The 67,922-nt window shown below is 59.5% G+C and overlaps 2 long non-coding RNA genes across 2 annotated transcripts; both read right to left on the reverse strand.

The window, feature by feature from the left end:
- Positions 1 to 26,259: 26,259 nt before the first annotated feature.
- On the reverse strand, positions 26,260 to 42,216 carry LOC142476733 (uncharacterized). Its single transcript, XR_012791942.1, has 3 exons — positions 42,020 to 42,216; positions 32,380 to 32,444; positions 26,260 to 26,322 (listed from the first exon to the last, which is right to left on the reverse strand). It is a non-coding gene; the product is annotated as an uncharacterized LOC142476733 (long non-coding RNA).
- Positions 37,933 to 42,010, reverse strand: LOC142476732 (uncharacterized). Its single transcript, XR_012791941.1, has 3 exons — positions 41,564 to 42,010; positions 39,969 to 40,034; positions 37,933 to 37,992 (listed from the first exon to the last, which is right to left on the reverse strand). It is a non-coding gene; the product is annotated as an uncharacterized LOC142476732 (long non-coding RNA).
- Positions 42,217 to 67,922: the final 25,706 nt, after the last annotated feature.

Raw genomic sequence — 67,922 nt, forward strand, 5'->3', positions numbered from 1 at the left:
CCCCTCACTTTGCCTCTCTCCCCCCTCCCCTCACTGTGCCTCTCTCCCCCCCCCTCACTGTGCCTCCTCCCCCCTCCCCTCACTGTGCCTCTCTCCCCTCTCCCCTCACTGTGCCTCTCTCCCCCACTCCCCTTACTGTGCCTCTCTCCCCTCCCCTCACTGTGCCTCTCTCCCCCACTCCCCTCACTGTGCCTCTCTCCCCCCTCCCCTCACTGTGCCTCTCTCCCCCCTCCCCTCACTGTGCCTCTCTCCCCCATCCCCTCACTGTGCCTCTCTCCCCCTCCTTTCACTGTGTCTCTCTCCCCTCTCCCCTCAATGTGCCTCTCCCCCCCTCACTGTGCCTCTCTCCCCCCCCCTCCCCTCACTGTACCTCTCTCCCCTCCTCCCCTCACTGTGCCTCTGTACCCCCCTCCCCTCACTGTGCCTCGCTCCCCCTCCCCTCACTGTGCCTCTCCCCCACTCCCCTCACTGTGCCTCTCCCCCCTCCCCTCACTGTGCCTCTCTCCCCCCTCCCCTCACTGTGCCTCTCTCCCCCCTCCCCTCACTGTGCCTCTCTCCCCCCTCCCCTCACTGTGCCTCTCTCCCCCCTCCCCTCACTGTGCCTCTCTCCCCTCCTTCCCCTCACTGTGCCTCTCTCCCCCACTCCCCTCACTGTGCCTCTCTCCCCTCCCCTCACTGTGCCCCTCTCCCCTCACTTTGCCTCTCTCCCCCCTCCCCTCACTGTGCCTCTCTCCCCCCCCCTCACTGTGCCTCCTCCCCCCTCCCCTCACTGTGCCTCTCTCCCCTCTCCCCTCACTGTGCCTCTCTCCCCCACTCCCCTTACTGTGCCTCTCTCCCCTCCCCTCACTGTGCCTCTCTCCCCCACTCCCCTCACTGTGCCTCTCTCCCCCCTCCCCTCACTGTGCCTCTCTCCCCCCTCCCCTCACTGTGCCTCTCTCCCCCTCCTTTCACTGTGTCTCTCTCCCCTCTCCCCTCAATGTGCCTCTCCCCCCCTCACTGTGCCCCTCTCCCCTCACTGTGCCTCTCCCCCTCCCCTCACCTCACTGTGCCTCTCTCCCCTTCCCCTCACTGTGCCTCTCTCCCTTCCCCTCACTGTGCCTCTCCCCCCTCCCCTCATTGTGCCTCTCCCCCCTCCCCTCATTGTGCCTCTCCCCCCTCCCCTCATTGTGCCTCTCCCCCCTCCCCTCACTGTGCCTCTCTCCCCTCCCCTCACTGTGCTTCTCTCCCTTCTCCTCACTGTGCCTCTCTCCCCTCCCCTCACTGTGCCTCTCTGCGGCCCTCCCCTCACTGTGCCTCTCTCCCCCTCCCCTCACTGTGCCTCTCTCCCCCCCCCTCACTGTGCCTCTCTCCCCCCCCTCACTGTGCCTCTCTCCCCCCTTCCCTCACTGTGCCTCTATCCCCTCCTCCCCTCACTGTGCCTCTATCCCCTCCTCCCCTCACTGTGCCTCTCTCCCCCTTCCCTACATACAGTTGCTTGCTTGCTGGATAGCGCAGTTGTGGGGATAATAATGCCGCGGCCGTGGGTTTGATCCCCACACCGGCCATTCTGCAGCTTTCTTTGCATTTGTTCTGTGTTTTATAAAAGGTTATGAGGATGTAAAAGTTTAAATTGATAAACATACCATGAATCGCTCCCTAGGGTCGTCTCAATCAGCGCTGCTCCCTTCCCCCGTTACCACACGAGAACGCTGGGAAATTAAGGGATCTATCTCAGTATAGTGAAATATTAGGAACATTTTGTATGGAGCAGAATAATTAGCACAATTTTTCAAATATTTAATCTACATTCTTAGGCCGCGCATATAGTACTGGCGACGTCGGCCGAAAACAGAAGCATTGCCGCCGCGTGCGCTTATATTGCGCGCTACGGCGACAAAGCGACGTCGCCGTTGCGGAAACTGGTAGCCGGCAAAATTAGATTTTTTAAGGGTCGTCACGTCACTTGAACAAATGAAATTGCCGGAATCCCGCACTGCCGCCGCCCGGCGAAACATAACTTTTGCCGGTGGCGACGGCGTCGTCACCCATCGTGTCGCCATCGACGGCACTATAGGCACAGCCTTAATTTTTTTCTCTCCCTTACTGAGCCTCTCTCTCCCCCTCACTGTGCCTCTCTCCCCATCACTGTGCCTCTCTCTCCCCATCACTGTGCCTCTCTCTCCCCATCACTGTGCCTCTCTCTCCCCATCACTGTGCCTCTCCCGCTCCCCTCACTGTGCCTCTCCCCCCTCCCCTCACTGTGCCTCTCCCCCGTCCCCTCGCTGTGCCTCTCCCATGTCCCTCTCCTCCCTCACCTCACTGTGCCTCTTTTTCCCCCTCCCCTCACTGCGCACCTCTTCCCCCTCCCCCCACTGCGCCTCTCTCCCCCTCCCCTCACTGCCTCTATACCCCCTTCCCCCACTCCCCTCACTGTGCCTCTCCCCCCTCCCCTTGCTGCGCCTCTCTCCCCCCTCCCCTCACTGTGCCTCTATCCCCCCCCTTCACTGTGCCTCTCTCCTCCCTCCCCTCACTGTGCCTCTCTCCTCCCTCCCCTCACTGTGCCTCTCCCTGTCCCCTCACTGTGCCTCTCTCCTCCCTCCCCTCACTGTGCCTCTCCTCCTTCCCTCACTGTGCCTCTCTCCTCCTTCCCTCAATGTGCCTCTCTCCCCCCCTCCCCTCACTGTGCCTCTCTCCTCCCTTCCCTCACTGAGCCTCTCTCTCCTCCATCCCTCACTGTGCCTCTCTGCCCTCCCCTCACTGTGCCTCTCCCCCCTTTCCTCACTCTTCCCTCCTTTCACTGTGTCTCTCTCCCCCTCACTGTGCCTCTCTCCCCTCACTGTGCCTCGCTCCCTTCAATATGCCTCGCTCCCCTCTCCCTGTGCCTCTCCCCTCCCCGTGCCTCTCCCCCTCCCCTCACTGTGCCTCTTTCCCCTCCCCTCCCCTCACTGTGCCTCTCTCCCCCTCCTCATTGTGCATTCCTCCACCCTCCCCTCACTGTGCCTCTCTCTCCCCATTCCCTCACTGTGCCTCTCCCCCCTCCCCTCACTGTGTCTCTCTCCCCTCCCCTCACTGTGCCTCTCCCCCTCCCCTCACTGTGCTTCTCTCCCTTCTCCTCACTGTGCCTCTCTCCCCTCTCCCCTCACTGTGCCTCTCTCCGGCCCTCCCCTCACTGTGCCTCTCTCCCCCCTCCCCTCACTGTGCTTCTCTCCCTTCTCCTCACTGTGCCTCTCTCCGCCCCTCCTCTCACTGTGCCTCTCTCCCCCCCTCCCTTCACTGTGCCTCTCTCCCCTCCTCCCCTCACTGTGCCTCTGTCCCCATCCCCTCCTGTGCCTCTGTCCCCCCGTCCCCTCACTGTGCCTCGCTCCCCCCTCCCCTCACTGTGCCTCTCTCCCCCACTCCCCTCACTGTGCCTCTCTCCCCCCTCCCCTCACTGTGCCTCTCTCCCCCCTTCCCTCACTGTGCCTCTCCCACCTCCCCTCACTGTGCCTCTCTCCCCTCCTTCCCCACACTGTGCCTCTCCCAAACTCCCCTCACTGTGCCTCTCTCCCCCCCCTCACTCTGCCTCTCTCCCCCCCCTCACTGTGCCTCTCTCCCCCCTCCCCTCACTGTGCCTCTCCCCCCCTCACTGTGCCTCCTCCCCCCTCCCCTCACTGTGCCTCTACCCTCTCCCCTCACTGTGCCTCTCTCCCCTCCCCTCACTGTGCCCCGCTCCCCTCACTTTGCCTCTCTCCCCCCCTCACTGTGCCTCTCTCCCCCCTCCCCTCACTGTGCCTCACTCCCCCCTCACTGTGCCTCCTCCCCCCTCCCCTCACTGTGCCTCTCTCCCCTTCCCTCACTGTGCCTCTCTCCCCTCACAGTGCCTCTCCCCCCTCCCCTCACTGTGCTTCTCTCCCTTCTCCTCACTGTGCCTCTCCAACCTCCCTCACTGTGCCTCTCTCCGCCCCTCCCCTCACTGTGCCTCTCTCCCCCCCTCACTGTGCCTCTCTCCCCCCGTCCCCTCACTGTGCCTCTCTCCCCTCCTCCCCTCACTGTGCCTCTGTCCCCCCCTCCCCTCACTGTGCCTCGCTCCCCCCTCCCCTCACTGTGCCTCTCTCCCCCACTCCCCTCACTGTACCTCTCTCCCCCTCCCCTCACTGTGCCTCTTTCTCCCCCTCCCCTCACTGCGCACCTCTTCCCCTCCCCCCACTGCGCCTCTCTCCCCCTCCTCCCACTGCGCCTCCCTCCCCCTCCTCTCACTGCCTCTATACCCCCTTCCCCCAGTCCCCTCACTGTGCCTCTCCCCCATCCCCTCGCTGCGCCTCTCTCCCCCCTCCCCTCACTGTGCCTCTATCCCCCCCCTCACTGTGCCTCTCTCCCCCCTCCCCTCACTGTGCCTCTCACCCCCTCCCCTCACTGTGCCTCTCCCTGTCCCCTCACTGTGCCTCTCTCCCCTCCCCTCACTGTGCCCCGCTCCCCTCACTTTGCCTCTCTCCCCCCTCACTGTGCCTCTCTCCCCCCTCCCCTCACTGTGCCTCACTCCCCCCTCACTGTGCCTCCTCCCCCCTCCCCTCACTGTGCCTCTCTCCCCTTCCCTCACTGTGCCTCTCTCCCCTCACAGTGCCTCTCCCCCCTCCCCTCACTGTGCTTCTCTCCCTTCTCCTCACTGTGCCTCTCCAACCTCCCTCACTGTGCCTCTCTCCGCCCCTCCCCTCACTGTGCCTCTCTCCCCCCCTCACTGTGCCTCTCTCCCCCCGTCCCCTCACTGTGCCTCTCTCCCCTCCTCCCCTCACTGTGCCTCTGTCCCCCCCTCCCCTCACTGTGCCTCGCTCCCCCCTCCCCTCACTGTGCCTCTCTCCCCCACTCCCCTCACTGTACCTCTCTCCCCCTCCCCTCACTGTGCCTCTTTCTCCCCCTCCCCTCACTGCGCACCTCTTCCCCTCCCCCCACTGCGCCTCTCTCCCCCTCCTCCCACTGCGCCTCCTCCCCCTCCTCTCACTGCCTCTATACCCCCTTCCCCCAGTCCCCTCACTGTGCCTCTCCCCCCTCCCCTCGCTGCGCCTCTCTCCCCCCTCCCCTCACTGTGCCTCTATCCCCCCCCTCACTGTGCCTCTCTCCCCCCTCCCCTCACTGTGCCTCTCACCCCCTCCCCTCACTGTGCCTCTCCCTGTCCCCTCACTGTGCCTCTCCCTGTCCCCTCACTGTGCTTCTCCCCCCCTCACTGTGCCTCTCTCCTCCCTCCCCTCACTGTGCCTCTCCTCCTTCCCTCACTGTGCCTCTCTCTCCTCCTTCCCTCAATGTGCCTCTCTCCCCCCCTCCCCTCACTGTGCCTCTCTCCTCCCTTCCCTCACTCTTCCCTCCTTTCACTGAGCTTCTCCCCCCCCTCACTGTGCCTCTCTCCTCCCTCCCCTCACTGTGCCTCTCCTCCTTCCCTCACTGTGCCTCTCTCCTCCTTCCCTCAATGTGCCTCTCTCCCCCTTCCCTCACTGTGCCTCTATCCCCCCTCACTGTGCCTCTATCCCCCCCTCACTGTGCCTCTATCCCCCCCTCACTGTGCCTCTCTCCTCCCTTCCCTCACTGTGCCTCTCTCCTCCCTCCCCTCACTGTGCCTCTCACCCCCCTCCCCTCACTGTGCCTCTCCCTGTCCCCTCACTGTGCTCTCCCCCCTCACTGTGCCTCTCTCCTACCTCCCCTCACTGTGCCTCTCCTCCTTCCCTCACTGTGCCTCTCTCTCCTCCTTCCCTCAATGTGCCTCTCTCCTCCCTTCCCTCACTGAGCCTCTCTCTCCTCCATCCCCCACTGTGCCTCTCTCCCCCTCCCCTCACTGTGCCTCTCCACCCTTTCCTCACTCTTCCCTCCTTTCTCTGTGCCTCTCTCCCCCTCACTGTGCCTCTCTCCCCTCTACCCTCACTGTGCCTCGCTCCCCTCAATATGCCTCGCTTCCCTCTCCCTGTGCCTCTCCCCTCCCCTCCCCGTGCCTCTCCCCCTCCCCTCACTGTGCCTCTTTCCCCTCCCCTCCCCTCACTGTGCCTCTATCCCCCCCCTCACTGTGCCTCTCTCCCCCCTCCCCTCACTGTGCCTCTCACCCCCTCCCCTCACTGTGCCTCTCCCTGTCCCCTCACTGTGCCTCTCCCTGTCCCCTCACTGTGCTTCTCCCCCCCTCACTGTGCCTCTCTCCTCCCTCCCCTCACTGTGCCTCTCCTCCTTCCCTCACTGTGCCTCTCTCTCCTCCTTCCCTCAATGTGCCTCTCTCCCCCCCTCCGCTCACTGTGCCTCTCTCCTCCCTTCCCTCACTCTTCCCTCCTTTCACTGTGCTTCTCCCCCCCTCACTGTGCCTCTCTCCTCCCTCCCCTCACTGTGCCTCTCCTCCTTCCCTCACTGTGCCTCTCTCTCCTCCTTCCCTCAATGTGCCTCTCTCCCCCCTTCCCTCACTGTGCCTCTATCCCCCCTCACTGTGCCTCTATCCCCCCTCACTGTGCCTCTCTCCTCCCTTCCCTCACTGTGCCTCTCTCCTCCCTCCCCTCACTGTGCCTCTCACCCCCTCCCCTCACTGTGCCTCTCCCTGTCCCCTCACTGTGCTCTCCCCCCTCACTGTGCCTCTCTCCTACCTCCCCTCACTGTGCCTCTCCTCCTTCCCTCACTGTGCCTCTCTCTCCTCCTTCCCTCAATGTGCCTCTCTCCTCCCTTCCCTCACTGAGCCTCTCTCTCCTCCATCCCCCACTGTGCCTCTCTCCCCTCCCCTCACTGTGCCTCTCCACCCTTTCCTAACTCTTCCCTCCTTTCTCTGTGCCTCTCTCCCCCTCACTGTGTCTCTCTCCCCTCTCCCCTCACTGTGCCTCGCTCCCCTCAATATGCCTCGCTTCCCTCTCCCTGTGCCTCTCCCCTCCCCGTGCCTCTACCCCTCCCCTCCCCGTGCCTCTCCCCCTCCCCTCACTGTGCCTCTTTCCCCTCCCCTCCCCTCACTGTGCCTCTCTCCCCCTCCTCATTGTGCATTCCTCCCCCCTCCCCTCACTGTGCCTCTCTCTCCCCATTCCCTCACTGTGCCTCTCCCCCCTTTCCTCACTCTCCCCCTCCCCTCACTGTGCCTCTCTCCCTCCCCTCACTGTGCCTCTCCCCCCTCCCCTCACTTTGCCTCTCTCCCCTCCCCTCACTGTGCCTCTCTCCCCTCCCCTCACTGTGCCTCTCTCCCCTTCCCCTCACTGTGCCTCTCCCTCCTCCCCTCACTGTGCCTCTCCACCCTCCCCTCACTGTGCCTCTCTCCCATCACTGTGCCTCTCCCCCCTCCCCTCACTGTGCTTCTCTCCCTTCTCCTCACTGTGCCTCTCCCCCCCTCACTGTGCCTCTCTTTCCCCCCTCTGCTCACTGTGCCTCTCTCCCCTCCTCCCCTCACTGTGCCTATGTACCCCCCTCCCCTCACTGTGCCTCGCTCCCCCCTCCCGTCACTATGCCTCTCTCCCCTCCTCCCCTCACTGTGCCTCTGTACCCCCCTCCCCTCACTGTGCCTCGCTCCCCCCTCCCCTCACTGTGCCTCTCTCCCCCACTCCCCTCACTGTGCCTCTCTCCCCCCTCCCCTCACTGTGCCTCTCTCCCCCCTCCCCTCACTGTGCCTCTCTCCCCCCTCCCCTCACTGTGCCTCTCTCCCCTCCTTCCCCTCACTGTGCCTCTCTCCCCCACTCCCCTCACTGTGCCTCTCTCCCCCACTCCCCTCACTGTGCCTCTCTCCCCTCCCCTCACTGTGCCTCTCTCCCCTCCCCTCACTGTGCCCCTCTCCCCTCACTTTGCCTCTCTCCCCCCTCCCCTCACTGTGCCTCTCTCCCCCCCCTCACTGTGCCTCCTCCCTCCTCCCCTCACTGTGCCTCTCTCCCCTCTCCCCTCACTGTGCCTCTCTCCCCCACTCCCCTCACTGTGCCTCTCTCCCCCCTCCCCTCACTGTGCCTCTCTCCCCCCTCCCCTCACTGTGCCTCTCTCCCCCCTCCCCTCACTGTGCCTCTCTCCCCCCTCCCCTCACTGTGTCTCTCTCCCCTCTCCCTCACTGTGCCTCTCCCCCCCCCTCACTGTGCCTCTCCCCCCCCTCACTGTGCCTCTCCCCCTCCCCTCCCCTCACTGTGCCTCTCTCCCCCCCCTCCCCTCACTGTACCTCTCTCCCCTCCTCCCCTCACTGTGCCTCTGTACCCCCCTCCCCTCACTGTGCCTCGCTCCCCCTCCCCTCACTGTGCCTCTCCCCCACTCCCCTCACTGTGCCTCTCCCCCCTCCCCTCACTGTGCCTCTCTCCCCCCTCCCCTCACTGTGCCTCTCTCCCCCCTCCCCTCACTGTGCCTCTCTCCCCCCTCCCTCTCTCCCCCCCTCCCCTCACTGTGCCTCTCTCCCCCCTCCCCTCACTGTGCCTCTCTCCCCTCCTTCCCCTCACTGTGCCTCTCTCCCCCACTCCCCTCACTGTGCCTCTCTCCCCTCCCCTCACTGTGCCCCTCTCCCCTCACTTTGCCTCTCTCCCCCCCTCCCCTCACTGTGCCTCTCTCCCCCCCCCCTCACTGTGCCTCCTCCCCCCTCCCCTCACTGTGCCTCTCTCCCCTCTCCCCTCACTGTGCCTCTCTCCCCCACTCCCCTTACTGTGCCTCTCTCCCCTCCCCTCACTGTGCCTCTCTCCCCCACTCCCCTCACTGTGCCTCTCTCCCCCCCTCCCCTCACTGTGCCTCTCTCCCCCCTCCCCTCACTGTGCCTCTCTCCCCCCTCCCCTCACTGTGCCTCTCTCCCCCTCCTTTCACTGTGTCTCTCTCCCCTCTCCCCTCAATGTGCCTCTCCCCCCCTCACTGTGCCTCTCTCCCCCCCCTCCCCTCACTGTACCTCTCTCCCCTCCTCCCCTCACTGTGCCTCTGTACCCCCCTCCCCTCACTGTGCCTCGCTCCCCCTCCCCTCACTGTGCCTCTCCCCCACTCCCCTCACTGTGCCTCTCCCCCCTCCCCTCACTGTGCCTCTCTCCCCCCTCCCCTCACTGTGCCTCTCTCCCCCCCTCCCCTCACTGTGCCTCTCTCCCCCCTCCCCTCACTGTGCCTCTCTCCCCCCTCCCCTCACTGTGCCTCTCTCCCCTCCCCTCACTGTGCCCCTCTCCCCTCACTTTGCCTCTCTCCCCCCTCCCCTCACTGTGCCTCTCTCCCCCCCCCCTCACTGTGCCTCCTCCCCCCTCCCCTCACTGTGCCTCTCTCCCCTCTCCCCTCACTGTGCCTCTCTCCCCCACTCCCCTTACTGTGCCTCTCTCCCCTCCCCTCACTGTGCCTCTCTCCCCCACTCCCCTCACTGTGCCTCTCTCCCCCCTCCCCTCACTGTGCCTCTCTCCCCCCTCCCCTCACTGTGCCTCTCTCCCCCCTCCCCTCACTGTGCCTCTCTCCCCCTCCTTTCACTGTGTCTCTCTCCCCTCTCCCCTCAATGTGCCTCTCCCCCCCTCACTGTGCCCCTCTCCCCTCACTGTGCCTCTCCCCCTCCCCTCACCTCACTGTGCCTCTCTCCCCTTCCCCTCACTGTGCCTCTCTCCCTTCCCCTCACTGTGCCTCTCCCGCGCCTCCCCCCCTCATTGTGCCTCTCCCCCCTCCCCTCATTGTGCCTCTCCCCCCTCCCCTCACTGTGCCTCTCTCCCCTCCCCTCACTGTGCTTCTCTCCCTTCTCCTCACTGTGCCTCTCTCCCCTCCCCTCACTGTGCCTCTCTGCGGCCCTCCCCTCACTGTGCCTCTCTCCCCCTCCCCTCACTGTGCCTCTCTCCCCCCCCCTCACTGTGCCTCTCTCCCCCCCCTCACTGTGCCTCTCTCCCCCCTTCCCTCACTGTGCCTCTATCCCCTCCTCCCCTCACTGTGCCTCTATCCCCTCCTCCCCTCACTGTGCCTCTCTCCCCCTTCCCTACATACAGTTGCTTGCTTGCTGGATAGCGCAGTTGTGGGGATAATAATGCCGCAGCCGTGGGTTTGATCCCCACACCGGCCATTCTGCAGCTTTCTTTGCATTTGTTCTGTGTTTTATAAAAGGTTATGAGGATGTAAAAGTTTAAATTGATAAACATACCATGAATCGCTCCCTAGGGTCGTCTCAATCAGCGCTGCTCCCTTCCCCCGTTACCACACGAGAACGCTGGGAAATTAAGGGATCTATCTCAGTATAGTGAAATATTAGGAACATTTTGTATGGAGCAGAATAATTAGCACAATTTTTCAAATATTTAATCTACATTCTTAGGCCGCGCATATAGTACTGGCGACGTCGGCCGAAAACAGAAGCATTGCCGCCGCGTGCGCTTATATTGCGCGCTACGGCGACAAAGCGACGTCGCCGTTGCGGAAACTGGTAGCCGGCAAAATTAGATTTTTTAAGGGTCGTCACGTCACTTGAACAAATGAAATTGCCGGAATCCCGCACTGCCGCCGCCCGGCGAAACATAACTTTTGCCGGTGGCGACGGCGTCGTCACCCATCGTGTCGCCATCGACGGCACTATAGGCACAGCCTTAATTTTTTTCTCTCCCTTACTGTGCCTCTCTCTCCCCCTCACTGTGCCTCTCTCCCCATCACTGTGCCTCTCTCTCCCATCACTGTGCCTCTCTCTCCCCATCACTGTGCCTCTCTCTCCCCATCACTGTGTCTCTCTCTTCCCATCACTGTGCCTCTCCCGCTCCCCTCACTGTGCCTCTCCCCCCTCCCCTCACTGTGCCTCTCCCCCGTCCCCTCGCTGTGCCTCTCCCATGTCCCTCTCCTCCCTCACCTCACTGTGCCTCTTTTTCCCCCTCCCCTCACTGCGCACCTCTTCCCCCTCCCCCCACTGCGCCTCTCTCCCCCTCCCCTCACTGCCTCTATACCCCCTTCCCCCACTCCCCTCACTGTGCCTCTCCCCCCTCCCCTTGCTGCGCCTCTCTCCCCCCCTCCCCTCACTGTGCCTCTATCCCCCCCCTTCACTGTGCCTCTCTCCTCCCTCCCCTCACTGTGCCTCTCTCCTCCCTCCCCTCACTGTGCCTCTCACCCCCTCCCCTCACTGTGCCTCTCCCTGTCCCCTCACTGTGCCTCTCTCCTCCCTCCCCTCACTGTGCCTCTCCTCCTTCCCTCACTGTGCCTCTCTCCTCCTTCCCTCAATGTGCCTCTCTCCCCCCCTCCCCTCACTGTGCCTCTCTCCTCCCTTCCCTCACTGAGCCTCTCTCTCCTCCATCCCTCACTGTGCCTCTCCGCCCTCCCCTCACTGTGCCTCTCCCCCCTTTCCTCACTCTTCCCTCCTTTCACTGTGTCTCTCTCCCCCTCACTGTGCCTCTCTCCCCTCACTGTGCCTCGCTCCCTTCAATATGCCTCGCTCCCCTCTCCCTGTGCCTCTCCCCTCCCCGTGCCTCTCCCCCTCCCCTCACTGTGCCTCTTTCCCCTCCCCTCCCCTCACTGTGCCTCTCTCCCCCTCCTCATTGTGCATTCCTCCACCCTCCCCTCACTGTGCCTCTCTCTCCCCATTCCCTCACTGTGCCTCTCCCCCCTCCCCTCACTGTGTCTCTCTCCCCTCCCCTCACTGTGCCTCTCCCCCTCCCCTCACTGTGCTTCTCTCCCTTCTCCTCACTGTGCCTCTCTCCCCTCTCCCCTCACTGTGCCTCTCTCCGGCCCTCCCCTCACTGTGCCTCTCTCCCCCCTCCCCTCACTGTGCTTCTCTCCCTTCTCCTCACTGTGCCTCTCTCCGCCCCTCCTCTCACTGTGCCTCTCTCCCCCCTCCCTTCACTGTGCCCCTCTCCCCTCCTCCCCTCACTGTGCCTCTGTCCCCATCCCCTCCTGTGCCTCTGTCCCCCCGTCCCCTCACTGTGCCTCGCTCCCCCCTCCCCTCACTGTGCCTCTCTCCCCCACTCCCCTCACTGTGCCTCTCTCCCCCCCTCCCCTCACTGTGCCTCTCTCCCCCCTTCCCTCACTGTGCCTCTCCCACCTCCCCTCACTGTGCCTCTCTCCCCTCCTTCCCCACACTGTGCCTCTCCCAAACTCCCCTCACTGTGCCTCTCTCCCCCCCCCTCACTCTGCCTCTCTCCCCCCCCCTCACTGTGCCTCTCTCCCCCCTCCCCTCACTGTGCCTCTCCCCCCCTCACTGTGCCTCCTCCCCCCTCCCCCTCACTGTGCCTCTCCCCTCTCCCCTCACTGTGCCTCTCTCCCCCTCCCCTCACTGTGCCCCGCTCCCCTCACTTTGCCTCTCTCCCCCCCTCACTGTGCCTCTCTCCCCCCTCCCCTCACTGTGCCTCACTCCCCCCTCACTGTGCCTCCTCCCCCCTCCCCTCACTGTGCCTCTCTCCCCTTCCCTCACTGTGCCTCTCTCCCCTCACAGTGCCTCTCCCCCCTCCCCTCACTGTGCCTCTCTCCCCTCCTCCCCTCACTGTGCCTCTGTCCCCCCCTCCCCTCACTGTGCCTCGCTCCCCCCTCCCCTCACTGTGCCTCTCTCCCCCACTCCCCTCACTGTACCTCTCTCCCCCTCCCCTCACTGTGCCTCTTTTTCCCCCCTCCCCTCACTGCGCACCTCTTCCCCTCCCCCCACTGCGCCTCTCTCCCCCTCCTCCCACTGCGCCTCCCTCCCCCTCCTCTCACTGCCTCTATACCCCCTTCCCCCAGTCCCCTCACTGTGCCTCTCCCCCCTCCCCTCGCTGCGCCTCTCTCCCCCCTCCCCTCACTGTGCCTCTATCCCCCCCCTCACTGTGCCTCTCTCCCCCCTCCCCTCACTGTGCCTCTCACCCCCTCCCCTCACTGTGCCTCTCCCTGTCCCCTCACTGTGCCTCTCCCTGTCCCCTCACTGTGCTTCTCCCCCCCTCACTGTGCCTCTCTCCTCCCTCCCCTCACTGTGCCTCTCCTCCTTCCCTCACTGTGGCCTCTCTCTCCTCCTTCCCTCAATGTGCCTCTCTCCCCCCCTCCCCTCACTGTGCCTCTCTCCTCCCTTCCCTCACTCTTCCCTCCTTTCACTGAGCTTCTCCCCCCCCCTCACTGTGCCTCTCTCCTCCCTCCCCTCACTGTGCCTCTCCTCCTTCCCTCACTGTGCCTCTCTCCTCCTTCCCTCAATGTGCCTCTCTCCCCCTTCCCTCACTGTGCCTCTATCCCCCCTCACTGTGCCTCTATCCCCCCCTCACTGTGCCTCTATCCCCCCCTCACTGTGCCTCTCTCCTCCCTTCCCTCACTGTGCCTCTCTCCTCCCTCCCCTCACTGTGCCTCTCACCCCCCTCCCCTCACTGTGCCTCTCCCTGTCCCCTCACTGTGCTCTCCCCCCTCACTGTGCCTCTCTCCTACCTCCCCTCACTGTGCCTCTCCTCCTTCCCTCACTGTGCCTCTCTCTCCTCCTTCCCTCAATGTGCCTCTCTCCTCCCTTCCCTCACTGAGCCTCTCTCTCCTCCATCCCCCACTGTGCCTCTCTCCCCCTCCCCTCACTGTGCCTCTCCACCCTTTCCTCACTCTTCCCTCCTTTCTCTGTGCCTCTCTCCCCCTCACTGTGCCTCTCTCCCCCTCTACCCTCACTGTGCCTCGCTCCCCCTCAATATGCCTCGCTTCCCTCTCCCTGTGCCTCTCCCCTCCCCTCCCCGTGCCTCTCCCCCTCCCCTCACTGTGCCTCTTTCCCCTCCCCTCCCCTCACTGTGCCTCTCTCCCCCCTCCTCATTGTGCATTCCTCCCCCCTCCCCTCACTGTGCCTCTCTCTCCCCATTCCCTCACTGTGCCTCTCCCCCCTTTCCTCACTCTCCCCCTCCCCTCACTGTGCCTCTCCCCCCTCCCCTCACTTTGCCTCTCTCCCCTCCCCTCACTGTGCCTCTCTCCCCTCCCCTCACTGTGCCTCTGTCCCCTTCCCCTCACTGTGCCTCTCCCTCCTCCCCTCACTGTGCCTCTCTCCCCTCACTGTGCCTCTCCCCCCCTCCCCTCACTGTGCCTCTCCCCCCTCCCCTCACTGTGCTTCTCTCCCTTCTCCTCACTGTGCCTCTCCCCCCTCCCTCACTGTGCCTCTCCCCCCCTCACTGTGCCTCTCCCCCCCTCACTGTGCCTCTCTTTCCCCCCTCTGCTCACTGTGCCTCTCTCCCCTCCTCCCCTCACGGTGCCTCTGTACCCCCCCTCCCCTCACTGTGCCTCGCTCCCCCCCTCCCGTCACTGTGCCTCTCTCCCCTCCTCCCCTCACTGTGCCTCTGTACCCCCCTCCCTTCACTGTGCCTCACTCCCCCCTCCCCTCACTGTGCCTCTCCCCCACTCCCCTCACTGTGCCTCTCTCCCCCCTCCTCTCACTGTGCCTCTCTCCCCCCTCCCCTCACTGTGTCTCTCTCCCCCCCTCCCCTCACTGTGCCTCTCTCCCCCCCTCCCCTCACTGTGCCTCTCTCCCCCCCTCCCCTCACTGTGCCTCTCTCCCCTCCTTCCCCTCACTGTGCCTCTCTCCCCCCACTCCCCTCACTGTGCCTCTCTCCCCCACTCCCCTCACTGTGCCTCTCTCCCCTCCCCTCACTGTGCCTCTCTCCCCTCCCCTCACTGTGCCCCTCTCCCCTCACTTTGCCTCTCTCCCCCCTCCCCTCACTTTGCCTCTCTCCCCCCTCCCCTCACTGTGCCTCTCTCCCCCCCCCCTCACTGTGCCTCCTCCCTCCTCCCCTCACTGTGCCTCTCTCCCCTCTCCCCTCACTGTGCCTCTCTCCCCCACTCCCCTCACTGTGCCTCTCTCCCCCCTCCCCTCGCTGTGCCTCTCTCCCCCCCTCCCCTCACTGTGCCTCTCTCCCCCCTCCCCTCACTGTGCCTCTCTCCCCCTCCCCTCAGTGTCTCTCTCCCCTCTCCCCTCACTGTGCCTCTCCCCCCCCCTCACTGTGCCTCTCTCCCCTCACTGTGCCTCTCCCCCTCCCCTCCCCTCACTGTGCCTCTCTCCCCCCCCTCCCCCACTGTACCTCTCTCCCCTCCTCCCCTCACTGTGCCTCTGTACCCCCCCTCCCCTCACTGTGCCTCGCTCCCCCTCCCCTCACTGTGCCTCTCTCCCCCACTCCCCTCACTGTGCCTCTCTCCCCCCTCCCCTCACTGTGCCTCTCTCCCCCCCTCCCCTCACTGTGCCTCTCTCCCCCCTCCACTCACTGTGCCTCTCTCCCCTCCTTCCCTCACTGTGCCTCTCTCCCCTCCTTCCCCTCACTGTGCCTCTCTCCCCTCCTTCCCCTCACTGTGCCTCTCTCCCCCTCCCCCTCACTGTGCCCCTCTCCCCTCACTTTGCCTCTCTCCCCACTTCCCCTCACTGTGCCTCTCTCCCCTCACTGTGCCTCTCTCCCCCACTCCCCTCACTGTGCCTCTCTCCCCTCCCCTCACTGTGCCTCTCTCCCCCACTCCCCTCACTGTGCCTCTCTCCCCCCTCCCCTCACTGTGCCTCTCTCCCCCCTCCCCTCACTGTGCCTCTCTCCCCCCTCCCCTCACTGTGCCTCTCTCCCCCTCCCCTCACTGTGTCTCTCTCCCCTCTCCCCTCACTGTGCCTCTCCCCCCCCTCACTGTGCCTCTCTCCCCCCTCCCCTCACTGTGCCCCTCTCCCCTCACTGTGCCTCTCCCCCTCCCCTCCCCTCATTGTGCCTCTCCCCCCTCCCCTCATTGTGCCTCTCCCCCCTCCCCTCACTGTGCCTCTCTCCCCTCACTGTGCCTCTCCCCCCTCCCCTCACTGTGTTTCTCTCCCTTCTCCTCACTGTGCCTCTCTCCCCTCCCCTCACTGTGCCTCTCTGCGGCCCTCCCCTCACTGTGCCTCTCTCCCCCTCCCCTCACTGTGCCTCTCTCCCCCCCCCTCACTGTGCCTCTCTCCCCCCCTCACTGTGCCTCTCTCCCCCCCCTCACTGTGCCTCTATCCCCTCCTCCCCTCACTGTGCCTCTATCCCCTCCTCCCCTCACTGTGCCTCTCTCCCCCTTCCCTACATACAGTTGCTTGCTTGCTGGATAGCGCAGTTGTGGGGATAATAATGCCGCGGCCGTGGGTTTGATCCCCACACCGGCCATTCTGCAGCTTTCTTTGCATTTGTTCTGTGTTTTATAAAAGGTTATGAGGATGTAAAAGTTTAAATTGATAAACATACCATGAATCGCTCCCTAGGGTCGTCTCAATCAGCGCTGCTCCCTTCCCCCGTTACCACACGAGAACGCTGGGAAATTAAGGGATCTATCTCAGTATAGTGAAATATTAGGAACATTTTGTATGGAGCAGAATAATTAGCACAATTTTTCAAATATTTAATCTACATTCTTAGGCCGCGCATATAGTACTGGCGACGTCGGCCGAAAACAGAAGCATTGCCGCCGCGTGCGCTTATATTGCGCGCTACGGCGACAAAGCGACGTCGCCGTTGCGGAAACTGGTAGCCGGCAAAATTAGATTTTTCAAGGGTCGTCACGTCACTTGAACAAATGAAATTGCCGGAATCCCGCACTGCCGCCGCCCGGCGAAACATAACTTTTGCCGGTGGCGACGGCGTCGTCACCCATCGTGTCGCCATCGACGGCACTATAGGCACAGCCTTAATTTTTTTCTCTCCCTTACTGTGCCTCTCTCTCCCCCTCACTGTGCCTCTCTCCCCATCACTGTGCCTCTCTCTCCCCATCACTGTGCCTCTCTCTCCCCATCACTGTGCCTCTCTCTCCCCATCACTGTGCCTCTCTCTCCCCATCACTGTGTCTCTCTCTTCCCATCACTGTGCCTCTCCCGCTCCCCTCACTGTGCCTCTCCCCCGTCCCCTCGCTGTGCCTCTCCCATGTCCCTCTCCTCCCTCACCTCACTGTGCCTCTTTTTCCCCCTCCCCTCACTGCGCACCTCTTCCCCCTCCCCCCACTGCGCCTCTCTCCCCCTCCCCTCACTGCCTCTATACCCCCTTCCCCACTCCCCTCACTGTGCCTCTCCCCCCTCCCCTTGCTGCGCCTCTCTCCCCCCTCCCCTCACTGTGCCTCTATCCCCCCCCTTCACTGTGCCTCTCTCCTCCCTCCCCTCACTGTGCCTCTCTCCTCCCTCCCCTCACTGTGTCTCTCACCCCCTCCCCTCACTGTGCCTCTCCCTGTCCCCTCACTGTGCCTCTCTCCTCCCTCCCCTCACTGTGCCTCTCCTCCTTCCCTCACTGTGCCTCTCTCCTCCTTCCCTCAATGTGCCTCCCTCTCTCCCCCCTCCCCTCACTGTGCCTCTCTCCTCCCTTCCCTCACTGAGCCTCTCTCTCCTCCATCCCTCACTGTGCCTCTCCGCCCTCCCCTCACTGTGCCTCTCCCCCCTTTCCTCACTCTTCCCTCCTTTCACTGTGTCTCTCTCCCCCCCTCACTGTGCCTCGCTCCCCTCAATATGCCTCGCTCCCCTCTCCCTGTGCCTCTCCCCTCCCCGTGCCTCTCCCCCTCCCCTCACTGTGCCTCTTTCCCCTCCCCTCCCCTCACTGTGCCTCTCTCCCCCTCCTCATTGTGCATTCCTCCACCCTCCCCTCACTGTGCCTCTCTCTCCCCATTCCCTCACTGTGCCTCCCCCCCCTTTCCTCACTCTCCCCCTCCCCTCACTGTGCCTCTCTCCCTCCCCTCACTGTGCCTCTCTCCCCTCCCCTACCCTCACTGTGCCTCTCTCCCATTCCCCTCACTGTGCCTCTCCCCCCTCCCCTCACTGTGCTTCTCTCCCTTCTCCTCACTGTGCCTCTCTCACCTCCCTCACTGTGCCTCTCTCCGCCCCTCCCCTCACTGTGCCTCTCTCCCCCCCCTCACTGTGCCTCTCTCACCCCCTCCCCTCACTGTGCCTCTCTCCCCTCCTCCCCTCACTGTGCCTCTGTCCCCCCCTCCCCTCACTGTGCATCGCTCCCCCCTCCCCTCACTGTGCCTCTCTCCCCCACTCCCCTCACTGTGCTCTCTCTCCCCCACTCCCCTCACTGTGCCTCTCTCCCCCCTCCCCTCACTGTGCCTCTCTCCCCCTCCCCTCACTGTGCCTCTCTCCCCCTCCCCTCACTGTGCCTCTCTCCCCCTCCCCTCACTGTGCCTCTCTCCCCTCCTGCCCCTCACTGTGCCTCTCTCCCCCACTCCCCTCACTGTGCCTCTCTCCCCCACTCCCCTCACTGTGCCTCTCTCCCCCACTCCCCTCACTGTGCCTCTCTCCCCCACTCCCCTCACTGTGCCTCTCTCCCCCACTCCCCTCACTGTGCCCCTCTCCCCTCACTTTGCCTCTCTCCCCTCCCCTCACTGTGCCTCTCTCCCCCACTCCCCTCACTGTGCCTCTCTCCCCTCCCCTCACTGTGCCTCTCTCCTCCACTCCCCTCACTGTGCCTCTCTCCCCCCTCCCCTCACTGTGCCTCTCTCCCCCCTCCCCTCACTGTGCCTCTCTCACCTCACTGTGCCTCTCCCCCTCCCCTTCCCCTCACTGTGCCTCTCTCCCTTCCCCTCACTGTGCCTCTCCCCCTCCCCTCACTGTGCCTCTCCCCCCTCCCCTCACTGTGCCTCACCCCCCTCCCTCACTGTGCTTCTCTCCCCTCACTGTGCCTCTCCCCCCTCACTGTGCTTCTCTCCCTTCTCCTCACTGTGCCTCTCTCCCCTCTCCCCTCACTGTGCCTCTCTCCGGCCCTCCCCTCACTGTGCCTCTCTCCCCCCCTCACTGTGCCTCTCTCCCCCCCCTCACTGTGCCTCTCTCCCCTCCTCCCCTCACTGTGCCTCTATCCCCTCCTCCCCTCACTGTGCCTCTCTCCCCCTTCCCTACATACAGTTGCTTGCTTGCTGGATAGCGCAGTTGTGGGGATAATAATGCCGCAGCCGTGGGTTTGATCCCCACACCGGCCATTCTGCAGCTTTCTTTGCATTTGTTCTGTGTTTTATAAAAGGTTATGAGGATGTAAAAGTTTAAATTGATAAACATACCATGAATCGCTCCCTAGGGTCGTCTCAATCAGCGCTGCTCCCTTCCCCCGTTACCACACGAGAACGCTGGGAAATTAAGGGATCTATCTCAGTATAGTGAAATATTAGGAACATTTTGTATGGAGCAGAATAATTAGCACAATTTTTCAAATATTTAATCTACATTCTTAGGCCGCGCATATAGTACTGGCGACGTCGGCCGAAAACAGAAGCATTGCCGCCGCGTGCGCTTATATTGCGCGCTACGGCGACAAAGCGACGTCGCCGTTGCGGAAACTGGTAGCCGGCAAAATTAGATTTTTTAAGGGTCGTCACGTCACTTGAACAAATGAAATTGCCGGAATCCCGCACTGCCGCCGCCCGGCGAAACATAACTTTTGCCGGTGGCGACGGCGTCGTCACCCATCGTGTCGCCATCGACGGCACTATAGGCACAGCCTTAATTTTTTTCTCTCCCTTACTGTGCCTCTCTCTCCCCCTCACTGTGCCTCTCTCCCCATCACTGTGCCTCTCTCTCCCCATCACTGTGCCTCTCTCTCCCCATCACTGTGCCTCTCTCTCCCCATCACTGTGCCTCTCTCTCCCCATCACTGTGCCTCTCTCTCCCCATCACTGTGTCTCTCTCTTCCCATCACTGTGCCTCTCCCGCTCCCCTCACTGTGCCTCTCCCCCCTCCCCTCACTGTGCCTCTCCCCCGTCCCCTCGCTGTGCCTCTCCCATGTCCCTCTCCTCCCTCACCTCACTGTGCCTCTTTTTCCCCCTCCCCTCACTGCGCACCTCTTCCCCCTCCCCCCACTGCGCCTCTCTCCCCCTCCCCTCACTGCCTCTATACCCCCTTCCCCCACTCCCCCTCACTGTGCCTCTCCCCCCTCCCCTTGCTGCGCCTCTCTCCCCCCTCCCCTCACTGTGCCTCTATCCCCCCCCTTCACTGTGCCTCTCTCCTCCCTCCCCTCACTGTGCCTCTCTCCTCCCTCCCCTCACTGTGCCTCTCACCCCCTCCCCTCACTGTGCCTCTCCCTGTCCCCTCACTGTGCCTCTCTCCTCCCTTCCCTCACTGTGCCTCTCTCCTCCTTCCCTCAATGTGCCTCTCTCCCCCCCTCCCCTCACTGTGCCTCTCTCCTCCCTTCCCTCACTGAGCCTCTCTCTCCTCCATCCCTCACTGTGCCTCTCCGCCCTCCCCTCACTGTGCCTCTCCCCCCTTTCCTCACTCTTCCCTCCTTTCACTGTGTCTCTCTCCCCCCCTCACTGTGCCTCGCTCCCCTCAATATGCCTCGCTCCCCTCTCCCTGTGCCTCTCCCCTCCCCGTGCCTCTCCCCCTCCCCTCACTGTGCCTCTTTCCCCTCCCCTCCCCTCACTGTGCCTCTCTCCCCCTCCTCATTGTGCATTCCTCCACCCTCCCCTCACTGTGCCTCTCTCTCCCCATTCCCTCACTGTGCCTCCCCCCCCTTTCCTCACTCTCCCCCTCCCCTCACTGTGCCTCTCTCCCTCCCCTCACTGTGCCTCTCTCCCCTCCCCTACCCTCACTGTGCCTCTCTCCCATTCCCCTCACTGTGCCTCTCCCCCCTCCCCTCACTGTGCTTCTCTCCCTTCTCCTCACTGTGCCTCTCTCACCTCCCTCACTGTGCCTCTCTCCGCCCCTCCCCTCACTGTGCCTCTCTCCCCCCCCCTCACTGTGCCTCTCTCACCCCCTCCCCTCACTGTGCCTCTCTCCCCTCCTCCCCTCACTGTGCCTCTGTCCCCCCCTCCCCTCACTGTGCATCGCTCCCCCCTCCCCTCACTGTGCCTCTCTCCCCCACTCCCCCTCACTGTGCCTCTCTCCCCCACTCCCCTCACTGTGCCTCTCTCCCCCCTCCCCTCACTGTGCCTCTCTCCCCCTCCCCTCACTGTGCCTCTCTCCCCCTCCCCTCACTGTGCCTCTCTCCCCCTCCCCTCACTGTGCCTCTCTCCCCTCCTGCCCCTCACTGTGCCTCTCTCCCCCACTCCCCTCACTGTGCCTCTCTCCCCCACTCCCCTCACTGTGCCTCTCTCCCCCACTCCCCTCACTGTGCCTCTCTCCCCCACTCCCCTCACTGTGCCTCTCTCCCCCACTCCCCTCACTGTGCCCCTCTCCCCTCACTTTGCCTCTCTCCCCTCCCCTCACTGTGCCTCTCTCCCCCACTCCCCTCACTGTGCCTCTCTCCCCTCCCCTCACTGTGCCTCTCTCCTCCACTCCCCTCACTGTGCCTCTCTCCCCCCTCCCCTCACTGTGCCTCTCTCCCCCCTCCCCTCACTGTGCCTCTCTCACCTCACTGTGCCTCTCCCCCTCCCCTTCCCCTCACTGTGCCTCTCTCCCTTCCCCTCACTGTGCCTCTCCCCCTCCCCTCACTGTGCCTCTCCCCCCTCCCCTCACTGTGCCTCACCCCCCTCCCCTCACTGTGCTTCTCTCCCCTCACTGTGCCTCTCCCCCCTCACTGTGCTTCTCTCCCTTCTCCTCACTGTGCCTCTCTCCCCTCTCCCCTCACTGTGCCTCTCTCCGGCCCTCCCCTCACTGTGCCTCTCTCCCCCCCTCACTGTGCCTCTCTCCCCCCCCTCACTGTGCCTCTCTCCCCTCCTCCCCTCACTGTGCCTCTATCCCCTCCTCCCCTCACTGTGCCTCTCTCCCCCTTCCCTACATACAGTTGCTTGCTTGCTGGATAGCGCAGTTGTGGGGATAATAATGCCGCAGCCGTGGGTTTGATCCCCACACCGGCCATTCTGCAGCTTTCTTTGCATTTGTTCTGTGTTTTATAAAAGGTTATGAGGATGTAAAAGTTTAAATTGATAAACATACCATGAATCGCTCCCTAGGGTCGTCTCAATCAGCGCTGCTCCCTTCCCCCGTTACCACACGAGAACGCTGGGAAATTAAGGGATCTATCTCAGTATAGTGAAATATTAGGAACATTTTGTATGGAGCAGAATAATTAGCACAATTTTTCAAATATTTAATCTACATTCTTAGGCCGCGCATATAGTACTGGCGACGTCGGCCGAAAACAGAAGCATTGCCGCCGCGTGCGCTTATATTGCGCGCTACGGCGACAAAGCGACGTCGCCGTTGCGGAAACTGGTAGCCGGCAAAATTAGATTTTTTAAGGGTCGTCACGTCACTTGAACAAATGAAATTGCCGGAATCCCGCACTGCCGCCGCCCGGCGAAACATAACTTTTGCCGGTGGCGACGGCGTCGTCACCCATCGTGTCGCCATCGACGGCACTATAGGCACAGCCTTAATTTTTTTCTCTCCCTTACTGTGCCTCTCTCTCCCCCTCACTGTGCCTCTCTCCCCATCACTGTGCCTCTCTCTCCCCATCACTGTGCCTCTCTCTCCCCATCACTGTGCCTCTCTCTCCCCATCACTGTGCCTCTCTCTCCCCATCACTGTGCCTCTCTCTCCCCATCACTGTGTCTCTCTCTTCCCATCACTGTGCCTCTCCCGCTCCCCTCACTGTGCCTCTCCCCCCTCCCCTCACTGTGCCTCTCCCCCGTCCCCTCGCTGTGCCTCTCCCATGTCCCTCTCCTCCCTCACCTCACTGTGCCTCTTTTTCCCCCTCCCCTCACTGCGCACCTCTTCCCCCTCCCCCCACTGCGCCTCTCTCCCCCTCCCCTCACTGCCTCTATACCCCCTTCCCCCACTCCCCTCACTGTGCCTCTCCCCCCTCCCCTTGCTGCGCCTCTCTCCCCCCTCCCCTCACTGTGCCTCTATCCCCCCCCTTCACTGTGCCTCTCTCCTCCCTCCCCTCACTGTGCCTCTCTCCTCCCTCCCCTCACTGTGCCTCTCACCCCCTCCCCTCACTGTGCCTCTCCCTGTCCCCTCACTGTGCCTCTCTCCTCCCTTCCCTCACTGTGCCTCTCTCCTCCTTCCCTCAATGTGCCTCTCTCCCCCCCTCCCCTCACTGTGCCTCTCTCCTCCCTTCCCTCACTGAGCCTCTCTCTCCTCCATCCCTCACTGTGCCTCTCCGCCCTCCCCTCACTGTGCCTCTCCCCCCTTTCCTCACTCTTCCCTCCTTTCACTGTGTCTCTCTCCCCCTCACTGTGCCTCTCTCCCCTCACTGTGCCTCGCTCCCCTCAATATGCCTCGCTCCCCTCTCCCTGTGCCTCTCCCCTCCCCGTGCCTCTCCCCCTCCCCTCACTGTGCCTCTTTCCCCTCCCCTCCCCTCACTGTGCCTCTCTCCCCCTCCTCATTGTGCATTCCTCCACCCTCCCCTCACTGTGCCTCTCTCTCCCCATTCCCTCACTGTGCCTCTCCCCCCTTTCCTCACTCTCCCCCTCCCCTCACTGTGCCTCTCTCCCTCCCCTCACTGTGCCTCTCTCCCCTCCCCTACCCTCACTGTGCCTCTCTCCCCTTCCCCTCACTGTGCCTCTCCCCCCTCCCCTCACTGTGCTTCTCTCCCTTCTCCTCACTGTGCCTCTCCCACCTCCCTCACTGTGCCTCTCTCCGCCCCTCCCCTCACTGTGCCTCTCTCCCCCCCCTCACTGTGCCTCTCTCACCCCCTCCCCTCACTGTGCCTCTCTCCCCTCCTCCCATCACTGTACCTCTGTCCCCCCCTCCCCTCACTGTGCATCGCTCCCCCCTCCCCTCACTGTGCCTCTCTCCCCCACTCCCCTCACTGTGCCTCTCTCCCCCACTCCCCTCACTGTGCCTCTCCCCCCTCCCCTCACTGTGCCTCTCTCCCCCCTCCCCTCACTGTGCCTCTCTCCCCTCCTGCCCCTCACTGTGCCTCTCTCCCCCACTCCCCTCACTGTGCCTCTCTCCCCCACTCCCCTCACTGTGCCTCTCTCCCCTCCTCTCACTGTGCCCCTCTCCCCTCACGTTGCCTCTCTCCCCCCCCTCACTGTGCCTCTCTCCCCCTCCCCTCACTGTGCCTCTCTCCCCCCCTCCCCTCACTGTGCCTCGCTCCCCCCCTCCCGTCACTATGCCTCTCTCCCCTCCTCCCCTCACTGTGCCTCTGTACCCCCCTCCCCTCACTGTGCCTCGCTCCCCCCTCCCCTCACTGTGCCTCTCTCCCCCACTCCCCTCACTGTGCCTCTCTCCCCCCTCCCCTCACTGTGCCTCTCTCCCCCCTCCCCTCACTGTGCCTCTCTCCCCCCTCCCCTCACTGTGCCTCTCTCCCCTCCTTCCCCTCACTGTGCCTCTCTCCCCCACTCCCCTCACTGTGCCTCTCTCCCCCACTCCCCTCACTGTGCCTCTCTCCCCTCCCCTCACTGTGCCTCTCTCCCCTCCCCTCACTGTGCCCCTCTCCCCTCACTTTGCCTCTCTCCCCCCTCCCCTCACTGTGCCTCTCTCCCCCCCCTCACTGTGCCTCCTCCCTCCTCCCCTCACTGTGCCTCTCTCCCCTCTCCCCTCACTGTGCCTCTCTCCCCCACTCCCCTCACTGTGCCTCTCTCCCCCCTCCCCTCACTGTGCCTCTCTCCCCCCTCCCCTCACTGTGCCTCTCTCCCCCCTCCCCTCACTGTGCCTCTCTCCCCCCTCCCCTCACTGTGTCTCTCTCCCCTCTCCCCTCACTGTGCCTCTCCCCCCCCCTCACTGTGCCTCTCCCCCCCCTCACTGTGCCTCTCCCCCTCCCCTCCCCTCACTGTGCCTCTCTCCCCCCCCTCCCCTCACTGTACCTCTCTCCCCTCCTCCCCTCACTGTGCCTCTGTACCCCCCTCCCCTCACTGTGCCTCGCTCCCCCTCCCCTCACTGTGCCTCTCCCCCACTCCCCTCACTGTGCCTCTCCCCCCTCCCCTCATTGTGCCTCTCTCCCCCCTCCCCTCACTGTGCCTCTCTCCCCCCTCCCCTCACTGTGCCTCTCTCCCCCCTCCCCTCACTGTGCCTCTCTCCCCCCTCCCCTCACTGTGCCTCTCTCCCCTCCTTCCCCTCACTGTGCCTCTCTCCCCCACTCCCCTCACTGTGCCTCTCTCCCCTCCCCTCACTGTGCCCCTCTCCCCTCACTTTGCCTCTCTCCCCCCTCCCCTCACTGTGCCTCTCTCCCCCCCCCCTCACTGTGCCTCCTCCCCCCTCCCCTCACTGTGCCTCTCTCCCCTCTCCCCTCACTGTGCCTCTCTCCCCCACTCCCCTTACTGTGCCTCTCTCCCCTCCCCTCACTGTGCCTCTCTCCCCCACTCCCCTCACTGTGCCTCTCTCCCCCCTCCCCTCACTGTGCCTCTCTCCCCCCTCCCCTCACTGTGCCTCTCTCCCCCCTCCCCTCACTGTGCCTCTCTCCCCCTCCTTTCACTGTGTCTCTCTCCCCTCTCCCCTCAATGTGCCTCTCCCCCCCTCACTGTGCCTCTCTCCCCCCCCTCCCCTCACTGTACCTCTCTCCCCTCCTCCCCTCACTGTGCCTCTGTACCCCCCTCCCCTCACTGTGCCTCGCTCCCCCTCCCCTCACTGTGCCTCTCCCCCACTCCCCTCACTGTGCCTCTCCCCCCTCCCCTCACTGTGCCTCTCTCCCCCCTCCCCTCACTGTGCCTCTCTCCCCCCTCCCCTCACTGTGCCTCTCTCCCCCCTCCCCTCACTGTGCCTCTCTCCCCTCCCCTCACTGTGCCCCTCTCCCCTCACTTTGCCTCTCTCCCCCCTCCCCTCACTGTGCCTCTCTCCCCCCCCCTCACTGTGCCTCCTCCCCCCTCCCCTCACTGTGCCTCTCTCCCCTCTCCCCTCACTGTGCCTCTCTCCCCCACTCCCCTTACTGTGCCTCTCTCCCCTCCCCTCACTGTGCCTCTCTCCCCCACTCCCCTCACTGTGCCTCTCTCCCCCCTCCCCTCACTGTGCCTCTCTCCCCCCTCCCCTCACTGTGCCTCTCTCCCCCCTCCCCTCACTGTGCCTCTCTCCCCCTCCTTTCACTGTGTCTCTCTCCCCTCTCCCCTCAATGTGCCTCTCCCCCCCTCACTGTGCCCCTCTCCCCTCACTGTGCCTCTCCCCCTCCCCTCACCTCACTGTGCCTCTCTCCCCTTCCCCTCACTGTGCCTCTCTCCCTTCCCCTCACTGTGCCTCTCCCCCCTCCCCTCATTGTGCCTCTCCCCCCTCCCCTCATTGTGCCTCTCCCCCCTCCCCTCACTGTGCCTCTCTCCCCTCCCCTCACTGTGCTTCTCTCCCTTCTCCTCACTGTGCCTCTCTCCCCTCCCCTCACTGTGCCTCTCTGCGGCCCTCCCCTCACTGTGCCTCTCTCCCCCTCCCCTCACTGTGCCTCTCTCCCCCCCCCTCACTGTGCCTCTCTCCCCCCCCTCACTGTGCCTCTCTCCCCCCTTCCCTCACTGTGCCTCTATCCCCTCCTCCCCTCACTGTGCCTCTATCCCCTCCTCCCCTCACTGTGCCTCTCTCCCCCTTCCCTACATACAGTTGCTTGCTTGCTGGATAGCGCAGTTGTGGGGATAATAATGCCGCAGCCGTGGGTTTGATCCCCACACCGGCCATTCTGCAGCTTTCTTTGCATTTGTTCTGTGTTTTATAAAAGGTTATGAGGATGTAAAAGTTTAAATTGATAAACATACCATGAATCGCTCCCTAGGGTCGTCTCAATCAGCGCTGCTCCCTTCCCCCGTTACCACACGAGAACGCTGGGAAATTAAGGGATCTATCTCAGTATAGTGAAATATTAGGAACATTTTGTATGGAGCAGAATAATTAGCACAATTTTTCAAATATTTAATCTACATTCTTAGGCCGCGCATATAGTACTGGCGACGTCGGCCGAAAACAGAAGCATTGCCGCCGCGTGCGCTTATATTGCGCGCTACGGCGACAAAGCGACGTCGCCGTTGCGGAAACTGGTAGCCGGCAAAATTAGATTTTTTAAGGGTCGTCACGTCACTTGAACAAATGAAATTGCCGGAATCCCGCACTGCCGCCGCCCGGCGAAACATAACTTTTGCCGGTGGCGACGGCGTCGTCACCCATCGTGTCGCCATCGACGGCACTATAGGCACAGCCTTAATTTTTTTCTCTCCCTTACTGTGCCTCTCTCTCCCCCTCACTGTGCCTCTCTCCCCATCACTGTGCCTCTCTCTCCCCATCACTGTGCCTCTCTCTCCCCATCACTGTGCCTCTCTCTCCCCATCACTGTGTCTCTCTCTTCAAATCACTGTGCCTCTCCCGCTCCCCTCACTGTGCCTCTCCCCCCTCCCCTCACTGTGCCTCTCCCCCGTCCCCTCGCTGTGCCTCTCCCATGTCCCTCTCCTCCCTCACCTCACTGTGCCTCTTTTTCCCCCTCCCCTCACTGCGCACCTCTTCCCCCTCCCCCCACTGCGCCTCTCTCCCCCTCCCCTCACTGCCTCTATACCCCCTTCCCCCACTCCCCTCACTGTGCCTCTCCCCCCTCCCCTTGCTGCGCCTCTCTCCCCCCTCCCCTCACTGTGCCTCTATCCCCCCCCTTCACTGTGCCTCTCTCCTCCCTCCCCTCACTGTGCCTCTCTCCTCCCTCCCCTCACTGTGCCTCTCACCCCCTCCCCTCACTGTGCCTCTCCCTGTCCCCTCACTGTGCCTCTCTCCTCCCTCCCCTCACTGTGCCTCTCCTCCTTCCCTCACTGTGCCTCTCTCCTCCTTCCCTCAATGTGCCTCTCTCCCCCCCTCCCCTCACTGTGCCTCTCTCCTCCCTTCCCTCACTGAGCCTCTCTCTCCTCCATCCCTCACTGTGCCTCTCCGCCCTCCCCTCACTGTGCCTCTCCCCCCTTTCCTCACTCTTCCCTCCTTTCACTGTGTCTCTCTCCCCCTCACTGTGCCTCTCTCCCCTCACTGTGCCTCGCTCCCTTCAATATGCCTCGCTCCCCTCTCCCTGTGCCTCTCCCCTCCCCGTGCCTCTCCCCCTCCCCTCACTGTGCCTCTTTCCCCTCCCCTCCCCTCACTGTGCCTCTCTCCCCCTCCTCATTGTGCATTCCTCCACCCTCCCCTCACTGTGCCTCTCTCTCCCCATTCCCTCACTGTGCCTCTCCCCCCTCCCCTCACTGTGTCTCTCTCCCCTCCCCTCACTGTGCCTCTCCCCCTCCCCTCACTGTGCTTCTCTCCCTTCTCCTCACTGTGCCTCTCTCCCCTCTCCCCTCACTGTGCCTCTCTCCGGCCCTCCCCTCACTGTGCCTCTCTCCCCCCTCCCCTCACTGTGCTTCTCTCCCTTCTCCTCACTGTGCCTCTCTCCGCCCCTCCTCTCACTGTGCCTCTCTCCCCCCTCCCTTCACTGTGCCCCTCTCCCCTCCTCCCCTCACTGTGCCTCTGTCCCCATCCCCTCCTGTGCCTCTGTCCCCCCGTCCCCTCACTGTGCCTCGCTCCCCCCTCCCCTCACTGTGCCTCTCTCCCCCACTCCCCTCACTGTGCCTCTCTCCCCCCTCCCCTCACTGTGCCTCTCTCCCCCCTTCCCTCACTGTGCCTCTCCCACCTCCCCTCACTGTGCCTCTCCCACCTCCCCTCACTGTGCCTCTCTCCCCTCCTTCCCCACACTGTGCCTCTCCCAAACTCCCCTCACTGTGCCTCTCTCCCCCCCCTCACTCTGCCTCTCTCCCCCCCCTCACTGTGCCTCTCTCCCCCCTCCCCTCACTGTGCCTCTCCCCCCCTCACTGTGCCTCCTCCCCCCTCCCCTCACTGTGCCTCTCCCCTCTCCCCTCACTGTGCCTCTCTCCCCTCCCCTCACTGTGCCCCGCTCCCCTCACTTTGCCTCTCTCCCCCCCTCACTGTGCCTCTCTCCCCCCTCCCCTCACTGTGCCTCACTCCCCCCTCACTGTGCCTCCTCCCCCCTCCCCTCACTGTGCCTCTCTCCCCTTCCCTCACTGTGCCTCTCTCCCCTCACAGTGCCTCTCCCCCCTCCCCTCACTGTGCCTCTCTCCCCTCCTCCCCTCACTGTGCCTCTGTCCCCCCCTCCCCTCACTGTGCCTCGCTCCCCCCTCCCCTCACTGTGCCTCTCTCCCCCACTCCCCTCACTGTACCTCTCTCCCCCTCCCCTCACTGTGCCTCTTTTTCCCCCTCCCCTCACTGCGCACCTCTTCCCCTCCCCCCACTGCGCCTCTCTCCCCCTCCTCCCACTGCGCCTCCCTCCCCCTCCTCTCACTGCCTCTATACCCCCTTCCCCCAGTCCCCTCACTGTGCCTCTCCCCCCTCCCCTCGCTGCGCCTCTCTCCCCCCTCCCCTCACTGTGCCTCTATCCCCCCCCTCACTGTGCCTCTCTCCCCCCTCCCCTCACTGTGCCTCTCACCCCCTCCCCTCACTGTGCCTCTCCCTGTCCCCTCACTGTGCCTCTCCCTGTCCCCTCACTGTGCTTCTCCCCCCCTCACTGTGCCTCTCTCCTCCCTCCCCTCACTGTGCCTCTCCTCCTTCCCTCACTGTGCCTCTCTCTCCTCCTTCCCTCAATGTGCCTCTCTCCCCCCCTCCCCTCACTGTGCCTCTCTCCTCCCTTCCCTCACTCTTCCCTCCTTTCACTGAGCTTCTCCCCCCCCTCACTGTGCCTCTCTCCTCCCTCCCCTCACTGTGCCTCTCCTCCTTCCCTCACTGTGCCTCTCTCCTCCTTCCCTCAATGTGCCTCTCTCCCCCTTCCCTCACTGTGCCTCTATCCCCCCTCACTGTGCCTCTATCCCCCCCTCACTGTGCCTCTCTCCTCCCTTCCCTCACTGTGCCTCTCTCCTCCCTCCCCTCACTGTGCCTCTCACCCCCCTCCCCTCACTGTGCCTCTCCCTGTCCCCTCACTGTGCTCTCCCCCCTCACTGTGCCTCTCTCCTACCTCCCCTCACTGTGCCTCTCCTCCTTCCCTCACTGTGCCTCTCTCTCCTCCTTCCCTCAATGTGCCTCTCTCCTCCCTTCCCTCACTGAGCCTCTCTCTCCTCCATCCCCCACTGTGCCTCTCTCCCCCTCCCCTCACTGTGCCTCTCCACCCTTTCCTCACTCTTCCCTCCTTTCTCTGTGCCTCTCTCCCCCTCACTGTGCCTCTCTCCCCTCTACCCTCACTGTGCCTCGCTCCCCTCAATATGCCTCGCTTCCCTCTCCCTGTGCCTCTCCCCTCCCCTCCCCGTGCCTCTCCCCCTCCCCTCACTGTGCCTCTTTCCCCTCCCCTCCCCTCACTGTGCCTCTCTCCCCCTCCTCATTGTGCATTCCTCCCCCCTCCCCTCACTGTGCCTCTCTCCCCATTCCCTCACTGTGCCTCTCCCCCCTTTCCTCACTCTCCCCCTCCCCTCACTGTGCCTCTCCCCCTCCCCTCACTTTGCCTCTCTCCCCTCCCCTCACTGTGCCTCTCTCCCCTCCCCTCACTGTGCCTCTGTCCCCTTCCCCTCACTGTGCCTCTCCCTCCTCCCCTCACTGTGCCTCTCCCCCCTCCCCTCACTGTGCCTCTCTCCCCTCACTGTGCCTCTCCCCCCTCCCCTCACTGTGCCTCTCCCCCCTCCCCTCACTGTGCTTCTCTCCCTTCTCCTCACTGTGCCTCTCCCCCTCCCTCACTGTGCCTCTCCCCCCCTCACTGTGCCTCTCCCCCCCTCACTGTGCCTCTCTTTCCCCCCTCTGCTCACTGTGCCTCTCTCCCCTCCTCCCCTCACGGTGCCTCTGTACCCCCCTCCCCTCACTGTGCCTCGCTCCCCCCTCCCGTCACTGTGCCTCTCTCCCCTCCTCCCTCACTGTGCCTCTGTACCCCCCTCCCTTCACTGTGCCTCACTCCCCCCTCCCCTCACTGTGCCTCTCCCCCACTCCCCTCACTGTGCCTCTCTCCCCCCTCCTCTCACTGTGCCTCTCTCCCCCCTCCCCTCACTGTGTCTCTCTCCCCCCTCCCCTCACTGTGCCTCTCTCCCCCCTCCCCTCACTGTGCCTCTCTCCCCCCTCCCCTCACTGTGCCTCTCTCCCCTCCTTCCCCTCACTGTGCCTCTCTCCCCCACTCCCCTCACTGTGCCTCTCTCCCCCACTCCCCTCACTGTGCCTCTCTCCCCTCCCCTCACTGTGCCTCTCTCCCCTCCCCTCACTGTGCCCCTCTCCCCTCACTTTGCCTCTCTCCCCCCTCCCCTCACTTTGCCTCTCTCCCCCTCCCCTCACTGTGCCTCTCTCCCCCCCCCTCACTGTGCCTCCTCCCTCCTCCCCTCACTGTGCCTCTCTCCCCTCTCCCCTCACTGTGCCTCTCTCCCCCACTCCCCTCACTGTGCCTCTCTCCCCCCTCCCCTCGCTGTGCCTCTCTCCCCCCTCCCCTCACTGTGCCTCTCTCCCCCCTCCCCTCACTGTGCCTCTCTCCCCCTCCCCTCAGTGTCTCTCTCCCCTCTCCCCTCACTGTGCCTCTCCCCCCCCTCACTGTGCCTCTCTCCCCTCACTGTGCCTCTCCCCCTCCCCTCCCCTCACTGTGCCTCTCTCCCCCCCCCTCCCCCACTGTACCTCTCTCCCCTCCTCCCCTCACTGTGCCTCTGTACCCCCCTCCCCTCACTGTGCCTCGCTCCCCCTCCCCTCACTGTGCCTCTCTCCCCCACTCCCCTCACTGTGCCTCTCTCCCCCCTCCCCTCACTGTGCCTCTCTCCCCCCTCCCCTCACTGTGCCTCTCTCCCCCCTCCACTCACTGTGCCTCTCTCCCCTCCTTCCCCTCACTGTGCCTCTCTCCCCTCCTTCCCCTCACTGTGCCTCTCTCCCCTCCTTCCCCTCACTGTGCCTCTCTCCCCTCCTTCCCCTCACTGTGCCTCTCTCCCCTCCCCTCACTGTGCCCCTCTCCCCTCACTTTGCCTCTCTCCCCCCTCCCCTCACTGTGCCTCTCCCCCCCCCTCACTGTGCCTCCTCCCCCTTCCCCTCACTGTGCCTCTCTCCCCTCACTGTGCCTCTCTCCCCCACTCCCCTCACTGTGCCTCTCTCCCCTCCCCTCACTGTGCCTCTCTCCCCCACTCCCCTCACTGTGCCTCTCCCCCCTCCCCTCACTGTGCCTCTCTCCCCCCTCCCCTCACTGTGCCTCTCTCCCCCCTCCCCTCACTGTGCCTCTCTCCCCCTCCCCTCACTGTGTCTCTCTCCCCTCTCCCCTCACTGTGCCTCTCCCCCCCCTCACTGTGCCTCTCTCCCCCCTCCCCTCACTGTGCCCCTCTCCCCTCACTGTGCTCTCCCCCTCCCCTCACCTCACTGTGCCTCTCTCCCCTTCCCCTCACTGTGCCTCTCTCCCTTCCCCTCACTGTGCCTCTCCCCCCTCCCCTCATTGTGCCTCTCCCCCCTCCCCTCATTGTGCCTCTCCCCCCTCCCCTCACTGTGCCTCTCTCCCCTCACTGTGCCTCTCCCCCCTCCCCTCACTGTGTTTCTCTCCCTTCTCCTCACTGTGCCTCTCTCCCCTCCCCTCACTGTGCCTCTCTGCGGCCCTCCCCTCACTGTGCCTCTCTCCCCCTCCCCTCACTGTGCCTCTCTCTCCCCCCCCTCACTGTGCCTCTCTCCCCCCCTCACTGTGCCTCTCTCCCCCCCCTCACTGTGCCTCTATCCCCTCCTCCCCTCACTGTGCCTCTATCCCCTCCTCCCCTCACTGTGCCTCTCTCCCCCCTTCCCTACATACAGTTGCTTGCTTGCTGGATAGCGCAGTTGTGGGGATAATAATGCCGCGGCCGTGGGTTTGATCCCCACACCGGCCATTCTGCAGCTTTCTTTGCATTTGTTCTGTGTTTTATAAAAGGTTATGAGGATGTAAAAGTTTAAATTGATAAACATACCATGAATCGCTCCCTAGGTCGTCTCAATCAGCGCTGCTCCCTTCCCCCGTTACCACACGAGAACGCTGGGAAATTAAGGGATCTATCTCAGTATAGTGAAATATTAGGAACATTTTGTATGGAGCAGAATAATTAGCACAATTTTTCAAATATTTAATCTACATTCTTAGGCCGCGCATATAGTAACTGGCGACGTCGGCCGAAAACAGAAGCATTGCCGCCGCGTGCGCTTATATTGCGCGCTACGGCGACAAAGCGACGTCGCCGTTGCGGAAACTGGTAGCCGGCAAAATTAGATTTTTCAAGGGTCGTCACGTCACTTGAACAAATGAAATTGCCGGAATCCCGCACTGCCGCCGCCCGGCGAAACATAACTTTTGCCGGTGGCGACGGCGTCGTCACCCATCGTGTCGCCATCGACGGCACTATAGGCACAGCCTTAATTTTTTTCTCTCCCTTACTGTGCCTCTCTCTCCCCCTCACTGTGCCTCTCTCCCCCATCACTGTGCCTCTCTCTCCCCATCACTGTGCCTCTCTCTCCCCATCACTGTGCCTCTCTCTCCCCATCACTGTGCCTCTCTCTCCCCATCACTGTGTCTCTCTCTTCCCATCACTGTGCCTCTCCCGCTCCCCTCACTGTGCCTCTCCCCCGTCCCCTCGCTGTGCCTCTCCCATGTCCCTCTCCTCCCTCACCTCACTGTGCCTCTTTTCCCCCTCCCCTCACTGCGCACCTCTTCCCCCTCCCCCCACTGCGCCTCTCTCCCCCTCCCCTCACTGCCTCTATACCCCCTTCCCCCACTCCCCTCACTGTGCCTCTCCCCCCTCCCCTTGCTGCGCCTCTCTCCCCCCTCCCCTCACTGTGCCTCTATCCCCCCCCTTCACTGTGCCTCTCTCCTCCCTCCCCTCACTGTGCCTCTCTCCTCCCTCCCCTCACTGTGTCTCTCACCCCCTCCCCTCACTGTGCCTCTCCCTGTCCCCTCACTGTGCCTCTCTCCTCCCTCCCCTCACTGTGCCTCTCCTCCTTCCCTCACTGTGCCTCTCTCCTCCTTCCCTCAATGTGCCTCTCTCCCCCCCTCCCCTCACTGTGCCTCTCTCCTCCCTTCCCTCACTGAGCCTCTCTCTCCTCCATCCCTCACTGTGCCTCTCCGCCCTCCCCTCACTGTGCCTCTCCCCCTTTCCTCACTCTTCCCTCCTTTCACTGTGTCTCTCTCCCCCCCTCACTGTGCCTCGCTCCCCTCAATATGCCTCGCTCCCCTCTCCCTGTGCCTCTCCACTCCCCGTGCCTCTCCCCCTCCCCTCACTGTGCCTCTTTCCCCTCCCCTCCCCTCACTGTGCCTCTCTCTCCCCATTCCCTCACTGTGCCTCCCCCCCCTTTCCTCACTCTCCCCCTCCCCTCACTGTGCCTCTCTCCCTCCCCTCACTGTGCCTCTCTCCCCTCCCCTACCCTCACTGTGCCTCTCTCCCATTCCCCTCACTGTGCCTCTCCCCCCTCCCCTCACTGTGCTTCTCTCCCTTCTCCTCACTGTGCCTCTCTCACCTCCCTCACTGTGCCTCTCTCCGCCCCTCCCCTCACTGTGCCTCTCTCCCCCCCCTCACTGTGCCTCTCTCACCCCCTCCCCTCACTGTGCCTCTCTCCCCTCCTCCCCTCACTGTGCCTCTGTCCCCCCCTCCCCTCACTGTGCATCGCTCCCCCCTCCCTCACTGTGCCTCTCTCCCCCACTCCCCTCACTGTGCCTCTCTCCCCCACTCCCCTCACTGTGCCTCTCTCCCCCCTCCCCTCACTGTGCCTCTCTCCCCCTCCCCTCACTGTGCCTCTCTCCCCCTCCCCTCACTGTGCCTCTCTCCCCTCCCCTCACTGTGCCTCTCTCCCCTCCTGCCCCTCACTGTGCCTCTCTCCCCCACTCCCCTCACTGTGCCTCTCTCCCCCACTCCCCTCACTGTGCCTCTCTCCCCCACTCCCCTCACTGTGCCTCTCTCCCCCACTCCCCTCACTGTGCCTCTCTCCCCCACTCCCCTCACTGTGCCCTCTCCCCTCACTTTGCCTCTCTCCCCTCCCCTCACTGTGCCTCTCTCCCCCACTCCCCTCACTGTGCCTCTCTCCCCTCCCCTCACTGTGCCTCTCTCCTCCACTCCCCTCACTGTGCCTCTCTCCCCCCTCCCCTCACTGTGCCTCTCTCCCCCCTCCCCTCACTGTGCCTCTCTCACCTCACTGTGCCTCTCCCCCTCCCCTTCCCCTCACTGTGCCTCTCTCCCTTCCCCTCACTGTGCCTCTCCCCCTCCCCTCACTGTGCCTCTCCCCCCTCCCCTCACTGTGCCTCACCCCCCTCCCCTCACTGTGCTTCTCTCCCCTCACTGTGCCTCTCCCCCCTCACTGTGCTTCTCTCCCTTCTCCTCACTGTGCCTCTCTCCCCTCTCCCCTCACTGTGCCTCTCTCCGGCCCTCCCCTCACTGTGCCTCTCTCCCCCCCTCACTGTGCCTCTCTCCCCCCCCCTCACTGTGCCTCTCTCCCCTCCTCCCCTCACTGTGCCTCTATCCCTCCTCCCCTCACTGTGCCTCTCTCCCCCTTCCCTACATACAGTTGCTTGCTTGCTGGATAGCGCAGTTGTGGGGATAATAATGCCGCAGCCGTGGGTTTGATCCCCACACCGGCCATTCTGCAGCTTTCTTTGCATTTGTTCTGTGTTTTATAAAAGGTTATGAGGATGTAAAAGTTTAAATTGATAAACATACCATGAATCGCTCCCTAGAGTCGTCTCAATCAGCGCTGCTCCCTTCCCCCGTTACCACACGAGAACGCTGGGAAATTAAGGGATCTATCTCAGTATAGTGAAATATTAGGAACATTTTGTATGGAGCAGAATAATTAGCACAATTTTTCAAATATTTAATCTACATTCTTAGGCCGCGCATATAGTACTGGCGACGTCGGCCGAAAACAGAAGCATTGCCGCCGCGTGCGCTTATATTGCGCGCTACGGCGACAAAGCGACGTCGCCGTTGCGGAAACTGGTAGCCGGCAAAATTAGATTTTTTAAGGGTCGTCACGTCACTTGAACAAATGAAATTGCCGAATCCCGCACTGCCGCCGCCCGGCGAAACATAACTTTTGCCGGTGGCGACGGCGTCGTCACCCATCGTGTCGCCATCGACGGCACTATAGGCACAGCCTTAATTTTTTTCTCTCCCTTACTGTGCCTCTCTCTCCCCCTCACTGTGCCTCTCTCCCCATCACTGTGCCTCTCTCTCCCCATCACTGTGCCTCTCTCTCCCCATCACTGTGCCTCTCTCTCCCCATCACTGTGCCTCTCTCTCCCCATCACTGTGTCTCTCTCTTCCCATCACTGTGCCTCTCCCGCTCCCCTCACTGTGCCTCTCCCCCCTCCCCTCACTGTGCCTCTCCCCCGTCCCCTCGCTGTGCCTCTCCCATGTCCCCTCTCCTCCCTCACCTCACTGTGCCTCTTTTTCCCCCTCCCCTCACTGCGCACCTCTTCCCCCTCCCCCCACTGCGCCTCTCTCCCCCTCCCCTCACTGCCTCTATACCCCCTTCCCCCACTCCCCTCACTGTGCCTCTCCCCCCTCCCCTTGCTGCGCCTCTCTCCCCCCTCCCCTCACTGTGCCTCTATCCCCCCCCTTCACTGTGCCTCTCTCCTCCCTCCCCTCACTGTGCCTCTCTCCTCCCTCCCCTCACTGTGCCTCTCACCCCCTCCCCTCACTGTGCCTCTCCCTGTCCCCTCACTGTGCCTCTCTCCTCCCTTCCCTCACTGTGCCTCTCTCCTCCTTCCCTCAATGTGCCTCTCTCCCCCCCTCCCCTCACTGTGCCTCTCTCCTCCTTCCCTCACTGAGCCTCTCTCTCCTCCATCCCTCACTGTGCCTCTCCGCCCTCCCCTCACTGTGCCTCTCCCCCCTTTCCTCACTCTTCCCTCCTTTCACTGTGTCTCTCTCCCCCTCACTGTGCCTCTCTCCCCTCACTGTGCCTCGCTCCCCTCAATATGCCTCGCTCCCCTCTCCCTGTGCCTCTCCCCTCCCCGTGCCTCTCCCCTCCCCTCACTGTGCCTCTTTCCCCTCCCCTCCCCTCACTGTGCCTCTCTCCCCCTCCTCATTGTGCATTCCTCCACCCTCCCCTCACTGTGCCTCTCTCTCCCCATTCCCTCACTGTGCCTCTCCCCCCTTTCCTCACTCTCCCCCTCCCCTCACTGTGCCTCTCTCCCTCCCCTCACTGTGCCTCTCTCCCCTCCCCTACCCTCACTGTGCCTCTCTCCCCTTCCCCTCACTGTGCCTCTCCCCCCTCCCCTCACTGTGCTTCTCTCCCTTCTCCTCACTGTGCCTCTCCCACCTCCCTCACTGTGCCTCTCTCCGCCCCTCCCCTCACTGTGCCTCTCTCCCCCCCCTCACTGTGCCTCTCTCACCCCCTCCCCTCACTGTGCCTCTCCCCTCCTCCCATCACTGTACCTCTGTCCCCCCCTCCCCTCACTGTGCATCGCTCCCCCCTCCCCTCACTGTGCCTCTCTCCCCCACTCCCCTCACTGTGCCTCTCTCCCCCACTCCCCTCACTGTGCCTCTCCCCCCTCCCCTCACTGTGCCTCTCTCCCCCCTCCCCTCACTGTGCCTCTCTCCCCTCCTGCCCCTCACTGTGCCTCTCTCCCCCACTCCCCTCACTGTGCCTCTCTCCCCCACTCCCCTCACTGTGCCTCTCTCCCCCACTCCCCTCACTGTGCCTCTCTCCCCTCCCCTCACTGTGCCCCTCTCCCCTCACTTTGCCTCTCTCCCCCCCCTCACTGTGCCTCTCTCCCCCTCCCCTCACTGTGCCTCTCTCCCCCACTCCCCTCACTGTGCCTCTCTCCCCTCCCCTCACTGTGCCTCTCTCCCCCACTCCCCTCACTGTGCCTCTCTCCCCTCCCCTCACTGTGCCTCTCTCCTCCACTCCCCTCACTGTGCCTCTCTCCTCCACTCCCCTCACTGTGCCTCTCTCCCCCCTCCCCTCACTGTGCCTCTCTCCCCCCTCCCCTCACTGTGCCTCTCTCACCTCACTGTGCCTCTCCCCCTCCCCTTCCCCTCACTGTGCCTCTCTCCCTTCCCCTCACTGTGCCTCTCCCCCTCCCCTCACTGTGCCTCTCCCCCCTCCCCTCACTGTGCCTCTCCCCCCTCCCCTCACTGTGCTTCTCTCCCCTCACTGTGCCTCTCCCCCCTCACTGTGCTTCTCTCCCTTCTCCTCACTGTGCCTCTCTCCCCTCTCCCCTCACTGTGCCTCTCTCCGGCCCTCCCCTCACTGTGCCTCTCTCCCCCCCTCACTGTGCCTCTCTCCCCCCCCTCACTGTGCCTCTCTCCCCCCCTCCCCTCACTGTGCCTCTATCCCCTCCTCCCCTCACTGTGCCTCTCTCCCCCTTCCCTACATACAGTTGCTTGCTTGCTGGATAGCGCAGTTGTGGGGATAATAATGCCGCGGCCGTGGGTTTGATCCCACACCGGCCATTCTGCAGCTTTCTTTGCATTTGTTCTGTGTTTTATAAAAGGTTATGAGGATGTAAAAGTTTAAATTGATAAACATACCATGAATCGCTCCCTAGGGTCGTCTCAATCAGCGCTGCTCCCTTCCCCCGTTACCACACGAGAACGCTGGGAAATTAAGGGATCTATCTCAGTATAGTGAAATATTAGGAACATTTTGTATAGAGCAGAATAATTAGCACAATTTTTCAAATATTTAATCTACATTCTTAGGCCGCGCATATAGTACTGGCGACGTCGCCCGAAAACAGAAGCATTGCCGCCGCCGCGTGCGCTTATAGTGCGCGCTACGGCGACAAAGCGACGTCGCCGGTTCGGAAACTGGTAGCCGGCAAAATTAGATTTTTCAAGGGCCGTCATGTCACTTGAACAAATCAAATTGCCGGAATCCCGCACTGCCGCCGCCCGGCGAAACATAACTTTTGCCGGTGGCGACGGCGTCGTCACCCGTCGTGTCGCCATCGACGGCACTATAGGCACAGCCTTAATTTTTTTCTCTCCCTTACTGTGCCTCTCTCTCCCCCTCACTGTGCCTCTCTCCCCATCACTGTGCCTCTCTCTCCCCATCACTGTGCCTCTCTCTCCACATCACTGTGCCTCTCTCTCCCCATCACTGTGCCTAACTCTCCCCATCACTGTGCCTCTACCGCTCCCCTCACTGTGCCTCTCCCCCCTGCCCTCACTGTGCCTCTCCCCCGTCCCCTCGCTGTGCCTCTCCCATGTCCCTCTCCTCCCTCCCCTCACTGTGCCTCTTTTTCCTCCTCCCCTCACTGCGCACCACTTCCCCTCCCCCACTGCGCCTCTCACCCCCTCCTCCCACAGCACCTCTCTCCCCCTCCCCTCACTGCCTCTATACCCACTTCCCCCAGTCCCCTCACTGTGCCTCTCCCCCCTCCCCTCGCTGCGCCTCTCTCCCCCCTCCCCTCACTGTGCCTCTATCCCCCCCTCACTGTGCCTCTATCCCCCCCTCACTGTGCCTCTCTCCTCCCTTCCCTCACTGTGCCTCTCTCCTCCCTCCCCTCACTGTGCCTCTCTCCTCCCTCCCCTCACTGTGCCTCTCACCCCCCTCCCCTCACTGTGCCTCTCCCTGTCCCCTCACTGTGCCTCTCCCTGTCCCCTCACTGTGCTTCCCCCCTCACTGTGCCTCTCTCCTCCCTCCCCTCACTGTGCCTCTCCTCCTTCCCTCACTGTGCCTCTCTCCTCCTTTCCTCAATGTGCCTCTCTCCCCCCCTCCCCTCACTGTGCCTCTCTCCTCCCTTCCCTCACTGAGCCTCTCTCCTCCATCCCTCACTGTGCCTCTCTCCCCCTCCCCTCACTGTGCCTCTCCCCCCTTTCCTCACTCTTCCCTCCTTTCACTGTGCTTCTCCCCCCCTCACTGTGCCTCTCTCCTCCCTCCCCTCACTGTGCCTCTCATCCTTCCCTCACTGTGCCTCTCTCTCTTCCTTCCCACAATGTGCCTCTCTCCCCCCCTCCCCTCATTGTGCCTCACTACTCCCTTCCCTCACTGTGCCTCTCTCCCCCTCCCCTCACTGTGCCTCTCCCCCCTTTCCTCACTCTCCCCTCCTTTCACTGTGCCTCTCTCCCCCTCACTGTGCCTCTCTCCCCTCTCCCCTCACTGTGACTCGCTCCCCTCTCGCTGTGCCTCTCCCCTTCCCCGTGGCTCTCCCCCTCCCCTCACTGTGCCCCTCTGCCCCCCTCACTGTGCCTCTCTCCCCCCTCCCCTCACTGTGCCTCTCACCCCCGCCCCTCACTGTGCCTCTCTCCCCCCCTCACTGTGCCTCTATCCCCCCCTCACTGTGCCACTCTCCCCCCCTCCCCTCACTGTGCCTCTCTCCCCCCTCCCCTTACTGTGCCTCTATCCCCTCCTCCCCTCACTGTGCCTCTATCCCCTCCTCCCCTCACTGTGCCTCTCTCCCCCTTCCCTACATACAGTTGCTTGCTTGCTGGATAGCGCAGTTGTGGGGATAATAATGCCGCGGCCGTGGGTTTGATCCCCACACCGGCCATTCTGCAGCTTTCTTTGCATTTGTTCTGTGTTTTATAAAAGGTTATGAGGATGTAAAAGTTTAAATTGATAAACATACCATGAATCGCTCCCTAGGGTCGTCTCAATCAGCGCTGCTCCCTTCCCCCGTTACCACACGAGAACGCTGGGAAATTAAGGGATCTATCTCAGTATAGTGAAATATTAGGAACATTTTGTATGGAGCAGAATAATTAGCACAATTTTTCAAATATTTAATAAACTGACTGGGAGGGAGGGAGGGAGAGAGGTGACTGGGAGGGAGAGGTGACTGAGAGGGAGGGAGGGAGGGAGGGACAGGTGACTGGGAGGGAGGGAGAGAGGTGACTGGGATGGAGGGAGGGAGGGAGAGAGGTGACTGGGAGGGAGGGAGAGAGGTGACTGGGAGGGAGAGAGGTGACTGGGAAGGAGAGATAGAGGTGACTGGGAGGGAGGAGAGATAGAGGTGACTGGGAGGGAGGGAGGTGACTGGGAGGGAGAGAGGTGACTGGGAGGGAGAGAGGTGACTGGGAGGGAGAGAGGTGACTGGGAGGGAGAGAGGTGACTGGGAGGGAGGGAGGTGACTGGGAGGGAGGGAGGTGACTGGGAGGAAGGGAGGTGACTGGGAGGGAGAGAGGTGACTGGGAGGGAGAGAGGTGACTGGGAGGGAGGGAGAGAGGTAGGGAGAGAGGTGACTGGGAGGGAGGGAGAGAGGTAGGGAGAGAGGTGACTGGGAGGGAGGAAGAGATAGAGGTGACTGGGAGGGAGGGAGGTGAAAGGGAGGGAGGCAGGTAGGGAGGTGACAGGGAGGGGGGAGGTGACAGGGAGGGAGGGAGAGAGGTGACAGGGGGGGAGGGAGAGAGGGAGAGAGGCGACAGGGAGGGAGAGATAGAAGTGACTGGGAGGGAGGGAGAGATAGAGGTGACAGGGAGGGAGGGAGAGATAGAGGTGACAGGGAGGGAGGGAGAGAGGTGACTGGGAGGGAGGGAGAGAGGTGACTGGGAGGGAGGGAGAGAGGTGACTGGGAGGGAGGGAGAGATAGAGGTGACTGGGAGGGAGAGATACTGTAGAGGTGACTGGGAGGGAGGGAGAGATAGAGGTGACAGGGAGGGAGGTGAAAGGGGGGAGGCAGGTAGGGAGGGAGGGAGCTTACGGAGGGAGGGGGTGCGAGAGGTGACAGGGAGGGAGGGAGAGAGGTGACAGGGAGGGAGATGACAGGGAGGGAGGTGACAGGGAGGGAGGGAGAGGTGACAGGGAGGGAGAGAGAGAGAGAGGGAGGCGACAGGGAGAGAGGTGACAGGGAGGGAGGGAGAGGTGACAGGGAGGGAGGTGACAGGGAGGGAGGGAGGGAGAAGTGACAGGGAGGTGGAGAGAGAGGGAGAGGTGACAGGTATGGAGAGGATGACAGGGAGGGGGAGAGAGAGAGACACACACACACACACACACACACCCAGACAGAGACACACCCAGACAGAGACACACACCCAGAAAATTATATAAATAATTTATTGACATTAATTAAAATTAAATAAAAAATGAAGACATTAATTGGACATTCCTCATTGTCATTCCTGACCTTGGGGCTTGTTTATATAATATAAAAATGTGCTAAATAAATAGCAGGGGAAAGCAGAAATATGGTTGTGCATTATTATAAATATATATGTTGCTACTTACACTTACAGTACTTATTGTACAGACTGTGTCACACGTGCAGCGGCAGCTTTGCCTCTGAGCAGCTCCAGACTGTCTGACACACCTTCTCCTGTGCTCCTCGTGGCAGTCACTGTCACAGGTCAGTGATATCACTGCCATCCCATGGATCACTGCGGCCCCTCCCACCCGGCATCTGTCCAATCCCCTGCCGTCTTGCTGAGCTGCTCCTATCCTCCTCAAATGGCCACCAATCTCCTGCACCGTTACTCCCTGGTAGTGTAGTGTGGTGTGCTCTGCTCATACTCTGCCCCCCGGCTCTCGGCATTCTCACCCAATCCCGTGCATTTTAGCATTCTACTATGAAGGAGTATGCCGGGGCGGGGCTTTGTAGAATTCCGGCCGGCACGCAGGGGATTGGTTGAAGGATGTCTAAAGCCCAACCCCCCCGCATTCTATTCTACAAGTGAAAAAACTCACCAGCTGAGTCCCGCACCCTCCTCGCGCAGCTCCGCCGCCGCAGACTAGCGCACCGCCGCCCGCTCCACATCACATCTAAGTACCGGGACAAAGGCCAAAACCCGGGACATTTCCGGGACAGGCAGGCTACCGGGACAGTAATATACTAGCTTGTATACCCAGCGTTGCCCGGGCGTGGAAGGGCAGGGGGTATGGAGTGGAAGGGCGGGGGGGCGGGGGGGGGGGGGCAGGGGGCAAAGGGAAGGGGAGGGTGGGGAGGGGCGTGGAAGGGCGGAGGGTGGGGAGGGGCGTGGAAGGATGGGGAGGGCAAAGGGCGGGGGGGGCAAAGGGCAGGGAGGGGCTGGGGGGTCAAAGGGCAGGGAGGGGCGGGGGGGCAAGGGGCAGGGGGGGACAAAGGGCAGGGAGGGGCGGGGGGGGACAAAGGGCAGGGAGGGGCGGGGGGGGGACAAAGGGCAGGGAGGGGCGGGGGGGGACAAAGGGCAGGGAGGGGCGGGGGGGGACAAAGGGCAGGGAATGGCGGGGGGGGACAAAGGGCAGGGAGGGGCGGGGGGGGCGGACAAAGGGCAGGGAGGGGCGGGGGGGGGCGGACAAAGGGCAGGGAGGGGCGGGGGGGGGCGGACAAAGGGCAGGGGTGGGTGGGGGGGGCAGGGGGAGGGAGGGCAGGGGGCAAAGGGCATTGGGAGGGAGGGCAGGGGGCAAAGGGCATTGGGAGGGAGGGCAGAGGGCATGGGCAGGGGCAAAGGGCATTGGGAGGGAGGGCAGTGGGCAAAGGTCATTGGAGGGAGGGCAGGGGGCAAAGGGCATTGGGAGGGAGGGCAGGGGGCAAAGGGAAGGGGGAGGGAGGGCAGGGGGGGGGCAAAGGGCAGGGGGAGTCAGGGACGCGTTAAATAACCCATTCCCCTGCGTGTACTCACCTCCTCCTCCACCTCCCGCTCCTCCGCGGCGAGGCTGAGACGCTCCGGTGAGGAGGTGCTGCGCCTCCCGCGGGGAGAGGTGGAGAGAGCCGGAGGAGAGGCGGAAGACAGCCGGAGGTGCGCCCACGGGGACGGGTAGCGGGCCTGTGTGAGGGGAGAGCCGCGTGCTCTTTGTGTGGGGGGGGGGAGAGCGCCGGGTGAGGGGAGAGCCGCGTGCTCTGTGTCTGGGGGGGGGGGAGAGCGCCGGGTGAGGGAGAGCCGCGTGCTCTGTGGGGGGGGGGGGGGTGAGGGAGAGCGCCGGGTGAGGGGAGAGCCGCGTGCTCTGTGTGTGGGGGGGGGGGGTGAGGGAGATCGCCGGGTGAGGGGAGAGCCGCGTGCTCTGTGTGTGGGGGGGGGGGAGGAGAGCACTGGGTGAGGGGAGAGCCGCGTGCTCTGTGTGTGGGGGGGGGGTGAGGGAGAGCGCCGGGTGAGGGAGAGCCGCGTGCTCTGTGTGTGTGGTGGGGGGGGTGAGGGAGAGCGCCGGGTGAGGGGAAAGCCGCGTGCTCTGTGTTTGTGTGTGGGGGGGGGGGGGTGAGGGAGAGCGCCGGGTGAGGGGAGAGCCGCGTGTCTGTGTGTGTGTGTGGGGGGGGGGGGGGGGGGAGAGTGCCTGGTGAGGGGAGGAGCCACGTGCTCTGTGTGGGGGGGGTGAGGGAGAGCGCCGGGTGAGGTAGAGCCGCGTGCTCTGTGTGTGTGGGGGGGGTGAGGGAGAGCGCCGGGTGAGGGGAGAGCCGCGTGCTCTGTGTGTGTGGGGGGGTGAGGGAGAGCGCCGTGTGAGGGGAGAGCCGCGTGCTCTGTGTGTGGTTGGGGGGAGAGTGCCTGGTGAAGGGAGAGCCACGTGCTCTGTGTGGGGGGGGGGTGAGGGAGAGCGCCGGGTGAGGGTAGAGCCGCGTGCTCTGTGTGTGTGGGGGGGTGAGTGAGAGCGCCGGGTGAGGGGGAGAGCCGCATGCTCTGTGTGTGGGGGGGGGGGGAGCGCCGGGTGAGGGGAGAGCCGCGTGCTCTGTGTGTGGGGGGGAGGGGTGAGGGAGAGCGCGGGTGAGGGGAGAGCCACGTGCTCTGTGTGGGGGGGGGGGGGTGAGGGAGAGCACCGGGTGAGGGGAGAGCCGCGTGCTCTGTGTGTGGGGGGGGGGAGAGTCATGTGCTCTGTGTGTGGGGGGGGGGGGTGAGGGAGAGCGCCGGGTGAGGGGAGAGCCGCGTGCTCTGTGTGGGGGGGGGGGGGTGAGGGAGAGCGCCGGGTGAGGGGAGAGCCGCATGCTCTGTGTGTGTGTGGGGGGGGGGGGTGAGGGAGAGCGCCGGGTGAGGAGAGAGCCTTGCGTGCTCTGTGTGTGTGGGGGGGGGGAGAGCGCCGTGTGAGGGAGAGCCGCATGCTCTGTGTGTGTTGGGGGGGGGGAGAGCGCCGGGTGAGGGGAGAGCCGCGTGCTCTGTGTGTGGGGGGGGGGGTGAGGGAGAGCGCCGGGTGAGGGGAGAGCCGCGTGCTCTGTGTGTGGGGGGGGGGAGAGCGTCAGGTGAGGGGAGAGCCGCGTGCTCTGTGTGTGGGGGGTGGGGGGGTGAGGGAGAGCGCCGGGTGAGGGGAGAGCCGCGTGCTCTGTGTGTGTGGGGGGGGGGGGGTGAGGGAGAGCGCCGGGTGAGGGGGAGAGCCGCGTGCTCTGTGTGTGTGGTGTGTGGGGGTGAGGGAGAGCGCCGGGTGAGGGGAGAGCCGCGTGCTCTGTGTGTGGTGTGTGTGGGGGGGTGAGGGAGAGCGCCGGGTGAGGGGAGAGCCGCGTGCTCTGTGTGTGTGGGGGGGGGTGAGGGAAAGCGCGGGTGAGGGGAGAGCCGCGTGCTCTGTGTGTGGGGGGGGGAGAGCGCTGGGTGAGGGGAGTGCCGCGTGCTCTGTGTGTGGGGGTGGGGGGGTGAGGAGAGCGCCGGGTGAGGGGAGAGCGCGTGCTCTGTGTTTGTGTGTGGGGGGGGGGTGAGGGAGAGCGCCGGGTGAGGGGAGAGCCGCGTGTCTGTGTGTGTGTGGGGGGGGGGGGAGAGTGCCTGGTGAGGGGAGAGCCACGTGCTCTCTGTGGGGGGGGGTGAGGGAGAGCGCCGGGTGAGGGGAGAGCCGCGTGCTCTGTGTGTGTGGGGGGGGGGGGTGAGGGAGAGCGCCGTGTGAGGGGAGAGCCGCGTGCTCTGTGTGTGTGTGTGTGTGTGTGGGGGGGGTGAGGGAGAGCGCCGGGTGAGGGGAGAGCCGCGTGCTCTGTGTGTGTGGGGGGGGGGGTGAGGGAAAGCGCCGGGTGAGGGGAGAGCCGCGTGCTCTGTGTGTGTGGGGGGGGGGTGAGGGAAAGCGCCGGGTGAGGGGAGAGGCCGCGTGCTCTGTGTGTGGGGGGGGAGAGCGCTGGGTGAGGGGAGAGCCGCGTGCTCTGTGTGTGGGGGGTGGGGGGGTGAGGGAGAGCGCCGGGTAAGGGAGAGCCGCGTGCTCTGTGTGTGGGGGGGGGGGGGTGAGGGAGAGCGCCGGGTGAGGGGAGAGCCGCGTGCTCTGTGTTGTGTGTGGGGGGGGGGTGAGGGAGAGCGCCGGGTGAGGGGAGAGCCGCGTGTCTGTGTGTGTGTGGGGGGGGGGGGGGAGAGTGCCTGGTGAGGGGAGAGCCACGTGCTCTGTGTGGGGGGGGGTGAGGGAGAGCGCCGGGTGAGGGTAGAGCCGCGTGCTCTGTGTGTGTGGGGGGGTGAGGGAGAGCGCCGGGTGAGGGGAGAGCCGCGTGCTCTGTGTGTGTGGGGGGGTGAGGGAGAGCGCCGTGTGAGGGGAGAGCCGCGTGCTCTGTGTGTGGGGGGGGGGGGAGAGTGCCTGGTGAAGGGAGAGCCACGTGCTCTGTGTGGGGGGGGGGGTGAGGGAGAGCGCCGGGTGAGGGTAGAGCCGCGTGCTCTGTGTGTGTGGGGGGGTGAGGGAGAGCGCCGGGTGAGGGGAGAGCCGCATGCTCTGTGTGTGGGGGGGGGAGAGCGCCGGGTGAGGGGAGAGCCGCGTGCTCTGTGTGTGGGGGGGAGGGGTGAGGGAGAGCGCCGGGTGAGGGGAGAGCCGCGTGCTCTGTGTGTGTGGGGGGGGGTGGTGAGGGAAAGCGCCGGGTGAGGGGAGAGCCGCGTGCTCTGTGTGTGGGGGGGGGGAGAGCGCTGGGTGAGGGGAGAGCGCGTGCTCTGTGTGTGGGGGGTGGGGGGGTGAGGAGAGCGCCGGGTAAGGGGAGAGCCGCGTGCTCTGTGTGTGGGGGGGGGGGGGGGTGAGGGAGAGCGCCGGGTGAGGGGAGAGCCGCGTGCTCTGTGTTTGTGTGTGGGGGGGGGGTGAGGGAGAGCGCCGGGTGAGGGGAGAGCCGCGTGTCTGTGTGTGTGTGGGGGGGGGGGGGAGAGTGCCTGGTGAGGGGAGAGCCACGTGCTCTGTGTGGGGGGGGGTGAGGGAGAGCGCCGGGTGAGGGTAGAGCCGCGTGCTCTGTGTGTGTGGGGGGGGTGAGGGAGAGCGCCGGGTGAGGGGAGAGCCGCGTGCTCTGTGTGTGTGGGGGGGTGAGGGGAGAGCGCCGTGTGAGGGGGAGAGCCGCGTGCTCTGTGTGTGGGGGGGGGGGAGAGTGCCTGGTGAAGGGAGAGCCACGTGCTCTGTGTGGGGGGGGGGTGAGGGAGAGCGCCGGGTGAGGGGAGAGCCGCATGCTCGTGTGTGGGGGGGGGGAGAGCGCCGGGGTGAGGGGAGAGCCGCGTGCTCTGTGTGTGGGGGGGAGGGGTGAGGGAGAGCGCCGGGTGAGGGGAGAGCCACGTGCTCTGTGGGGGGGGGGGTGAGGGAGAGCACAGGGTGAGGGGAGAGCCGCGTGCTCTGTGTGTGGGGGGGGGGAGAGTCATGTGCTCTGTGTGTGGGGGGGGGTGAGGGAGAGCGCCGGGTGAGGGGAGAGCCGCGTGCTATGTGTGTGGGGGGGGGTGAGGGAGAGCGCCGGGTGAGGGGAGAGCCGCGTGCTCTGTGTGTGTGTGGGGGGGGGGGGGTGAGGGAGAGCGCCGGGTGAGGAGAGAGCCGCGTGCTCTGTGTGTGTGGGGGGGGAGAGCGCTTTGTGAGGGGAGAGCCGCATGCTCTGTGTGTGTTGGGGGGGGGGGGGAGCGCCGGGTGAGGGGAGAGCCGCGTGCTCTGTGTGTGGGGGGGGGGGTGAGGGAGAGCGCCGGGTGAGGGGAGAGCCGCGTGCTCTGTGGTGGGGGGGGGGAGAGCGCCGGGTGAGGGGAGAGCCGCGTGCTCTGTGTGTGGGGGGTGGGGGGGTGAGGGAGAGCGCCGGGTGAGGGGAGAGCCGCGTGCTCTGTGTGTGTGGGGGGGTGAGGGAGAGCGCCGTGTGAGGGGAGAGCCGCGTGCTCTGTGTGTGGGGGGGGGGGGAGAGTGCCTGGTGAAGGGAGAGCCACGTGCTCTGTGTGGGGGGGGGGGGTGAGGGAGAGCGCCGGGTGAGGGTAGAGCCGCGTGCTCTGTGTGTGTGGGGGGGTTGAGGGGAGAGCGCCGGGTGAGGGGAGAGCCGCATGCTCTGTGTGTGGGGGGGGGAGAGCGCCGGATGAGGGGAGAGGGGAGAGCCGCGTGCTCTGTGTGTGGGGGGGAGGGTGAGGGAGAGCGCCGGGTAGGGGGAGAGCCACGTGCTCTGTGTGGGGGGGGGGTGAGGGAGAGCACCGGGTGAGGGAGAGCCGCGTGCTCTGTGTGTGGGGGGGGGAGAGTCATGTGCTCTGTGTGTGGGGGGGGGTGAGGGAGAGCGCGGGTGAGGGGAGAGCCGCGTGCTATGTGTGTGGGGGGGGGGGTGAGGGAGAGCGCCGGGGTGAGGGGAGAGCCGCGTGCTCTGTGTGGTGTGGGGGGGGGGGGTGAGGGAGAGCGCCGGGTGAGGAGAGAGCCGCGGTGCTCTGTGTGTGTGGGGGGGGAGAGCGCCGTGTGAGGGGAGAGCCACGTGCTCTGTGTGGGGGGGGGGGTGAGGGAGAGCACCGGGTGAGGGGAGAGCCGCGTGCTCTGTGTGTGGGGGGGGGGAGAGTCATGTGCTCTGTGTGTGGGGGGGGGTGAGGGAGAGCGCCGGGTGAGGGGAGAGCCGCATGCTCTGTGTGTGGGGGGGGGAGAGCGCCGGGTGAGGGGAGAGCCGCGTGCTCTGTGTGTGGGGGGGAGGGGTGAGGGAGAGCGCCGGGTAAGGGGAGAGCCACGTGCTCTGTGTGGGGGGGGGGGTGAGGGAGAGCACCGGGTGAGGGGAGAGCCGCGTGCTCTGTGTGTGGGGGGGGGAGAGTCATGTGCTCTGTGTGTGGGGGGGGGGTGAGGGAGAGCGCCGGGTGAGGGGAGAGCCGCGTGCTATGTGTGTGGGGGGGGGGGTGAGGGAGAGCGCCGGGTGAGGGGAGAGCTGCGTGCTCTGTGTGTGGGGGGGGGGGGGGTGAGGGAGAGCGCCGGGTGAGGGGAGAGCCGCGTGCTCTGTGTGTGGGGGGGGGAGAGCGCCGGGTGAGGGGAGAGCCGCGTGCTCTGTGTGTGGGGGGTGGGGGGGTGAGGGAGAGCGCCGAGTGAGGGGAGAGCCGCGTGCTCTGTGTGTGTGGGGGGGGGGGGTGAGGGAGAGCGCCGGGTGAGGGGAGAGCCGCGTGCTCTGTGTGTGTGGGGGGGGGGTGAGGGAAAGCGCCGGGTGAGGGGAGAGCCGCGTGCTCTGTGTGTGGGGGGTGGGTGAGGGAGAGCGCCTGGTGAGGGGAGACCCGCGTGCTCTGTGTGGGGGGGGGGTGAGGGAGAGCGCCGGGTGAGGGGAGAGCCGCGTGCTCTGTGTGTGTGTGGGGGGGGGGGAGGGGGGGAGGGAGAGCGCCGGGTGAGGGAGTGGCCTATGGGTGCTGAGAGCCGTGACTGTAGCGGCGCCGGGGGGGAGAGGGGGGAGTAAAAAGTGCGGGAAACCGGGAGAACTGGGGAGAGGAAGAGGTGCGCGGGGTCACGATGAGCGCTGTGTGTGTGTGTGTGTCTGTGTGTGTGTGTGTGTGTGTGTGTGTGTGTGTGTTTTGGCCCGTCACTCCGCCTCAGGCCAATGAGAAGTGCGGGGGCAGGCGGCCCAAGTGACCAATGAGATTTCCCCTAGGGACACAGGCCATGCAGACAAACATACAGTGCTTTCACAAATATATAGTAGATATAACACACACATACATACATACATATAGATACACACACACACACACACACACACACACACACACACACTAATATACATATATACATACACATATATATATATATACACACACACACACACACACACACACACACACACACACACACACACACACACACACACACACACACACACACACACACACACACACACACACACACACACACACACACATAAAACCATAATACTGAGTTAAGTTATGGTGAGTAAAAAAAGTGACAAAAACCCTCCACAGGAAAGCAAATATAACTGTATGCTCATCTGCATGTCTTAGGCAGGTCTGCAACCCCGCCTTTCCCCATCATCACCCAGCATACAGCACTTCCACTGCAGCAAGGGATTCTGGGAAATGACATGCAAATGAGCACACAGTGTCACTTTTTGCCTCAATAACCATTTTTAACATGGTTCCCTATAGGCTTAAGCTTGCTGCATGGTCACAGCTTTGAGCACAGCCAGGGTTAAGGTGCATACCCAGAAAACCACCCACAGACAGCTTTTTCGACCTTGATGGGCCTCTCTTGCATTCCCAGTAAAGCCAACCCCACACTGATGAGACCCATCAAGGTCGAAACAGCTGTCTGTGGGTGGTTTTCTGGGTATGCACCTTAACCCTGGCTGTGCTCAAAGCTGTGACCATGCAGCAAGCTTAAGCCTATAGGGAACCATGTTAAAAATGGTTATTGAGGCAAAAAGTGACACTGTGTGCTCATTTGCATGTCATTTCCCAGAATCCCTTGCTGCAGTGGAAGTGCTGTATGCTGGGTGATGATGGGGAAAGGCGGGGTTGCAGACCTGCCTAAGACATGCAGATGAGCATACAGTTATATTTGCATATATATATATATATATATATATACATACACACGCTAATTATATATATTGTGACAGAGTCACTGACTCAGTAGGCTGTGACAGTGAATGGAGAGATGCTGCAGCCAGTTCACAGAGTGTTAATCTCCTCAGACAGAAAGAAGCACACCTGCAGCCTAATTAAACAGGGGCTGAACTATCAGTGAAACAAGTGCTTTAAAAAGCAGGAAGTTGCTCACACAAGGTGAGCTTGTTTTTCCACAGGAAGGTGGAGAGAACTCTCCCGGCTTGGAAGCCGTAGCAGCTGCTGCTGCCCTGGTCCCCAGTCCTGCGAGAAGCTTTGCTGCTGGGACCAGCTGGGACCCCAACCCAGGATAAAGATAAACATTGCTGCGCGGCTAGACACAGCCTGCTCCCCGGAACCGTGTTCCTGTTTGCTGTTTGGAGCTGAAACAGATAAGACTTTATTCTTATTATGCTTATTGGTTATCGTTTGTGTAGCATGTTTTGGGCATGACCAGATTAGCTGGCTGTCCTGTTAGTAAGGGCTCAAGAAGTGAGTTAGTTTCCCTAAAGGGAACAGGCTTTAATTTGCAAGAAAGTAGTTTCTTAAAGGGACAGTGCACCCGTACTTATTTTGGTTGTGGCTAATAAACCACTAGTGTTTAAAGTTTCCCATCATGTCAAGCGTCTTACTGACCCCGCCGCGAGGCCGTCCTGCCACAGGTGGTGTCAGAAGTGGGATGCTACGCCTCTGGGGGTCAGTAGATGAAGATGTGTTGAGACACTGAACTCAAGCAGAAAAAAAAAATGATTTTTTGCTGAAGCGTGGAATTTGCAGCTTGCAAGTGCTGTGAGGTAAAGTTTGCCCTGTCTGGTAAAAAGAAAGTGAAAATGGATTTTTGCAAAGAAGTTGCCCTAAGAAGAACCCAGAAGGTTCAAGTATTGTAAAGCAAGTACAACTTATGTGTGTTGTGCAAAGTCTGCCTCGTCGAGTGTGAAAAAAACAAAAAAAAAACGGGGTTTTAAAATGGCTGCTGTCAAGTGTCAGTTTTGCAATGTACTTAATCATACAAAACAGTGTCCCTTCAGGCCATATGATGATTATGATGACGACGCATATGTGGCCCCGAGAAGAGAGACGTACCCGCATATGAAAGCTGCAAAAGTGTCCAGTGTGTGTGTGCCCAGTACCACTGATGTCTCTGGAACTAATAAAACAAAGAGAAAGAAGAAAAATAAAAATATTTGTCAAGTCACAGAGGAAGTGACTGAACCACTTGAGCCTGCGATATTAGGACAACAGGCGCCAGCAAGCCACCGAGATGTGCTGCAGACCGGAGTGATGGGCAGAATTGTCACAGGAACGGTGGCAAAGGAAAAGGAGGAGCAAAGGGAAGCTGAATCCTTGATCCAGGGAAAAGAGGCCTTAATTTCTGCACTCCAAACTGCCCAGCGTGATTATGATGTCTTGCAGAAACAATTGAATAGGGAGCGAGAAGCTAATGCAGAGGTACAGAGATGTATACTCCCAGCTATACAAGAGTATGCGGCTTTAAAGAAAACAGAGCAGCTCTTGCGGAGTGAGTTGGAGGAGCTGACGACAAGCTTGAATAAAGCCAACACCGCAATTGCTAACATGGAATCAGAGAGAACAAGTCCTGACTGGAGACTGTGCTATCAGATGTCCCAGAGAGATGTGCAAAACTTCATCAAAGACTTAGAAGTTTCTCACCAAGAAGCTAGCGCGCTCAAAACAGAGCTGGGTACTTTGAAGAAAGCCAATGAGACGGTCCTAAGGGATATAGAGACTGTGAAAATGGAGAATATAAACCTGAAAGAAGAGGTTTTAAACCTGACCGGTCAGGTCAGTGATGGGACTGAGAAGCTTCACCAAGCGCAGAAAGTGAAGGCGCAATTGGCGCAAGAAAAATTAGAGGTGCAGGAAGCACTGCAGAATGCAGAGAGGATGCAACGTGTCTCCCTGGAGCAGCACACACAAGCAGCGCACCTATGGCAGAGCCAGCTGCAAGAGATACATGCAAGTCTGCAAGCGGCCAAGGAGAAGCAGCAAGTGCTACAGGAACGGCTGAGTACCCAGTATGTCCCCACAGAACAGCATGAGGAGCTGAGGGCCACGCTGTATGCCACAAGAGCATCGCTGGGGGCGGAGCTTGAAAGCCAGGTGATTCTGTGTGAGAGGGAGCGCGAAAAGGTCCAGAGACTGGAGCAAGAGCTGGAGAAGCAGAGAGGCAACTCCATCTCCATGAGTCAGTACACTGGCGACACACTTTATTCGAGCTCGGCTAGTCCCACGAATTCGGGTATACCCGGGTGTATTGAGGTTTGTGACTGTTTTCTGCCCGAGTGCATTGGGTTATTTTCCAGGCAGGGATTGAAGCATTTTATTCCCGCTGGCTGCAATACTGCACATTATATATATATATATATATATATATATATATATATATATATATATATATATATATATATATATATATATATATATATATATATATATATATATATATATATATATATATATATATATATATATACTGCATTACAATTCATGAATTTATGCCATCTGGTAGACACGCGAAGCATTGCAGCCTATTAAATCCTAATCATTATCATTTAACAGATCAGCCGCCCGTCAGCCAGGCATGAACCCAGGCTGGGAAGGCAAACGCAACGGGGCTTGTCAGAGGTGAGGAGCGGCGCATTCCAGGTATCTGCCAGGTACATACTGGGTATTTGCTCGAATAAAGTGTGTCGGTGCAGTATGCCAAGGAGAAAGAAGCCTGGAAAACAGAAGCAGCGGCGATACTGGCGACAAAAACTACAGAGCTCCAAAAGATGAAGGCGGCGCTGACGCAAGCCCAGAGCAAGCACCGGGAAGAGGTGAAGGCCCTGAGAGGGGATTTGCAGGATCAAATTGAAGAGCTGCAGATGCAGATTGCTGAGCGCAAAATACAACTCGCCGAGAGGGAGGAGGTGACCGTCCGTCAGGTGGCTTGCCTGACATTGCGCTATGAAATCAAGATGGCTGATACCCACAGGCTGCTGGACGACACGGCTAATGAGAGGGACCGACTGCAGCTGGAGCTGGACAAGGTCTGGGAGGAGCACAGGCAATTGCAGGTCAGAAATAGAGGAAAAGAAACAGATTTAAGCCTTGCGCTGAACCTGCTAAGAGATGTGGAGTCGCGACTTAACGCCAAAGAGGATGAACTGGCAGCGGCACTGAGTGAAAAAAGATATGCAGAAGGACAGCTTCAAGACCTGAGGAAGGACCTGGAGTCTGAGCGTGCTGGCCGCAAGTTGGCGGAGAAACAAAAGCGTGACCTGGACGAGATACTCAAGGCCCTAAAGACTGAGCATGTGGCTATGTTGGACACCGCTCAGTTGGAAAATAAGATGAGAAAGACATCACAGGTTAACCAGCAACACTCCCAACGGAGTAAATTAAAGGGACAAGAAAGAAAGGCCCAAGCCTACGAGTCTGCCGACGGTAATAGAGCGGCATCATGGGGTGCACTTAGGGTTGATAAGACCCCCACCCAAATTGAAGTTATAAAGATAAATGAGGTGAAAAACAACACTAAAAATACGCTGATGGAGAAAGGTCCAGAAGCCATCACCACTGAAGCGGAGTTACTGTCTTCACAAGAGAAGGCTAAGCTTCAAGGTAGCCCTCTAAGGAAGCTTTTCACTGGATCTGGTTTAAAGAAGCTTTCAGGCAAGAAGCATAAAGGAAAGAAGGAAGAAGAGACAAAGGCAGAGTATGTGACAGAACAAGTACCTGTCTCATTGGAGTCTCGTGATCCTGCAGAGGTAGATGGAGGAGACAGTTCGCCCTCTTCTCCTGATGAGTCTATAGAGACCTCTCCTACAGAAAATGTAATGGGAGACACAGCACAGACTGTTGAAACAGAAGGTGAAGGGGCCACTTCTGATGGAGAAAGAAAGAAGGAAGGCATTACACCATGGGCCTCTTTTAAAAAAATGGTCACCCCTAAAAAGCGTGCAAAGCTGCCTTCTGAAAGTGACAAAGAAGATGAGGTTGAAAAAGCAAAGAGTGCTACCATGTCCTCTACTGGTAGTGCTGGTTCTGTTGAAAATCAAGAGGAAGCTAAAGAAAATGGTGAGGAACAAAAGCTGGAAAAGAGCCCGGAAGATAAAAAAAAGGTTGACAGCTCTGTATCATGGGAAGCTTTAATCTGTGTGGGTTCTTCTAAGAAAAGGGACAGGAAGACTTCTGATTCAGACGAAGAAGTACAAAAATCCTTTGAGGAAGGTCAAAAAACAGAGGGAGAAGCAGGACAAGCACTGGTTAGTGAATACTATGAGCTACTGTAACTGAGGTCTTGGCTCTTCTACAGGGTAAGGGAGACTGTGAGCCCAAGAGGAAGAAGGCAGAGATAGCTGATAGACAGCAGGAGGCTTGGACATTTGCAAAAGGGGACACAACAAAGGCGGAGCTTCAACCCTAGACTCAGGATGGCACAAGAGAAAGAGGTAGAGAAGGATGAGTGTTCAGGCCCAGATGGCCTGGTAATTACCCAAAAAAGAAAATGCCTAAATTGGAAGGCAAGAAAAAAAAAAGGGGGAGGGAAGGGCCGACGTCAGACATTTTCGCCAAAAATGCTGGTGCACGGGAATGGTGCACGGGCCGCTCCACAGGACAATGTTTCACTGGGGAGAGGGATATGTGACAGAGTCACTGACTCAGTAGGCTGTGACAGTGAATGGAGAGATGCTGCAGCCAGTTCACAGAGTGTTAATCTCCTCAGACAGAAAGAAGCACACCTGCAGCCTAATTAAATAGGGGCTGAACTATCAGTGAAACAAGTGCTTTAAAAAGCAGGAAGTTGCTCACACAAGGTGAGCTTGTTTTTCCACAGGAAGGTGGAGAGAACTCTCCCGGCTTGGAAGCCGTAGCAGCTGCTGCTGCCCTGGTCCCCAGTCCTGCGAGGAGCTTTGCTGCTGGGACCCCAACCCAGGATAAAGATAAACATTGCTGCGAGGCTGGACACAGCCTGCTCCCCGGAACTGTGTTCCTGTTTGCTGTTTGGAACTGAAACAGATAAGACTTTATTCTTATTATGCTTATTGGTTATCGTTTGTGTAGCATGTTTTGGGCATGACCAGATTAGCTGGCTGTCCTGTTAGTAAGGGCTCAAGAAGTGAGTTAGTTTCCCTAAAGGGAACAGGCTTTAATTTGCAAGAAAGTAGTTTCTTAAAGGGACAGTGCACCCGTACTTATTTTGGTTGTGGCTAATAAACCACTAGTGTTTAAAGTTTCCCATCGTGTCAAGCGTCTTACTGACCCCACCGCGAGGCCGTCCTGCCACAATATATATATATATAGGATAATAAAGAACCCTAGGCACTCCGTCTGAATGACTAATAAAGTGGGTGCAAATCCTGTACAGAAAGATAGGCAAAACCATACCGCTCGTGGACGAATATCAGAGGCAGCACTCCAGATGGTTATCAAAAAATAATGTATTTGTTCAACAAGACATCATTCCAACGTTTCGGTCCGCAAACGGGACCTTTGTCAAGGTGATGATTAACAGAGTGAACTAAGAACACATATAAATACCCCCAGAAACCCCAAAATATACAGGTGAAGCATATAACGCCCCTCTACAATCCCTGACTGATATCACCCAATTTCTTGGCTCCATTTCCTCTCTGAATGAGAAGAGTGAGCTGCTAGTTCTTGGAGATTTCAACTTCAATTGGCTTGACCCTAAAAACCACAAAATCCAGATACAACTCAAGTCACTTAACATAGCGCAACTAATTTCCCAACCCACACGGACAAACCTGAAATCGCATAACCATTCCTTGCTAGACTGGATTCTCTCCTCAAACCCCAGCAGAATCCAATCCTCTGGCATACTTCCTGACATTTTCAGTGACCATGCAATAGTGTACTGTGTAAGGAAAATTAAAACGCCCCATTCAAGCCCTAAAGTTCTCCTCACTAGAACATTTAAAAACTTTAACCCACAACAGTTTCTGGATGACCTTACCAACTGCCCATGGCAGAATCGATTTAATTCCTGACCCTGATTCTGCATTCAACTATTTCCAATCCGAGTTCTTAAAACTCTGCGATACCCATGCTCCACTACACAAAATAAGGGTACAGGGGGCCCACCTTCCATGGGTTACAACTGACCTTATTGCACTCTACCAGCTCAGGGATACCTTGTGGAAAAGCTACAAAGTAAATGGCACTACCAAGGATCTCAATCACTACAGATGCATGCGGAACATGTGCACAAGGCAAACACGACATGCAAAAGCACAATATTACTCTGACAATCTCCACCAAAATACATCAAACCCAGCTAACTTCTGGAAGGTTATCAACAATATATTCCAGCCTCCTAACCATCAACAACCAAGTAATATCACTAAGGGGGATATTATTCTGACAAACCCCACTGACATTGCAAATGCATTCAATGATTACTTTGTGGGGTGCGCCACTAACTTATTAGCAAAACGCAGCCCAAACCACAAACCTGAATCTCATCCTGGGAGTACCCCTATAGTCCCACCCCCTCCCAACACTGCCCACAATTTTCAATTTGGCCCAGTATCTGAAGAGGAGATTATACAAGCGCTCCTCAAACTAAAACTAAGCAGCCAATGTGGACCTGACTTACTACAATCTAGGTTCCTACGACTTGGTGCCCCAGCCATTGCCAAACCAATTGCGTCCATAGTCAACTCTATCCTGTCTGCAGGCCATATCCCTAAGACCTGGAAAACTGCCAGAGGTGTCCCAATCTTCAAAAGTGGGGAGAAAAACACTGTCTCAAACTACAGGCCAATCTCACTTCTCCCAATTCTATCCAAAGTCATGGAAAAATGTGTCCACTCCCAATTAAGCGATTTCTATACCAAGACAAATTTCCCTAGCCAATTCCAATCTGGGTTTCGTCCCAAACACTCCACCGTAACTACCCTGCTAAAAGTTTGCAATGAAATCCAGTGAGGAATGGAACGGGGACAACTCACTGGTGCAGTATTCCTAGATTTTGCAAAGGCTTTTGACACTGTTGATCATGCTATCCTGCTTAACAAACTCCAGAGCTCTGGAATAGGGAAGCATGCTTTAAACTGGTTTCAGTCCTACCTATCAGGAAGATCCCAACATGTGTCCATCTCAGGCTCTAACTCCAACCCCCTGAATATCACCTGTGGTGTCCCGCAAGGCTCTGTTCTGGGGCCCTGTAACAGGGGACTTATCCCTGTTCAGTAATGTGCCTTTAATCTAGCAGTGTGGTGGTTAACTTCTGGTAGTTAATTACTAAACACCACCTGCCTGATTGAGATGGCTTACAAAAGCCCGTCTGTTCAAACAGCAAGTGAGAACTCTTTAGCTGACACCTGAGATGAACTTGGAGACACACTTGTTTTGAGCTCTGCCAAAGTTAGCAGAGCTGCTTTCAAGACACAAGGCCCAAATAAGACTTCTAAACCTGGATGCTGATTTTCTGTGCACGCTCAGTGCGGTTCCAGGAGAGCAGAGAAGCTTACTCTACAGCTGATAAACAGATAAGACTTTCATTATTAAGAGACTGCTTATACTGTATCTGCTTATTTTCATGCTATGTTTGGGGCTGGGGAGAAATGCTTGACTAGGGAGATGTGAATTGGTTGCATAGTGTTTTCACTAGAATTACTCCCAAGTGAAAGGAAGCTTTGTTCCCCCCCCCCCCTGTGTTTGGATAATTTTCCTGATGAAAAGGAACAGGCACAATAAAGCCTATTATAATTTCACGTTATAAAGCCTCCTAATTGTGTACCTCTGTGAACGTCCGTCCACATATGGTGTCAGAAGTGGGATAAGAGGTGTCTTTGTAGTTAAAAAGGACCGGAGTTTTTATGTGAAATTTTTTGTTATGTTTTTTTGCCTACAAACAGTCTAAACAACTTGGAGAAAAAAAAAACCCTCATGCAGCAGAGATCAGATTTAAAGGGACACACACCACTGAAATTTACACTGCACTGAAACTTACAAAACCACAGATGGACTCTTTTCCCCAATCCCAAGAGACTGCTGAAGCAGGTAAACCTTTAATTACCTATCACAAAGTGTAATACGGTCATTGAAATAGGGATTTTGCCTTCTAGCCATAGTCAGGGTTCAAGAAGTGAGTCAGCCCTTAAAAAGGGATAGGTTTATCTTGTTTTCAAAAGTTTCGCTGAAGCAGTGAAAACAGATGGTGACCCACGAGTGGTACTGATTTTGCAAATAAAGGTTGCCACACCGCATAGGGCTACCAGCTGTGAATGGAGTATATGCAGAAAAGTGTGAAAATTGATACAAAGACTGTGCTGAAGCAAGGGTATTTTTAGCAAACAAATGCTGAGTGTAAAATTGCCCTATAAAGAAAAAGTTTTTTCAAAGCCAATTGCTGAGTGTTGAGTCCACTGCAAAGAATGTTTTTTTTCTGCAAGTAAAAAAGTATGCCTATTATCTTGGGAGCAAAACAGACACCCAAAGTGTGAAGTGTGAATGCCATAATACCCAAAGATGAGACTGAAAATTACTGAACTCAGGCAGAAAACCAAATTCTGTTGCTGAAGCGGAGGGATTTCACCTAGCAAATAAATGGTGTATAGCAAATAGACTTTTTTTTACCTAGCAACTGCACAATCTTGTATACCTGATAAGAGAAAATGCATGCACAGTACTGCTGATATTGAAAAAAAAAAAAATTACCCAAGAAAGAAAAATCTACAGAGATGCCTGTGAGAGCCATGACCTCTACAAGCAAAATATACCCATCTGTAGGACTATCACAATTGGGGGTTCTAGCAAATACAGTGGCAACAGCTGCAATAGCGCCTCCTGAGGTCAGGAAGAAAATGACACCTGATAGCCTAAAAATGGAGGACAAGATGCAGCGTTCCTGTAATGAACCCTACCCCACTGAAGAGTGGCCCTTCCAGTCCAATAAAGAGGAAGACATCTCTTACGGGTAGGGTGACCATTCGTACCGGTTTTACCGGTACAGTCCCGTTTTTTTGTGGCCTGTCCCGGTTTAAGTCTGTACCGGTTTTTGTCCCGGTTTTTGTCCCTGGTCCCGGTATTGCGGCGGTGCGGCGGCGGCCGGTAAGTATTTTCTATATGTGAATGCTGCCGGGGGGACTGAGTGATGGAGAATGCCGGGGGCGGGACTTAGAATGCCGGCCGGCCCGCAGGGGATTGGTCGCAGGCATGTCAGAGGAAGCCGGGGGCGGGGCTTCCGCTTTGTGAAGTGCACACGTGACTGCCTTCCCGCTCCCGGCTTCCCTGTGTGCGGTGAGTGTCCCCCTTCTGTCCCGGGTCCCAGCCAGGGGGGGTGCGCAATAGGAGGTGGTAGCGGTGGTGCGCCTGCCCTTGCCCCCCGGCGCGCGCGCCTGCCCTTGCCCCCCAGCGCGCGCGCCTGCCTTTGCCCCCCCGGCGCGCGCCTGCCTTTGCCCCCCGGCGCGCGCCTGCCTTTGCCCCCCGGCGCGCGCGCCTGCCTTTGCCCCCCGGCGCTCACTTCCCCCCCGTCCACTTGGTATGGGAGATAGGCTCGGGGGCGGGCAGTGGTGGCTGCGCGTTGTGCGGGCGGTGCAGGGGCTGGCGGGGTGGGTGTGTGTGTGTGTGTGTGTGTGTGTATGTGTGTGTGTGTGTGTATCTGTGTGTGTGTGTGTGTGTGTGTGTGTATCTGTGTGTGTGTGTGTGTGTGTGTGTGTATCTGTGTGTGTGTGTGTGTGTGTATCAGTGTGTGTGTGTGTGTGTGTGTGTGTGTGTGTGTGTGTGTATCTGTGTGTGTGTGTGTGTGTATCAGTGTGTGTGTGTGTGTATCAGTGTGTGTGTGTGTGTGTGTGTGTGTGTGTATCAGTGGGTGTGTGTGTGTGTGTGTATCAGTGTGTGTGTGTGTTTGTATCTATCAGTGTGTGTGTGTGTGTATCAGTGTGTGTGTGTGTGTGTGTGTGTGTGTATCAGTGGGTGTGTGTGTGTGTGTATCAGTGGGGGGGTGTGTGTGTGTGTGTATCAGTGGGGGGGGGGGGTGTGTGTGTGTATCAGTGGGTGTGTATCAGTGTGTGTGTGTGTGTGTATCAGTGGGTGTGTGTGTGTGTGTATCAGTGGGTGTGTATCAGTGTGTGTGTGTGTGTGTATCAGTGGGTGTGTGTATCAGTGGGTGTGTGTATCAGTGGGTGTGTGTATCAGTGGGTGTGTGGGTGTGTGTATCAGTGTGTGTGTGTGTGTGTGTGTGTGTGTGTGTGTGTATCAGGGTTTCTCTCTGCGCTCTTTCTCTCTCTCTGTGCTCTTTCTTTCTCTCTCTCAGCGCTCTTTCTCTCTCTCTGCGCTCTTTCTCTCTCTTTGCGCTCTTTCTTTCTCTCTCTCTGCACTTTTTCTTTCTCTCTCTGCTCTCTTTCTTTCTCTCTCTCTGCGCTCTTTCTCTCTCTCTGCGCTCTTTCTCTCTCTCTGCGCTCTTTCTTTCTCTCTCTGCACTCTTTCTTTCTCTCTCTGCGCTCTTTCTTCCTCTCTCTGCGCTCTTTCTTTCTCTGCGCTTTTTCTTTCACTCTGCGCTCTTTCTTTCTTTCTCTCTGCGCTCTTTCTTTCTCTCTGCACTCTTACTTTCTCTCTCTCTGCGCTCTTTCTTTCTCTCTGTGCTCTTTCTTCCTCTCTCTGCACTCTTTCTTTCTCTGCGCTTTTTCTCTCTCTGCGCTCTTTCTTTCTTTCTCTCTGCGCTCTTTCTTTCTCTCTGCACTCTTACTTTCTCTCTCTCTGCGCTCTTTCTTTCTCTCTGTGCTCTTTCTCTCTCACTCTCTGCGCTCTTTCTTTCTCTCTCTGCGCTCTTTCTTTCTCTCTCTGCGCTCTTTCTTTCTCTCTCTGCGCTCTTTCTTTCTCTCTCTGCGCTCTTTCTTTCTCTCTCTGCGCTCTTTCTTTCTCTCTCTCTGCGCTCTTTGTCTCTCTCTGCGCTTTTTCTTTCTCTATCTCTGCGCTCTTTCTCTCTCTCTGCGCTCTTTCTCTCTCTCTCTGCGCTCTTTTTCTCTCTCTCTCTCTCTGCACTCTTTCTTTCTCTTTCTCTCTCTGCGCTCTTTCTTTCTCTTTCTCTCTCTGCGCTCTCTCTCTCTCTGCGCTCTTTCTTTCTTTCTCTCTGCGCTCTTTCTTTCTTTCTCTCTGCGCTCTTTCTTTCTTTCTCTCTGCGCTCTTTTTTTCTCTCTCTGCGCTCCTTCTTTTTCTCTATGCGCTCTTTCTTTCTCTCTCTGCGCTCTTTCTTTCTCTCTCTCTGCGCTCTTTCTTTCTCTGCGCTCTATCTTTCTTTCTCTGCGCTCTTTCTTTCTCTCTCTGCGCTCTTTATTTCTCTCTCTGCGCTCTTTCTCTCTCTCTCTGCGCTCTTTCTTTCTCTCTGCGCTCTTTCTATCTCTCTCTCTTTGCGCTCTTTCTCTCTCTCTCTCTCTGCGCTCTTTCTCTCTCACTCTCTGCGCTCTTTCTTTCTCTCTCTGCGCTCTTTCTTTCTCTCTCTGCGCTCTTTCTTTCTCTCTCTCTGCGCTCTTTGTCTCTCTCTGCGTTTTTTCTTTCTCTATCTCTGCGCTCTTTCTTTCTCTCTCTCTGCGCTCTTTCTCTGTCTCTGCGCTCTTTCTCTGTCTCTGCGCTCTTTCTCTGTCTCTGCGCTCTTTCTCTGTCTCTGCGCTCTTTCTTTCTCTCTGCGCTCTTTCTCTCTCTGCGCTCTTTCTCTCTCTGCGCTCTTTCTCTCTATGCGCTCTTTCTCTCTCTGCACTCTTTCTTTCTCTTTCTCCCTCTGCGCTCTTTCTTTCTCTTTCTCTCTCTGCGCTCTCTCTCTCTCTCTCTCTGCGCTCTTTCTTTCTTTCTCTCTGCGCTCTTTCTTTCTTTCTCTCTGCGCTCTTTTTTTTCTCTCTTTGCGCTCTTTCTTTCTCTCTCTGCACTCTTTCTTTCTCTCTCTGCGCTCTTTCTTTCTCTCTCTCTGCGCTCTTTCTTTCTCTGCGCTCTTTCTTTCTCTCTGTGCGCTCTTTATTTCTCTCTCTGCGCTCTTTCTCTCTCTCTCTGCGCTCTTTCTTTCTCTCTGCGCTCTTTCTTTCTCTCTGCGCTCTTTCTTTCTCTCTCTCTGTGCTCTTTCTTTCTCTCTGCGCTCTTTCTTTCTCTCTCTGCACTCTTTATTTCTCTCTCTGCGCTCTTTCTCTCTCTCTCTGCGCTCTTTCTTTCTCTCTGCGCTCTTTCTTTCTCTCTGCGCTCTTTCTTTCTCTCTCTCTGTGCTCTTTCTTTCTCTCTGCGCTCTTTCTTTCTCTCTCTGCACTCTTTCTTTCTCTCTCTGCGCTCTTTCTTTCTCTCTCTCTGCGCTCTTTCTTTCTCTGCGCTCTTTCTTTCTCTCTCTGCGCTCTTTATTTCTCTCTCTGCACTCTTTCTCTCTCTCTCTGCGCTCTTTCTTTCTCTCTGCGCTCTTTCTTTCTCTCTGCGCTCTTTCTTTCTCTCTGCGCTCTTTCTTTCTCTCTGCGCTCTTTCTTTCTCTCTGCGCTCTCTCTCTCTCTGCGCTCTCTCTCTCTCTCTGCGCTCTCTCTCTCTCTCTGCGCTCTCTCTCTGTCTGTGCTCTCTTTCTCTCTGCGCTCTTTCTCTCTCTCTGCGCTCTTTCTCTCTCTCTGCGCTCTTTCTCTCTCTCTCAGCGCTTTTTCTTTCTCTCTCTGCGCTCTTTCTTTCTCTCTCTCTCTGCGCTCTTTCTTTCTCTCTCTCTGCGCTCTTTCTCTCTCTCTCGCTGCGCTCTTTCTCTCTCTCTGCGCTCATTCTCTCTCTCTGCGCTCTTTCTTTCTCTCTCTGCGCTCTTTCTTTCTCTCTGCGCTCTTTCTTTCTTTCTCTGCGCTCTTTCTTTCTTTCTCTCTCTGAGCTCTTTCTTTCTCATTGCGCACTTTCTTTCTCATTGCGCTCTCTCTTTCTCTGTGCGCTCTCTCTCTGTGCGCTCTTTCTTTCTCTCTCTGCGCTCTTTCTGTCTGTAAGGAATCCGCTCCACGGTTTACTGGTTACCTTACCTTGCAGACCGGTGCAGTTCTGGAACAGCTTTCCTGAGGTTTGCTGCAGCCTGGATTCACTCAAAGCAATACACACTCCCTCTGGTATCTACTGCAGCTGTGCAGCCTTTCATTGCAAACTATACTTGCATTCACTCATTAGGGGCAGGACCTTCACACCCCCGCTGGGGATTGGCCCGCTGGCCTTTAAGTATTGCTTGCCCATAATGCTCCTGGCCGAGCATAGTCCTAACTGGATGTCAACTGTTTTGCCACAAGCTCTCGCTTGTTCTCCTTTGCTGATACCAGGTTCCGCCCTGCGTCCTTCAGCTTCCTTCAAGCCGCTTGTTCTCCAATGCTGATTCTAGGTTACGTCCTGCATCCTTCAGCTCCCTTCAAGCCGCTTGTTCCCTTATGCTGATACGGAGGTATTCCCTGCGTCCTTCAGCTTCTGTTCCCCTGTGCTGAAGCAGAGGTTTCGTTCCTGCGTCCTTCAGCCTCCTGGATTCCTGCACTAAAGTAGAGGTTCGTCCCTGCGTTCTGCAGTCTCCTGGATTCCTGCACTGAAGCGGAGGTTTCCCTGTATCTACAGCTTCCTGGTTCCTGGGGCCTACTCTTTCCCTAATATAGAGAGGCCGTGTCCTGGTTCCTGCGCTGAAACAGTGGATTCCCTTGCCCGCTCAGGACTTTTGCGTTGTAGCACTGGTGCACCCGTGCAGCAAGACGGTGTGCTATTCTGGTCTGCCTACCATCTCCTGTGACCAGCACCATGGGCCATGGTCGTCGCTCGCGCAAAGGCCAACCCCGCGCTCCTAAGCTGAAGCGGGTTTCTCCTATCTCCTTATTGCCGAACTCTTGCATGGACAATGTTTATCCTGACGTCTCCTGTTCTGACCCTGGCTTGTACAACGACTACGCTGTCTTCTCCAATCCTGATCCTGCGACATATGACTACGAACTGCGCAATCCGGATCAGCCTGCGCGGTCTCAGGTCGGTGCTTTTACAACCCCACCTCAGCCTCGCGGTCCGACCCTGGTTTGTGGCGAGCAGAACCCTGACACTGTCTTTCTCTCTGCGCTCTTTCTTTCTCTCTGCGCTCTTTCTCTCTCTCTCTGCGTTCTTTCTCTCTCTCTGCACACTTTCTCTCTCTCTCTGCGCTCTTTCTCTCTCTCTCTCTGTGCTCTTTCTTTTTCTCTGCGCTCTTTCTTTCTCTCTGCGCTCTTTCTTTCTCTCTCTGCGCTCTTTTTCTCTCTCTCTCTGCGCTCTTTCTTTCTCTCTCTCTCTCTCTCTGTGCTCTTTCTTTCTCTCTCTCTGTGCTCTTTCTTTCTCTCTGCGCTCTCTCTCTCTGCGCTCTTTCTTTCTGTCTCTCTGCGCTTTTTCTCTCTCTCTCTGCGCTCTTTCTTTCTCTGCGCTCTTTCTTTCTCTCTCTGCGCTCTTTCTTTCTCTCTCTGCACTCTCTCTCTCTCTCTCTGCGCTTTCTCTCTCTCTCTGCGCTCTCTCTCTCTCTCTCTGCGCTCTCTCTCTCTCTCTCTCTCTGCGCTCTTTCTTTCTCTCTCTCTGCGCTCTTTCTTTCTCTCTCTGCGCTCTTTCTTTCTCTCTCTGCGCTCTTTCTCTCTCTCTGCGCTCTTTCTCTCTCTCTCTGCGCTCTCTCTCTCTCTGCGCTCTCTCTCTCGCTCTCTCTGCGCTCTTTCTTTCTCTCTCTCTCTGCGCTCTTTCTTTCTCTCTCTCTCTGCGCTCTTTCTTTCTCTCTCTGCGCTCTCTCTCTCTCTGCACTCTTTCTCTCTCTCTCTGCGCTCTTTCTCTCTCTCTGCGCTCTTTCTTTCTCTCTCTGCGATCTTTCTTTCTCTGCGCTTTTTCTCTCTCTGCACTCTTTCTTTCTCTCTCTCTGCGCTCTTTCTTTCTCTGCGCTCTTTCTTTCTCTCTGCGCTCTTTCTTTCTCTCTCTGCGCTCTTTATTTCTCTCTCTGCGCTCTTTCTTTCTCTCTCTGCGCTCTTTCTTTCTCTCTCTGCGCTCTTTCTTTCTCTCTCTCTGCGCTCTTTCTCTCTCTCTGCGCTCTTTCTCTCTCTCTCTGCGCTCTTTCTCTCTCTCTCTGCGCTCTCTCTCTCTCTCTCTGCGCTCTTTCTTTCTCTCTCTCTCTGCGCTCTTTCTTTCTCTCTCTCTGCGCTCTTTCTTTCTCTCTCTCTGCGCTCTTTCTTTCTCTCTGCGCTCTTTCTTTCTCTCTCTGCGCTCTTTCTTTCTCTCTCTGCGCTCTTTTTCTCTCTCTCTCTGCGCTCTTTCTTTCTCTCTCTCTCTCTCTCTCTCTCTGTGCTCTTTCTTTCTCTCTCTCTGTGCTCTTTCTTTCTCTCTGCGCTCTCTCTCTCTGCGCTCTTTCTTTCTGTCTCTCTCTCTCTGCGCTCTTTCTTTCTCTGCGCTCTTTCTTTCTCTCTCTGCGCTCTTTCTTTCTCTCTCTGCACTCTCTCTCTCTCTCTCTGCACTTTCTCTCTCTCTCTGCGCTCTCTCTCTCTCTCTCTGCGCTCTCTCTCTCTCTCTCTCTGCGCTCTTTCTTTCTCTCTCTCTGCGCTCTTTCTTTCTCTCTCTGCGCTCTTTCTTTCTCTCTCTGCGCTCTTTCTCTCTCTCTGCGCTCTTTCTCTCTCTCTCTGCGCTCTCTCTCTGCGCTCTCTCTCTCTCTGCGCTCTTTCTTTCTCTCTCTCTCTGCGCTCTTTCTTTCTCTCTCTCTCTGCGCTCTTTCTTTCTCTCTCTGCGCTCTCTCTCTCTCTCTGCACTCTTTCTCTCTCTCTCTGCGCTCTTTCTCTCTCTCTGCGCTCTTTCTTTCTCTCTCTGCGATCTTTCTTTCTCTGCGCTTTTTCTCTCTCTGCACTCTTTCTTTCTCTCTCTCTGCGCTCTTTCTTTCTCTGCGCTCTTTCTTTCTCTCTGCGCTCTTTCTTTCTCTCTCTGCGCTCTTTCTTTCTCTCTCTGCGCTCTTTCTTTCTCTCTCTGCGCTCTTTCTTTCTCTCTCTGCGCTCTTTCTTTCTCTCTCTGCGCTCTTTCTCTCTCTCTGCGCTCTTTCTCTCTCTCTCTGCGCTCTTTCTCTCTCTCTCTGCGCTCTCTCTCTCTCTCTCTGCGCTCTTTCTTTCTCTCTCTCTCTGCGCTCTTTCTTTCTCTCTCTCTGCGCTCTTTCTTTCTCTCTCTGCGCTCTCTCTCTCTCTGCACTCTTTCTCTCTCTCTGCGCTCTTTCTCTCTCTCTGCGCTCTTTCTTTCTCTCTCTGCGCTCTTTCTTTCTCTGCGCTTTTTCTCTCTCTGCACTCTTTCTTTCTCTCTCTCTGCGCTCTTTCTTTCTCTCTGCGCTCTTTCTTTCTCTCTGCGCTCTTTCTTTCTCTCTCTGCGCTCTTTATTTCTCTCTCTGCGCTCTTTCTTTCTCTCTCTGCGCTTTCTCTCTCTCTCTCTGCGCTCTCTGTCTCTCTCTGCGCTCTTTCTTTCTCTCTCTCTGCGCTCTTTCTTTCTCTCTGCGCTCTTTCTTTCTCTCTCTGCGCTCTTTCTCTCTCTCTGCGCTCTCTCTCTCTCTGCGCTCTCTCTCTCTCTCTCTCTGCGCTCTTTCTTTCTCTCTCTCTCTCTGCGCTCTTTCTCTCTCTCTGCGCTGTTTCTTTCTCTCTCTGCGCTCTCTCTCTCTCTCTCTGCACTCTTTCTCTCTCTCTCTGCGCTCTTTCTCTCTCTCTGCGCTCTTTCTTTCTCTCTCTGCGCTCTTTCTTTCTCTCTCTCTCTGCGCTCTTTCTTTCTCTGCGCTTTTTCTCTCTCTGCACTCTTTCTTTCTCTCTCTCTGCGCTCTTTCTTTCTCTGCGCTCTTTCTTTCTCTCTGCGCTCTTTCTTTCTCTCTCTGCGCTCTTTATTTCTCTCTCTGCGCTCTCTCTCTCCCTGCGCTCTTTCTCTTTCTCTCTGCCCTCTTTCTTTCTCTTTCTCTCTCTGCCCTCTTTCTTTCTCTTTCTCTCACTGCGCTCTTTCTTTCTCTCTCTGCGCTCTTTCTTTCTCTGCGCTCTTTCTTTCTCTCTGCGCTCTTTCTTTCTCTCTCTCTCTCTGCGCTCTTTCTTTCTCTCTGCGCTCTTTCTCTCTCTGCTCTCTTTCTCTCTCTGCGCTCTTTCTCTCTCCCTGCGCTCTTTCACTTTCTCTCTGCGTTCTTTCTTTCTCTTTCTCTCTCTGCGCTCTTTCTTTCTTTCTCTCTGCGCTCTTTCTCTCTCTCTCTCTGCGCTCTTTCTTTATTTCTCTCTGCGCTCTTTCTTTCTTTCTCTCTGCGCTCTTTCTTTCTTTCTCTCTGCGCTCTTTCTTTCTTTCTCTCTGCACTCTTTCTTTCTCTCTCTGCACTCTTTCTTTCTCTCTCTGCGCTCTTTCTCTCTCTCTGCGCTCTTTCTCTCTCTCTCTCTGTGCTCTCTCTCTCTCTCTGCGTTCTTTCTCTCTCTCTGCGCTCTTTCTCTCTCTTTGCACTCTTTCTTTCTCTCTCTCTCTGCGCTCTTTCTTTCTCTCTCTCTCTGCGCTCTTTCTTTCTCTCTCTCTCTGCGCTCTTTCTTTCTCTGCGCTTTTTCTCTCTCTGCGCTCTTTCTTTCTCTCTCTCTGCGCTCTTTCTTTCTCTCTCTCTGTGCTCTCTCTCTCTCTCTCTGCGCTCTCTCTCTGTCTGCGCTCTTTCTCTCTCTCTCTGCGCTCTTTCTCTCTCTCTCTGCGCTCTTTGTTCCTCTCTCTCTGTGCTCTCTCTCTGCGCTCTTTCTTTCTTTCTCTCTCTGCACTCTCTCTCTGTCTGCGCTCTCTTTCTCTCTGCGCTCTTTGTTCCTCTCTCTCTGCGCTCTCTCTCTCTGCGCTCTTTCTTTCTCTCTCTGCGCTCTTTCTCTCTCTCTGCGCTCTTTCTTTCTCTCTGCGCTCTCTTTCTCTCTCTCTGCGCTCTTTCTCTCTCTCTCTGCGCTCTTTGTTCCTCTCTCTGCGCTCTCTCTCTCTGCGCTCTTTCTTTCTCTCTCTGCGCTCTTTCT

This window comes from Ascaphus truei, unplaced genomic scaffold, assembly GCF_040206685.1.
Source record: "Ascaphus truei isolate aAscTru1 unplaced genomic scaffold, aAscTru1.hap1 HAP1_SCAFFOLD_167, whole genome shotgun sequence".
Taxonomy (NCBI): Eukaryota; Metazoa; Chordata; class Amphibia; order Anura; family Ascaphidae; genus Ascaphus; species Ascaphus truei.